The 59,431-nt window shown below is 49.6% G+C and overlaps 3 protein-coding genes across 3 annotated transcripts; 1 reads left to right on the forward strand and 2 right to left on the reverse strand.

Annotated features, from left to right (window-relative positions):
• Window positions 1-14,701: 14,701 nt before the first annotated feature.
• On the reverse strand, window positions 14,702-15,301 carry GCG54_00015275 (uncharacterized protein; the record flags this gene model as incomplete). The annotated part of the gene is made up of 2 exons (XM_045415085.1): window positions 14,702-15,067; window positions 15,254-15,301. 2 exons carry the CDS (start codon window positions 15,299-15,301, stop codon window positions 14,702-14,704), a joined length of 414 nt encoding a protein of 137 aa, XP_045257454.1.
• Window positions 15,302-16,532: 1,231 nt separating this feature from the next.
• GCG54_00015276 (uncharacterized protein) lies at window positions 16,533-17,282 on the forward strand (the record flags this gene model as incomplete). The annotated part of the gene is made up of 1 exon (XM_045415086.1): window positions 16,533-17,282. The coding sequence occupies one exon, from the start codon at window positions 16,533-16,535 to the stop codon at window positions 17,280-17,282; it is 750 nt and encodes a 249-aa protein (XP_045257455.1).
• A 6,299-nt stretch (window positions 17,283-23,581) lies between these two features.
• On the reverse strand, window positions 23,582-24,320 carry GCG54_00015277 (uncharacterized protein; the record flags this gene model as incomplete). The annotated part of the gene is made up of 2 exons (XM_045415087.1): window positions 23,582-23,917; window positions 24,102-24,320. The coding sequence occupies 2 exons, from the start codon at window positions 24,318-24,320 to the stop codon at window positions 23,582-23,584; spliced, it is 555 nt and encodes a 184-aa protein (XP_045257456.1).
• Between the last annotated feature and the right edge of the window lie 35,111 nt (window positions 24,321-59,431).

Genomic DNA, 59,431 nt, shown 5'->3' on the forward strand with positions numbered 1-59,431 from the left:
TAATATTTCTTTATCTTTAAAATAGATTTAATAGTTATTATTATAATATTTAGTTTAAAATTAGGATATATATAGGGTTTTTATAATAATATTAACTTATTATAGTTATTTAGTTATTAGTTTCTAAAGAAGCTTCTTAAACTATTTATAGTCTTTAGTAATATATTCTTATTTATTATAGTTATAATACTTAAGGTTCTAAGGCTTTTTATTATTAGGTTTAGTTATTATATTAAGATTTATAGATCTACTATACTATCTATAAGTAGTACTCTAATAAGTATTATTTTAGTTATTATAAGGTCTATTATTATTCTACTAAGGGTTAAACTTCTAATAAAGCTACTATTAATACTTATATCTAAAGTTTAGTTCTTATTATATTTTACCTTTTTCCTTATAATATTTAAAAAGTTAATTATTAATTTTAATAATAAGGTTAATATATTAAAAAAAGTCTTTAAAATAATTAATTTTAATAATCTTATCTTTAATTTTATCCTTAAGTCCTTAATAGAATATAAAGATCTTAGTTTCTTTAATAAAGTTAAGTTAGATATTAAGTTATCTAAATATAGTAATATATTCTTTAGTTAACTTTATCTATTATAGCTATATAAGGTCTCTCTTAACTTATTATTTCTTATTAAGGTCTTAGAAAAGAGAGTAGAAAGTATCTTTAAATCCCTTAAAGTTATTATAGATATTATAAGTCTTAATAGAGTATTTATTTAAGGTTTTATATTTAAAGAACTCTTCTTAAATAAGTTTAAACTACTTAAAGGTTTATCCTTATAAATAAGTAGTAATATAAATAACTTTCTTAATTTAATTAATAAAGTTTCTATAATAGAAGTTCTAGTAGTTTTTAACTTAGATTAGAAATAACTTAAGTTATCTAAAAGTATTATTATAAATAATTAAAGTACTAAACTTAAGTTTTTATTATCCTCTAATAGAGGTTATAATAATATTTATAGCTATATATAAGGTATAGATTTCTTCTTAAAGTTCTTTAATATTAATATTACTATTTTATCCTCTAAGTTAGATAACTTTATTTTCTAGGTTTATAATATACTAAAGGCTATTTCTTAGTTATTATATTATTTCTTTAAGGCTTTAAAGTTCTATAGTAGTTTTATTATATATAATTTAAACCTTAGTGATATTATTATCTCCCTTCTTTATAATCTAAACCTTAGTGATATTATTATCTCCCTTCTTAACTCTAACTTAAAGGCGTTTATAAGTATCTTTCTTTAGGGTTACCTTATTATTAGAGTCTACTACTATAAAAGCTCCTTTAAGTTCTTTAGCTAGGTTTTAAACTAGCTACTATAAAGAGGAGGAGGTCCTTAGAGTAAGTAACTTAATAGAGATATATAAAGATATACTTATTATTTTACTATTAGTAGGTATTAATAGTTAACTTACTAAATAGGAGTAATTAAAGTATTATAATTAGCTATTTAATAATAAGGTTTACTAATAGAAGTTAAGGATTAATATATTATAATAGTATACTAGGTTATAATTTAGGTTATAGGTTATAAATTATAGTAAATTAAGTCTTTAGAGACTAAAGTAATTAGTTTTAAACTTAATAAGTAATTTATAATAAAGGTAAGCTAAGAGTATCTATAAGGATAAATACTAAGTTAATTACTAAAGAGCTATAGAAGTCTAACTATAAACTAAGTTTAAAGTTATACTATATATAAGTCTTAAATAGTTCTTTTATTTAGTTACTAATTCCTAACTAAATACTAATAAGTATTTAGTAATTATTAATAAGTACTTAGTAGTCTTTATTAAGTACTTAATAATCTATACTATTTATTTAGTCTTATTTTATTATTATATAACTTATACTATAGTTCTTCTATTTCTAAGTAAGTTCCTACTATTCCTATAATCCTATAGTATAAATATCCTATCCTAGCTACCTAATACCTAAGGTGGGTTAGCTAACTGTTATCCTTACTTATAAGTTATAATATAAGGATTTAGATTTAATTATATCCTAATATAATGAAATGGAATAAGATTATATTATAATCTCAAATAATTGAAGATCGAATATTTAATTAGCTTTAAAATAAGATGAACTCGTTGCTCAAACAAATGCTGGCCTCTCCACAACGTTAGCTATTCCACCAACAAGCATATAATGAGAACAGTTTAACACAAAATATAGCTTATAGGACGTTTGAAAGCAATAGTAACGAGATCAAAATAAGATATCTTCTCACAGAGCCAGCAGCAACTAACAGCAATTATTTTAGTGCGTGAGTCCTTATGAATCTAGATATATCTGTATTTCTGTCTATAGCAGCTTCGTCGGCTTACCCTATTTCAGACGAAACCTAAGTCAGCCACTTTGCTTTTGTTTTTTAGTAAGTCGTTATTTGTGGCCACCACAGTCTAGATCACTTCCGCACGCATCGTTTGCAACGTCGTCTTCAAAATCCACGCCTCCGTAGTTCATAAGCCTCGAAGTAGTTGTGAAAGTACCTGTGGGTCTTCACGTACCCTCATGATCATCCACGGCATTTCAAAAGCATACCGATTATATTTGAGAGACCGCTGTTTATCTGCGTTCGCTGTCGACCCGCCTAGACAGGAGGTATGTGATTCATATCAAGTGTCTCCACAACAGACATGAGTTCTTGTCCCTGAATAATCAGGTGGGGCCTTTTACTAATTTGAATCGTCCTTCCGCCGAGCAGAGCTTAATTGAGTCCTTCGTTGAGATTGTCAACTTCAATTTCAGACTGTCAGAGCACTAATTGAGATGCGGCGACTATTGGCAACATCCGCAAAGCGTTTAAGTCTTTGTCGGCAATATTGATCCTTGGCTAAGTATCAAGCTTGACCTGTGCCCCTATATTGTATGGATTCTTGAAGTGGTAATGAAAAATGGTTCAGAATTAAGTGACACGAGAAGCAGAATGATGATTGGAAATTGTATTGATTAATCAGGGATTTTAGGTTTGATCTCGAGGCTCAAGGTGTGATATTAGGGACAAAAGACACAATGCGCTATTGTCTATCCTCGTACGTCACGAAGTTAGTACCCAAGTGGCTCTCTGATGGATGAGTGGGATTACTGGAGGGATTTAATTGCTATATGGATACATCAGAAGTATAGCTGCTAATCATAAGTCTTGGCAGATCGACTTGTGGCCTGAGATATTTGATCGATCGTTCCGACTTGAGCTCATGTCTCACAGTGCATTTACTTTTACGCTGATTTGGAGCATGTGATATGCAAGCTTTCTCAAAGTTAATGATCAGTTCGGGCTTAGGCCGAAGAACCGAAAACTCGGGACTTGTGTACCCACTCGCAGACCAGACTCATCTGTCCCGGCGTCAGGCATACAAAACACAGCGATTGCCTTGGTGAAATTGCAGCAGTATGGAAGCCCCCAGAAAACACTGGACATTTTCTACTAGAGTCGTTCAAATCGCTAGCCTCAGCGTTGGGCTAGCGACGTCTTCGTCTCTCTAATCACCTTTCGCGCTGCTAGACATGCTTGTTCCATTGGTCCGCGTACCTTCTTGAGAGGTTCGGTGTCCTTCCGCGCTATATCTGCGGTATATCATTTTATCTTGGCTTCCGTGTCTTCATTTGTGCATCTGCTACTGCAGCATTTCCGCAGAAAAAGGGCTGCGGACCAAAATTCATCGTAGAGATATCCCAAGGAAACTGGTCTTCTTCTGCACGCCTTCGCTCTCGGTAACGGAATGAGTTCTATCGGCCTGACACAGCAGTTAGCTCGGTCTACTGGGCAGTATTGCTACGGGCTTGCTTGATTGATTACTGAAATTCTCTGGGAGACACATCCTCTGGGTTTCAGCCTCTAACACTTGACGCGGCAGACGTCGCCCTAAGTCATGTCAGAGGCTCGTGAGAATCTCCAATTCCTTAGCCTGCTATTCAATCAGTTGTTGTTCATCAATTGTCGTTTGACAATTCTATTCTGTGTTCAAACTTTGATTCTTTGCCAAACGGCGGCCCGGAGTCAAACTGAACGTGTCTCTCGAAGAGAAATACCAGAAAGGGTCTGAATCGGATAAAGCAGATAGACAGACCTCGATCATACTGTGACCTTGGACTTCCAACTGAACGGACGCACAGCCACATGCCCATGTAGCCTGATATTCTGGATCCCCGCGACAGCATTCTGGCACAAGGTCATTATTCAAGTCGATAGCGTTCCAGCAGTCCTGAGTTCAAACCACCCCGTTTTTTCTTATCTTTCTGGCTCATTCTCAGCTGGTTGCGTAAGTCTTCTTGCAATACTACCTTATAGAAGCTTTTGTCTCGGAATAATGCTCAGAACGGTGGTAAGGAAAAGGACAGACCCTGTTGGCTGGTGTTTTTAAGCACGGAGAGTCTGGCATCATTTCAAATGAGACAGGGTCGAAGACACAAGGCCTCCACATCACCGTGGACGAGGAATTCTACCTGTGTAATGATTTTATGGAGCCTTTGGATCAGATCAGCGTATCGACAATAACTGGAGGAATCATTCAGTCCTCCGGCGCGCGTTTGGGGACTCATCTAGTGGCTTCGAACAATGTACGGGAAATTGTCTTCGAGCATTCCAGGAGTATGGAATCAAGCGGCTGCCGATGCGATGGAAAAGGGCCGTTCTGCTATGAAGTTCAGGCACAGTTGGAAAGTAGCAAGATAACGGTGCCTCTGGGAGGCAGTTGCTGGCGAAGTAGGATAAAATATCTGCACTCGGAACCGGAAAAAATATCCGGTTGAAGTCAAGAAAAGCCTAATAAAGCAACAAACGATGAGTTCTGCGGCTTACCGTTGATTTCTATGGGCACGCATGATCGATTTGGCATCTAGGAGAATGCAAGTGTGCACCCAAGAATAACTCTGAATAGCTGGTGTATGAATGGCACAGTCCACGCCAACTGCAGTTGGGGTAATGGGCGGCATTCTTCTAATACGAAAATGATCGAGGCCCGGTGGATGGTGAGGTCGTTCTTCTGGATATTTGACTCAAGACAGCGTTCACGAACGCCGCCAGGAGGAAAGGTTCGGCGACGGGAATGCAGCCGCCCCATTTCTATCGGTGTCCCTTAATCATTCATGCAAGGCCGCCGATATAGAGTCAATGTTGATCGAAGGAGAGCGGACGTGGGTGTCCATTTCGAGCCACTCCTTGACCGTCGCATGGAAAATTCTGCAACTATACCGAAGCCATCCAAACGGGTACCACCGTGTTCCTCTTGGTTTAACTCATCTCTATTCGTTGATGAGAGACCAAGCTGGTGAAGCTGGAACCAAACAATGATGCCTTGCGTCTGATCCAGCTAGTCCTCCGACGTGAAGCCCTAAATACCATCGCCCAGCTCACCAGCTCATGTCGTCTTCGTCTACCCGCACCCACCAAGCTCAATACAGGAAGTCTTCTGCTTCGGAGACATAGGGCGACACCAACAATATCAGGTTTTGGTATCTCAAGCAGGTCATTAATTTTGTCCTTGTTTTCCACGAGTACTCGATTCCACCAAGCTAACGCACGTGATCATTGCTCACAATGTCTCTGTGAGGAACGTACCAAGGCTACTTGTGGTATCGTCAAGTCCTTCAATATAGGCATTCTCAATATTCAAGAGATTTCCAAACCACACCACGAAATCAATGAATCTTATCACTTGTCGTCATATCAACTCCCTACAGTGTTGCTTACAGCAAAAACCTGTGAAAGTAATGGAGGTGGAGAGAGGTTTTTGAGCTCTAAAGAGACGGAGCTTAGGTGTTCTGCGTTGTCGCAAGTTCCAATAGGCAGATAAGTGCAGATGGCCCGCTTCTCCAGAATCAATAGAATTTCAATAAGATTAATTCTATTCTGAAGCATAAATCATCAGAGTAGTTGTCGTACGACGATAAACTGAGCGTGGTCCTATCACGTAGTTCCACAGCGTTCCCCCCCGTTCGCTACAGCAACATCCTCAATCGAATCCGGCAGCATAAACGAACGAGCTTAGAAATGAGCTTCGTCGTATCAGCACCCTTTTTCTTGATTCAACCGCTTGTCCCGTTTTCGGAGGCAAGCTTGATTGCCGCCGTGCCATGAAACTCGGCCCAATCGTGGCCAGCTGGGCTGTTTGAATGCCTCAAGCATTTGGAGCCAGAGCTGCACGGACAGCCAGCTTGTTGGATTGAGTGACAAATCAATAAAGGTGACATTACTCCATTCCACTCCAGCAACCCTTCAACTTGACATCATGAACTCCCGTCCATTGGTCATGATCTTTACCGGACGATCTCTCAGGTCTCAGCTGCGGCAACTTGGACCCAGACAACTTAGGTGAAGAACAAGCAGTCAAAAGAATTCCAGTCAAGAGGATAGCTGTCTACCTTAGCAATTGCACAGAGCGACAACCCCATGCACTAGTAGTTCTGCGTCATGACAAAAGGTGATACCATTATACGATTTTAGAAGAAGCGTGTATGAAAAGACGTATCCACGTATAACATACAAGAGTTGTTCTTCATTGCATGATATTGTCTGACATGAAGCCGACAGGCTTCGCATACATAATTCTCTACCTAGTACCGAGCCTATTCCCAAAGGCGATGTTCAAGGGCATCACCGGGTACAGTAGTCCACCTTCGACGAAAGCGCCACTGGGGGCTCATGTCATCATTCTAAAATTTGCAATGAGGACGGTGCTTTCGTAAGTTCCAACAGCTGATTATTGACAACCGATTCGATCAGTATCACTGTGTCGAGCATCATGCAGGCTTCGGATATACCAAGATGGAGAAGAAGACACAACCGACGTTTTATCTCCCAAGTACGTAAAAGACGAATTATAGAATCCGAGATCACTGGATGTAAATCAAACACGGCCAAGTATTCGAAGTTCTTAACCGTGGAAACGGCTTGATCTAATTAACTCTGAGTGCGGTCGAGTCTCAGACGCTGTCGAGATGCGGGCGATTACAAGCTGATTGAAGCAGCATTGTGCCATTCTCTGGTTACTTTATTATGCCGCAAAGATGAAATAACCTCTGGGAATCACTCGAGTAGACAGGTATGCTTCAAGTCTAACCTTATAGAACGCGCATCCAACCAGGGCAACCCACCGCCCGACCTTAGAATTAGCAATTCCCAAATCCAGGGCTGTTTCTGTTCACGACATACCATATACGTGACCAGTCGATGCATCAGTATCTGTCCCAACGGCGATGGTCAATGTAGGAAAAAAGTGGTATTATCACCGAAGAAATGCTTTAAGGATATGTCATCGGTCACATTCACTTGCATATCAACTCTACTATTTCTGATTCCCAGCATGACGGATTCCGCCGTCCGGGACCAATTTTAAAAGGTCTGGCCTCATTTTGACTGCCAGGGGCAAATTCTTCTGCGATGTTTCTTTGTGGAATAGATTGAGATGATTTAGGGTGCTTCCAGAGGCTTCACAAGGTCGAAGCCATCTCTCGGCGCGATCCCACATCGGGGCATTCCCTGGGGCCGATGATGAAACAGTCCTTTTTCAAGAGTTGCCATCAATCAGCATCAACATTGCTGAAGGACTTAGTGCTCTCGTGGAAGATATTGTTGTTAATCCTATCTCTTCCGGATCTTGCATGCACAAGTTTTGGTGATTCTCGTCTCTCTCATGTGCGCCGCCGTTTCTCATCTTCATTGTATCAGCTCTCTGATTATTCCGAAGCATGAATAAGAGACGAGTCTGCTACGACATTGAGTTTAGCAAACAGAGGACACATTTGAGATGGTCGATGGAGCGAAATCAATCCTACTCAAAGGGCTCCCTGGCCACAATCAACCAGCCATTTGAGCTCGAAAGCAGTGCGAATCGCCCAAGAAAACCATCGTCCGCTAGATCACAGCCACATCCCAATCCCCATCGCGTCTCCACCGGCTCAGGCGATCCTAATGAATTCTGGAAAGCAGGGCTTCATTCAAGTTCATTGAATTAAGCGGAAGACTGGTCAGCTTTCACATCTCGATGGGTCATTACCAGCATTGACGGATGTTTCACCACACAATTCCTGTCATACCCAATGATTCATAGCATACATCGAAGAACAGGTATCAGGCGGTCATATTACTCGGAATCGGGCCGGATGCCAGTTCACTGCCCTTTTTGGGTTGAAATCCCCGTATTGATGACCTGAGTCAACCGTTAAAGTTGGTCCGCTTTGTGTCGGAACTTGCTGCCTTTGGTAACAGCTTTCGATGGTGTGACTCGCACATTGGACCAGTAATCAGACGAAGATCGAAGAAGGGGATCATGAGGAAAAGGCATACACAGAGATAAGTGGAGTTGGGTGGGTGTGAAGATGATAAAAGTGTGCTCTTTCTCTCGGGATTGCGGAATTTCTTGTGGCTTGTCGGAGTGTTTTCTAAGTACCGTGATGGAAGGTTGATGGTTTGCCGGGGATCGCTCAGTACCATGTATTTAGTGTGGATGCGATGGACCACGAGAAAAGACCCCTTATCAATATGATCTTGCCAACATTCCGATGAACTCCGTTGTCAAGACCCCGGTTGACTTACCTAAGCCTCTGGCTATCGCACCGGACAGAGCGTCTTAAAGTCCCAGGCGAGATTTCAGTCAATGAGTATGGAAGCTCCGGTCATTTTTGCAACCACGGCCATGTTTGAGCAATGAAAATTTTCTTCAGGGCCTGGTTCGCGACAGATTCGGTACCTACTCCTTCCCAATACGATCAGATGCAGATTCAGTCTTCCGAACATTTTACAAGAAAACTTGAATCAAACCTTCAAGACGGCTCATAATAAATTCCAATTTCCGACCATTATGAACAAATCTTTCTGAGTGTCGGCTTTCTTCTTGGGCGAAATCACTCAATAAGTTGATTCCAAAATCTGCACGACGCGTTGTCCCGTCACCTTGGTCTCTGGACCGCTTGACGCGCGAGCACCATGCATGATTGGTTAATTTTGGTGTTAATTGAATCAAATCGGATTCCAGGTCTTGGTTCCTGTTCATAGAAGTTTGGGACGGCATCCCGCAAAGGTGAAGAACGCCAAACGTAAGCCAAAGAATCAAAACTGAAAGTTAGGCCCTCTCGTTACCACATTTTATGGCTTCGCTGTTTCGGCTGCTGTGATTTTTCTGCGCTGAGCCACATCACCCGGGTCCGTCAGCATTCGGTAATACGAGCACCGCACTTGTGCCAGTACTGCACTGCTGATCCTACTGCTTGCTATAGATATTACTTATTCTACTTCATACTGAGGTCCTGTGGAAAGTCTATTTCATTTGTCACAACTTGAAAACTTCTTCCTCTCGCCGGCGAGCTGCTGAAGTTGCCAGTCCCATTAAACCCTCCACGAAACTAGCTGCACGTTGCGTAGGCCCTTCAGTTTATGCGATCAGCCGTTTACGTTTTCGTCAAGTAGGTGGACCCTGCCGTTGATGGATGATTGGATGATTGGATGATGTGGAAACTGAGGTATTCAGTCACCCGGAAATCGGGTTTCATCAGTGCCATAATTATCGGACAAGTCTCGACCGCGTGCACATGAGCCATGAATCTGTAAATCGAAAACGATAGTGCAGGAGTCATTTTTTCCAGATGCTTTAGGGGGGGTCTCAGGTGTTGTCTTCACGAGGCTGTCCAAGGGAGGTTCAAATTTCTCAACATATGGTGGCCGGCGTTTCCGATTCGATAAAGATGATGGTCTCGAATTGCCAGCGCCGCTTCTTTAACTCAGATGAGGTCCTGGCCCTGGAGCTGCATCTCAATCCCACATTGTCACAAGATGAAGTTTGGAGCATGATTGATTTCAGTGTCATTTCACCTCTGTGTTGGTGGACAAGAACAGGGCGGTTCTGCGTCATGCGCAGCCATCAGACAATCCTCGAGGCCCTCCTCCCACGGTTTTCAGGGGCAGTTACACGACTAAACGGCATCAACTAGATAATTATCGTGGAATATATTGGGTCTCTTTGTAATTGATTTGCATTGCTCGTTCGGTGTTTTGGTTTTCAAATTTGTCAGCACGCTGAGTTCCTCGCGCAACTACGATCAAGGAGCCCGATCCATTGTTGTCAGTTGTAGCACTCTCAAGACCTTCGGCTAATTTGCCGAGCTCTCCGTCGAGTTTCTGGACTATCCACGCTTCTTCGATTGTTTGGATTATTGATTCTACTCGGACTCAACTGGTAACTATGCATGGTCGGCTCAAATTAGAAATAAGACGCACAGGTTTCACAGCCTGCTTCAAGACATATCGAATGGACCCTTTTCTTTTCTTTGCCAGTGAAGGGTCTAGACTGTATCACCATGACCGCCTGAGCACTAAAGTTGTCACACAGACTAAATGATTTATGTACTCTGGCTCGCTGTGACCTGTAAACTCTGGGACTCAGCCACATCGTTGTCGCCGCCTCCGCCTCCTTCTGTGAGTTACCACTGGCGTGATCCATTTCGTGATTTCCGATTATCGTATGTTATCGTCAGTTGGACGAGGCGCTCAGAGCCGTAGCACATATCTCAGTGCACTGTGTGTTGTCTGTTTGAGCCCAGACATTGACCCTGGGGAGATTCAAGTGTTGGTCCGTTCCTTGGGCGACTGTCGAACAGTTCCTTCGTCTGAGATACACGATGTGCCGACACTGTTGGTCGGAGATAAATGTTTTTATACTGGTGCTGCCAGAGAATTTTGCTCCCTCCATAAAGATTATTTTGGAACTGGGACAGTCGGCCGCCAAAGTTGAGGGTCTCTACACAAGGGTAAAGGCCCTGGGGCGAGACGTTGTTATAGGCCTGAAGCGCCGAGTTCAAACTTCAGAATGTTTGTGTCGTGTTGAATAAGAGCATGGGCGCCTTTCACCGGTAACGTGGAATGAATTGGAACGGGGGGATGACGGGTCTTGGCTTCTGGTGCGCATGGAGTGTAACATGTGAATTACCGTTCTCATCCGATCAGTCTTCGCATAGCCGCGATGTGTTGCTGGCGAAACATCTTGCCATAACTCCAAAACCCAGAGTCGAGCTTTCTGCATCTCAGACGAAAGGATAGCTTCACTTTGGGAAGATGCTCCCAGAGTTATTGAGCATGTACTGGTAGACACTGGCTTTGGGCGTTGTCAGAAATACCGTGTGCCAGGTCAACATTTGCCGAGAGACTGCCTTTAAACTCGACGTGCACAAAACTGTTGGAGAATGTCAAGCAACCTCGGGCCCAAAACTCAACTCGAGATCCTGCGGAACGGTGACATTTTCTACAGGCCCCCAGATTTGGAAGGCATTCATTACCATGATACGTTCATGACCACCTGCGGCACTGTCCTTGGCTCATTACGGACCGTGATCGGGTAGTGATAGTCGGAGCCGCCGCCAAAACCTCACTGCATAGCGAGAAGCTGGTGCATAGAGCCCGCCGTATTGTTGCCGTCTCAACTACATGGTATTAACGGTAAAGCCCGCACCCCGACGGGTGGAAGCCTAGAATGGGTCTGATTAGCATCGATCGTGCCATCGCGGCCCAGCCCGCGATACTGCCGGTGAGGATGACGGCTGCGTTCGAGTTGGTCCCACTGACGCCAGGTGGTGGTGAGCTTGGTGAGCAATTTGACGAACTGCTCGATGCAGCACGGCGAGACGCGCACTGTCAACCCAAACGCCAACGAGCGAGTGTGCATGCTGACGAGACGGACGTGAACGTGAGGGTGAAGGGCGAGCATCGTCTCAACGGCCTAGACGTCAACCAGATCCTTGGCTGGTTCGATCCGACGTTGACAATTATACGTTGTCGGATGCCATGGGCCGCTGGGATCGTTGCATTATCGCTGAGTACCTGCTTTTCATTTTCAAGAACACAGGCTTTTACATGCAGGCCATCTGACAGTGTTTCGACAGGCGGGCGAGACCATCGGTTGATATAGGATGAGGGCGCGGACACTAGATCAGGTTTGACCACCGGGCGCTATGGTCGGGACGGGAGCGGATCGTTCAACCTGCTTCCATACACACAAATATCACAGTCCCACGCCAGTAGAGTTCATTCATGTAGCACGGGGTCGATCATCGCGGGTATTTATGAATCTGCTTGGCTTTCCTGTGACCAGAGGTGATGCGTTTTCAGCGTGGATATGACACATCCACGATGTGTAGGACGATACCTAACACGGGAAAGACATGATAAAGATCCAGGTAAGAGGCCTCTCCGCCCGGGGAAAACCTGTGTTACGAGAACTATTTCATTCATTGTCAACTCGATAAGCGTCCGCTTCTTCGGTGGGTATGAGACGCATTGAGGCGGATGGATTGGATATAGAGACCAGCAGACGGAATGGGATTCGCCTTCAAGAAACCGAGCGTCGTTTTTGGTCAGTTATTGCTTGCTTGTGACTGAAAGATCTATCATTACTGCTCTGGAGATCCGTTGACTGTGGCCGTTTTCCGATCCGCGTCTCAGAGGGCTAAATCTAGAAAAGGTGGGGTTAGCAGCATGCTGCCAAATGTAGCAAGAATGTTTTCACGGTTCCCACAGGTGGCAATGCCTCAAGGAAGGTCTTAATTTGGCTTTTGGCAGCGGGAGATGCCACTACACCGTATGCAGGTAACGAACGATGAGACTCCCCATCGTTGGACTTCTGTATCCATAGTGTTCACCTCGCCGTCTTTGACTGTGCCCAAGTCAACGTGTGAGATCCATTAGGAACCGGAATCGGACGAGGGAAAATGTGGCTCATGGTTCGTCCCATCATGTCGAACCTCAGTCCAGACATGTGGACCTGGTGATCCGACAAGCTCGCTTCGAACCTTCAGCCTCGGTTTTTCCGGATACTTCCCAATCAAGCTTCAATCTCTTAATACCACCCATGTGTATGATCAACACAAACTAGCTACTCAAGTAAGGATCGCAGTGCGCAGGCGCTGCGCCCTAATCAACATTCTGAACTCACATCTGCATAGATTCTCGGTCATGTCATCAAGAACTCGAGAATAACGTATGGAAGCTTGAGATTTCAGACACAGGATGGAATGGTTCGACATCCGTGAATAAATCAAATCGGGGTGATAGGTAGAACTTCTGTGGATTTGCTCGGTCTGAAGGTAACAACTCGAAGGTTTCAGCAAACAACGAACCCCGAACTTTGGCTTCATTACGAACAATACGATTCACCCCCGTAAAGTCTGCCGTGTAGAGAAACTCGTCTCCTACAAACTTTGGAAGAGAACGCCTGCTCAGTAGCAACTTTGCATGAAGATGCCGTCAAAGCCCGCTTGGCAGCATGCCTGATTCGCCCACAATCAACAGTTGGTCGTTGAAAGGAGTCCTCAAGTTAGCCAAGATTGTGAAAGGGACATTTAGGGAAGTACCTAGTAAAGTTACTCCATTACCCTCGGCTTTTGGCATTTGAGGTGTTCGTCATGGTTACTCGAGTCATCAAATTATGACGGACATTTGTGCTCAGTGAAGTGGCCGATTTCAATGTCGTGCAGTGCCTTTTTCTTTTCTTCTCTCCTTCCGCCTTCCACAGAAGATTGCCGTAATTCGACACACATTCTGATTATTACCAACGCCAAACCTCGTGATGGCTCGATTAGGTGGCGGCTTGCTCAACGCTTGAAGAAGAGGCTCAAGCCAAAAACAACCACAGAGAACGATTACTTCGGGGCCGAGAAGGCATTAATCAAATATTAGGGCTTGAAGGAACGATTTGTATGCTGCTGCAATGAGGACCAGCTAGCACATGGCGGAACGGCTTCCATTCGCGTGGTCAAGGTCTGAGGTTTGGCCTGCGGGCCGCATCTTCTAGCCCGAGTCAGACCGAGGCCAGCCAGGCGGAGTCTCGGCAGGGGAAGTCAGTCAAGTATTTGAGAGATAATCCCCATCGTTTAGGCAGGAGCAGATGGTACCGTCAATTAAACGTGTCCGGTATGGAGTTGGAGCGCCGCGAGGCATGAACATTGCGATGGTGGAGTGCCCGGTGTCTTGCGGGCCGTCGCGGTTCTGGTCAGTGGCAAGTCCAGTGTTCAGTGGAGCTGGGGGGGCTTCAGTGGATGGCTACAGTGGATGGTGCCGGTAGTCATCCTTCTCAGGGCCCCGGTAAGAGTTTCAGGGGCTGTTGCCGACCCACACGCTGCAGTGCAGGCGAGAAAGCCGCAGTGATGCGCCCAATAGGTACAAAACATTCGTGATGCCAAGGAAGCAGGATGGATATTATCTGGCGGTCGGACAGCAGGACGGACAAGGCATTGCAGCATCACGGAATGGCCAAAGTCCGTCAAGACATTGGCCGAGAGACTCCATTGAGAACCTGAGACTTTATTTATGAAGGAGCCCTGATCGCAAAGTACAGCAGTCCTTAAGATAGCCAAGACTTCCAATCGTCTGGCGCAAGCAATCGCGGGCCGTGTGATAAATGGACTCTCTGCATCGAGTTACGAAGAAACGGTCCCTATTTAGCATCTTCATCTGCCGTAGGCCTCCCCGAACCGCAAAGGTAGCATCTCTTTTTGATCCTTCGATGTCGGCTCGTTCTGGTGGAACGAAAAAGAATCGTGCCAAACCATAGACTGAGTTTCGCTTCCCACAGTGTCGTTTTGATTCCCCAAAAATGCCCAAAGGTTCCAGTATCTTAGAGCAACGTCTTGTCGCTGCCGGCATCCACGGCAGCTCTCATGCAAAGTCCCACCCAGCTTGCGCAGCCACTACTCCTCCTCCGTCGCTGGAAGCTGGAGTCCAAACGACCCCGTCAAAGATCCATCCAAGTAGACGCGCAGCTTGAAGTCGTCAATGCCGCCGATGACGCTTGTGACGCCGCCGCCAAGGGGGCAGGCGATGGGCAGGCAGTAGGACGGAGCAATCTTGGGCCGCCTTCTCGCGCCGGTGGCTCTTTTTGCCTCGGAAACGAATAGAGCGTGCGCAGACTGCCGGTGCAGGATGATCCATTTCCCAACCTCCATGTGGCCTGCGCGGTCGAGCAGCTCCGCGACGGTGCCCACGGCGAAGGGGCCGGCGTACGTTTCGAAGATTCGAATCATGGCGCGGATGTCGTTTGTACTCCAGCGCCGGTCCTGCGAGAATAATGAGTCAGAGTAGTCTTTTTGAAGATGGGAAAGTGCGAGCGGGCGGGCCTGCCTGGCCACTGCAGTGTCAGAGGGTTTCAAGCTGGAATCTTGGCTGGCGTTCACGGAGATATTTGGATCCTCCTGGGTAGATAGACCAGATGTGCAGTTGGAGAAGATGGGTCGGGAGCTTACCGCTGGAGCCGCAGAGGGAGGGCAAGTGGAGTGTTCAGAGGACGACATCTCGAAAGTTGTCACTTCAGTGCTTGACGTTGGAGTGGTGTTGTTTTGGCTAAGAATTTGGCAAAGTCAAGCGACAAGCTGTTGACGAAGCCCGAAATGGTGCGCTGGGGTGAGGTAGCACAAATAGAAACCTGGTGAAAGGTCCGCCAAGTGATGGCGGTTGGCTCCTGCAGTTGCAGCTGCCTCGAGAAACGAGACGTGGCGGCGTTGGGTCGGCGACTGGAATGGAGGAAGGATCACGGTTCAAAATTGAAATACTTGATGGGAGAGGGGGATGCAGAAGATTATAGACGAGGCAAACGCCCTATGACATGGATGGGTCTGCAATTTTGATGCGGTGGAGGTGGAGGTGGTGATGGTGGCGGTGTTATTGTCACGTCTGTCGATGCGGCGAGTACGTACCTGGGTCGGTGCTACGCGATCCACACCGACCCGATGCCCGGTGAGGATAACTTATCGCGGAGAAGATATCGCGGTGTGTTTATTAGGTGTGTTTTTGTTTTTGTTTTTCGTAGCAGCCAATCTTACCCTGCTACATTCCTCTCTTCGCGACCGGCAAGTTGACTAGGTATACTCGAACCAGCGACCAGCCAGTTCTTTCTCTCTAGTCAGAACAATCTTCCAGTTTGGTTGCAGCTTCTTCGTGTTTGCTTTATCCCATTTTTTTTCTCTCTTCTCGATCGCACCCTTGTGTCACTTCGCCAGCCAGCTTCCATACCTACCTTGTCCAGCGGCAATTCGAGAACATGGCCGACGATGCCAAACCTCACGACCGGGTAAGTCGCTATCTTACCACTTTTTGCGATCTCAACTTATCTGAAGACTAACACGTTGCTAGTCGCTCATCAAAAAGTACCCTTTCACACAAAAGGCAACCCACGACAACTTTGCAGCTTTCGTTGACCAAACGCCCGCCACCTCGAAAGAGGTGGCGGCATTTCATGTTCACGGCCACGCCACTGCAACAGGGGTCGTTAAAGCATACGCAGACTCTGGGGTTGAAGTCAAGACCGCCCATCTTCACTACCAGGCCAAGCTGGCGCTCCTTGAAGACCGTTGGCATGGGAAATGGTACCCCGATGGATACATCAACAACACCCGGGAACCGCCGCGTGACATCGTCGGCCCAATGACTACCCTGACCGAGCTGTGGCTCGCAAATGAGCCAGGGCGCCCTCTGTGGGATCTTTAGGAGACTTCCGCCGAGCGCCCCGGCTACATTACGCAAGCCATGTTGGAGAGCAGTGCTGGCTTCACAGCCAAGAGCGCCCGGAGAGCCTTGGAGCTCTTCAGAGACTACCACCAGATCAAAGGTCCGAAGAAGAAGCAAACCAAAAGCTTCAAGGAACCCACGCCCGAAGCCTCCTCCATTGAGATCGTCAGGCGCGACAAGAGTGCTTCCCAGATATCCGAGCCGACTCTCGACACCAAAGCAGACCCAGACGACCCCCTCTTTGACGAGTACCAGGCCCAGGCTGCCGACCTCAATATGGCGATTGAATCAATTCAGACTATGAATGCAGATCTGTCAGGTTTATCCCCTGCCGGCGCCTCCATGCCCCTGCTCGACTCCATGATGGCGGAAGATCTGGGCCCATCCACAGACATTTTTGACCCGTCCGCCATAATGCAGGACCCATATGACTCTGAGGAGTCATGCATCTCGGCAGACGGCATCATAAGGCACATTCTTGGTCGCCCCGGTATTGATGTAGAGCCCGTGACCGCCGCTGAACGCGGAATAGCGGAGGCCGCCAGGGCTAGGGAGGTGAAGAAGGAGGAGGCCAAGGCCAAACGTCGCCAAAACCTCGCTGAAAAGAAAGAAGCCGCACTCGAAATGACAGAGGAGGAAAAGACCGACGCATATGCGGATGCGTTGGCGAAGGAGGCAGAGAAAATTGGCAGGAAGCTGGGTCTACCAGCGTCGAAAAGACGCAAGGTGGTACGTGATGCACGGGATGCGGTCTACCGCAATCTTTGATCGAGTTTCCCGTCGCTTGTTTCTGTCTGTCTTGTCTGGTTTGTGGGATTTGTTTCTGTGTTTGTTTTGTTTTGCTCTTCTTCCTTTTCTTCAAAAAAGAATTCTTCGACGCTGCAAGCGTCCGGCCCCCATCTTGAACCATTTTCCATGCATTGAGTGATGTAGTGACGTTGTCTGAATGCTCACTGATTTGGAAAAAATGCCCATTGATGGTATTGAGATTGGTCGAGTTGGTTGTAAGTATCCAATGCTCGCACAAACTGAGGACTCGCATCGGCATTTGGTCGCTGTAAGAAAACGTTCGGGTCGGAGGAGGGACATTATGATTTGAGAAAGGGCCCACAGAGCACACTGGAGTGACTTATTCTCTTTGATTGGTTGCAGCGACAGAACCGCTCCATCGCCGCCACTAAGGTACCTCTCAGCTATGACCCTGCTAACAACCCTGCCGTCGATGCAGTAATACAGCCACAACCAGCCAAGCTAGCCATCAGTCAACCGCACGCTGGTCCATTCTGGATCTCTGGACCCGCCGACTACTTTATTTCAACTTCACACATCGAGTTTCCCCGGCCAATTTGCCTGCTTCGCCTACCGATTCCCTACAGCCACGTCAACTTCAGTCGTCCGACGCACACGAAAGCGCAAAGGACAAGAGAATATCGCATCGCCTGCGAGACAAATCCAATCGGTATTCTCATGGCATTTCGGCCTGCTTGGACAGCCCCAGGCCATTTCGCATGCCATTCTTCACTCAGTCTGTGAAGCGAAGCCCGCCAACAACAATGACGAGCGCCTCCCCGCCTGGTGTCATGCGATGCACCACGACCGGTCCTCCCACTTGGAGCAGTTGCCCATCCCATGGTGCCTCAGCCCACCTGCCCCTGCTCCGGTCCTCTCTTTCGCTTTCCTTCCATGATCACCCACGGGCCATGCGGATCACATGACACCTCCGCCGACACCTACCTCCGCTTCATCTTCCTTCCTGCAACTGTCCTTTCGACCTTCCCAGCCCATCGCCTCTCCTTCCCTCCGTCCGCCTCTCCCTTCCCTCGCAGGACTTCCTCTGGTACATCCAGGGACATGTCTCTCGTTGGCCGGTTCAGACTCCGTCCCACATATCCTGATGGCACTTGGTGTCGTCAGAATCGAACTTATGGGTCTCTGGAAGAACGGCGAGCATCTACTGGCCAGGGAGAGTACTCAGGATACATGCCCTCGACATGGGAAAACGCGAGGCAGTGGCCAGTTGTTTTCCCTGGACACCTGCCTCCTTCACCTGGGACGGTCGGGCACGACGCGATAGCCGGCAGGGTCTGGACCAGCCGATCCTGTCTTCTTCACGAGGCGTCCCCGGTTGGCAAGTTGGTGTCATTCGCAGTCACGAGCAGGATTCGCGGGATACATCATCACAAGATGCATCGTCAGCGAGGGAATCTTGTGTCTCTTCCTCGACCATCCTTCATGTCGATCGCACTCTCTCAATGTCGCGGATGTCGGTCAGCCCGTGTCGAATGATTGCAGGCAGAATCCAATGTCTCATCGACGCCCACCAGCATCTCGTCCCGGTCATCACGTCGTGTTATCCGGATTCGCTATTGTGGGATTCACGCCTTGCGCCGATCACTTGGACCGACGGCCACTCGTATCCCGGGTGCCTGAGGTGCTTGAGGGGCCTGAGATGCCTGGGGTGCCTGGGGTGCCTGGGGTGCCTGGGATGCCTGAGATGCCTGAGGTCGTCAGGCACACATCAGGACCTTGCAGCCTGGGTGCCTTGGATGATGCCGAGTCTTTCCCTAGGTACGGACAGAGGTAAGAGGTGCTTTCCAGACAGGAAAGGGCAGTCATGTCATCCTCGTCTCGTGCCCGTCAGTGTTGGGCCCCACTGACCCCAGCCTTTCGTCCATCCGCATCGCACCAGACGGCACACCCACCAATTCCCTCTCTGACCTTTGCGAATTGGTCATGTCGAAGCCAAACCTTTGCCACTGGCTGCCTTCACTCTTTGCTGACGATTCAATCTCACATGGACGGCCGTCTGCTGCGCGAAGTGGCTCGACTTGATCCGAACCAAGGTGCTCTCGGCTGCTGGCCCCGAGGGAGCCAGCAGAACGCGACCGATCCGGTCCTTTTCGACCGCGATGGAGACGGCGTCCCAATGGCATACCTGTACCAGCCAGTTCCATCGATTTCGTTTCATCTTCTATCCGCCAATTTGTGACGGGGGAGGCAAGGCAAAGACCTGCACAACTGCACCACTGCATGCCTACCAAAGCCTGCCAGTTGTGGTAGAACCCCGCGATCGCAGTGGGTGTGGTGCGTCCGTGACCTTTCTCCCTCCTCTTCTACACCAACTCCCACGAGACAGCACCATCTCCAAGTTTGGCAACACAGTAAAATTTCACCAGAACGAAACGCGCAGCGCTAACTCTTGTCCTCGTGTGATCCCTCGCAGCTCTTTTTTCTCTTTGAAGGCTCGAAAACAGAAATCGATGGCCCCCGTCCGCATCGTATCTGCGGAATCCCATACCCTCCGCGAAGTCCTCTACACGTCTTGTCGCATTCCACCTCCGGCACATCTTCCGTTCCTTCGTTTCCCCTTCATGTGGTACTGGTATTGACTCACCCCCACATCTGAATTTCCGAACTGCTTCCCTCCTGTGAAGGGACATTTGGGAAAGGATCCACTAAAGCAGGGACAATTCGTTGTCCTGCGGCCAATCAGAGACCCGTACCATCCTGGGCAGATGGTATGCCCCGCCACGCGCCAATCACACGTAGCCCGTAACAGTGCTAGCCAGTCCAGCGACCATCTTCCCCCTTTGCTAAAGCATTCGCACTTTCGCTGCCACCTGGCCCCTTTCTGCTCGACCGCGCCTCGCGAAATAGTCCTTGCGCTCTACAATCTGAAACCATCCGCTGCGTGCTTGTGATGACTTCTGCTGCGCGCGAATGCGTTAAGCAAATATCACGATGTCCATCGCCTGTGTGGCCACGCTCTGTTATCGACACACACCTTGCCACGGATAGCGATCACACCCAAAACTCCAACAACTCCCGTGCCATTTGTGGGATCCCAGGAGCGGGCGTTGAAACCTGCGCCGGCGTAGTGTTTCAAGGCCCGATGAAGGTTACTATGGATGCTTCGGCGTGCATTCAAATTTGCGAACATCATTTGCACTCATTTGTCAGGGCGAAAAGCATGCACACGCTTCCCCCATCTCCCTTGTTCTCGTGCATGGCGGATGAGGGGCGTTGGATTTGGACCCATGCGTATGACAAGGGTTTCATGGCCTGATACGGTTGACCCGAATGGAACTCCGCCTTTCTCATTGATATCTACCGCTTGAAGGTTGTGTGACGTCGTTTAACTGTGATGCGAACCTTTGAGACAGACATCAGTAGCAAGGCAGCCTGAGGCAAGTCTTGCGACCAATCAGAGAGCCGTAACATCCTGAGAAGATGGTACTAACCCTCACGTGCTAATCACAGTCAAGCTATGACTTTCACCGGTTATGTCCACCTTTCGCTAAGCTCTTTAAGCATATTAAAACGGTTGCTTTTACCCTGCAACACTTCATTCCAGTCAATCATCTGAGCTTTTCGAGAGAAAGCATAGGTCATATCTCAAGACATGAAGTTTTCACGATCGTCCCCCACTCCCCCCAAATAAGCTACCTGTCAATAAATGCGGAAATTACGCAAGAGTTCTGCTAACCTACAAGCTACGACACTGTATTAATCCTAATCAGCTTGTGCCTCCGGCCCTGAAGTTAACAATTTCACGAAGTTATAGATAGACGAATGAAGGTTAAGGCGAGGGTGGTGGAGATCTGACCCCAAGGTTAACTTCATTGACCTATTTAAGAATGGACGCCTCATAGGATTGTCAAGAGTAATAAGGATAAATAATCTGAGAGAATTTCAATAAGGGTATTGTTCGTTTGCTACCCGCGATCTTCTGTACTGCATTCAGACTGATACGAAATCGTAAGGCCTGCTTCCTTAGGTTTAAAAAGGTGTGAACTCCGAACTCCAGAGCTTAAACCAAGTTCAGAAATTAGCGCTCCTTCAAACGGGGGATGAAGCTTGAAATCATCAAGGTGCCAGTTTCATAGGACTGGCATGTCAGTTAAGAAGCTCAACATAACTTGCAACAATCACACACACATTAAAGCCAGAAGAGCAATGAGAAAGAAGGACGAGTTTCAGCAGGACAAGTGTTCCTCTTCAGGGTAATCATATACCCCGGAATCATCAATTGAAAAAGCAAGTAAAAGGCCAGAGGGGTAGAACTGCCCCCAATGTGAAGCAAAGAGTCTCCCTTGAACCAGTGAAGTCTTCCAAGCGAATGTAAAAAGGAACAGTGTAACAACGAAGGAAGAAATAAAAAGGAATGACTCAATGCCGGCGAGGATTTGTCCGCTATTCCGGATTTCCTGCCAAAAAGATGGCCTTGTAGTAGGCTCTCAGCGCGCTGGTCTCCAAAGGCGGCGCGGTGTAGTTGGGGATGGAGGCTGCGGTCAGGAGATCAGCTTGACGCATGACAAAAAGGCCGCAGTCATAGGTATTGGGCTGCTGCGGGCACTGCATTGTTTCATGTTAGTTAAACCGTGTCTTGTGACCAGGAACATCTATGCTACTCACCCTGAAGTTGACGATTGGTTGCAGAAGAGGTTTTGACGGTGCGATGCGATTAGCAAAGCGGATAAATTCTCTTGTGGCCGTGGTTCGGTTGCCCTCACTGGCCATGGAATCATAGAACCTGACGGTTCCGTCGCTGCTCCAGGCGAACAATACCCAATGCTGATTGTCTATGTTCACGGGCACGAGTATAGTGTCCTTGTCGCCATGCGCTTGCTTGAACTTCCGCTGGAGTCGTTGAACTTCTCCGACTTCACTTTCGGCGACAGCCTTGCTTACAATCGGGTCGATTGTTGAGAATCTCTCATCTCTCAGGACCAACTTGCTCAACACGAGCGTCACAGCCGTATCGTTCATCCAAAGTGCTTTGCCGAAAAGTGGGAGCGTCTCCTGGATAACATTGCGTCGGTTGGCTAGAATCAATGTATTCCCGAAAGCAGGCCTTGGGCCATAGTTAGTCTCTAGGTTGGCGGAGACAATCTCGTCGATAGCTTGGAAAGCGCTGGCGTACGCCCTGTCGACTGCCTCTGGAGCTACCCGCAAGACATTCTCAACGACAACGGAGCTTTCTCTGTCGCTTGGGCGGGGATTGGGCTTGATTCCGTGAGTTCTATCAGAGTTGGTGCTTGCAGGAATATTCTTGGTGCTGCGATGGGCCTTGGTCTTGTCGGACTCCTTGGTCTTCGATGAGGGGTCAAAGGGCATGTACCACTTTGGCGTCTCCTTCAACGGCGGATGGGTAGGCAGGATCTAAAACGAGTTAATTAGTGTATTATTCTTCCAATAAAAGTTGCGTGTTTTGACTGGAACTCTATGGGAAGTAACCACGTACGATGGGAGGGGAGGTTCGCGGGCCCAAGGGAACACCCTCACTTTCGGCCGATAGCCTCTTCAGAATTCCATTGGTCAGGAGCTGCCCTCTGACAATCTTCTTTTCGTTTTTGGTACCCATTTTCGCGCGAACCTTCGAGGTATGAAGCCTTGGTAGTTAGAAAGAACTATGCGAAAAAAAGAAAAAAAAAGGGATTCGAACAGGTGGGCAGATTGAGCAGTGTTGTGACGGTGGGAAGTTGCGAGCGTTGTGTAATTAGACATGCGAAGGTCGGGTATCTCGCTTTGACCGGTAGTTCAGTCTTGAACGGCCCAAACTTGAGTCGGAAGTGCGGTTTAGGCCGAGGCAATCACGCGGTTGTTGCTGGTCGGGCTGCTGCGGTCGGCACTCATTACCCCTCAATAGTCAATACCGCCTAAAGGCCAACTCCAGTAGTCGCTTAAATTAATCATTTTCTACTGGGTTACTTAAATCTAGGGCAAAGTAGACCTGCTTCGCGATAATTCTAGGCACAAGATATCATGCAGTCAAATAATAAGGCTGGATATCAGCGCGAAAGAGTCCGCTCTTCTCAGCGATCGAACAGTCGTTTTTCAGGGATGGAGGGGATGATACTACCCACACGCCAGATGATAGATATCTATAGCAAATCTAGCCAGTTATTCTCACTTATGACTCCTTAAAGCGGTCAACTGCATCAACCCTGCATTATCTTCAAACAAAACCAGCTTCTAGTACATGTGATGAGAGCGACGCAGCTCTAGTTGTTGATCCCCTCCGTCACAGGCGCACCTTCCCTTTTGACAAAAGCCGACCGGCCTGCCTACCGATACGGGGTTTCCGGATCTACCTCGTAAACTTCAAGCAGGTTGCCCTCCATGTCATATACACTAACTTCCATGTCACTGATCCCGCCAAATATCGAGAACTGGCCCTTTGTCTTGTGGGCGATGGGGGCATCGTGTCCTGGGTGGTTGCGCTGACCACGGGCGACTTGGATAGCCAGGGCCGACTGTCGAAAGTTGATTATGTGCGCTGCCACATCGGAAAAGTCACGGCGGCCGAGCATGCGAACGACGGTGCCAAGGGCAAAAGGACCGTACTGCGTCCTGAAGAAATTGTGGATAGCTTTGAGATCGTCCGTTGTCCAAGGAGGGTCCTACTTCTGATTAGATTGATAGGTAAGTGATGATGTTGAGATGGGCCTACTCACTGCTGATCGCATCCATGGGGGAGTGATGATCTCTGCTGGAGGAGACGAGAGGGGGCTCGAGGTGGGGTCAGTTGTCTGCTAGAAGAATGGTCAGCTGGAAACGCCTTGGTTAGTGAATGGGTAAACATACGCGCTGCGGAGTTCTGGGGTTCTGCATCTCGGTGGGCTGGTCAATTTCCATTTCGGTGCTCCCTAGACTGGCAGAAAGCGAATTCCTCATGGCCAGTATTTCAGGGAGGGCAGGAAGCTCATGGGAGGAGGCTCTTGCTCCAGCCGCCGCGGGACTGTCGGACTCAGAATTTCGTAGGATCGATGGGGTGGATGGAATCTGAGGGTCACTAGACGACATCTTTGATGTGATAGCGAGGTTGAGATACGAATGCGTTAGAAGAGAAACAGCAGCTAACGATAAATCCCCGTCGTTGTGTAGTTGGTGTTGAAGTTGTAAACAGGAGGTTTGGCCGTGGATCTCTTCAGAGCCTCGTCGACATCAGGTATGGCCTTCGCGCGGCGATCGCGCGCACCTCGAAGACTTGCCCTACGGCACCTTCCTCCAGTCACCATTGTCAAAAGCTAAAATATCTGATTGGCTGTCTTCTTTCGCGCTCTATTGAATAGCACGACGCGCCGGAGTCGAGACTCGGTTGCCGTAAACCTCGCTCTCTCCTACTCTCAGAGAGTGATGTCTCGGATTTAACTACGTAATTGGTCTCCATTATTCGGCTGCAACCGCCCATAAGGCCTCTGCACAAACGGTCCATTAGCTAATGTCTGCATACCTATTCTCACACATGCTAAGTCCTGTCATTCTATCTACCACGCAATCTATTGAGGCATGGATCCCAAGCCTTTTGAGAGAGATGTTTTCGAAGCAACACATCTAAAATCCCACCGCTCCAGTTTATCCAAATCCACGTCTCATCTGTTCATCCCAGAAAAGTATTCTCAGTAGACTATGTAGATGGAAAAGATACTGGTCAGTGTGGCCCATTGACCATAGCTTGGGAAATTCATTCATGAATGCGCGCATCTCATGCTACCGGTGAACGAAATAAAATGAAATATGAAGTCAATACTGGGAAAACAGCCTTTACTGAAAGTAAGTCTCGATATCTTCGCAGAAACTGGGGCGGATAGTGAGGATGGCAGAATGGAGATTGTCGATAGGCCATTCGAGCCTGTGAAGCGTCAGACGGAAAGCACTGCTGTGTCTGATATTTGGCCCAAGTTTGAAGTCATTTCGGAAGGAAATTAAGACTCCTCGCAGCTATTATGTGGATTTTGACCTCTCTGAGGTGAGTCAGGCTTCAGGTTCTCACAGAGACCGAGAAATATGAAGGCGGAGCACGGCGTGTGATTTTGACATCGCCGCTGCTCTTGCCTGCGACGCGAGTGCGGACGATGGCCACAACGCACATTCTGACGTTTTTCTCAAAGCCTACGTCATTCATACGCTCAAGAATCTTCGTATTTGATATCACTAACTCTCGATACAGAAAGGCTGTTAAGCTCATCTAAGACAGGCAGAAGCATGTTCAAGAGACTTGACGCCCCCAAGAGGCTTTCAAGGATTTTCCATTGGGGCATTTTATGCAGGGGTAATAGAAAACTCGATGATTCTCAAGGCGATCACGTTTGAGACGTCTGCAAAGTAGGATAGAAGTGCGTCAGATTATACGCTTGAACCTACTCACGACAGAGAAACCCTTTGAAGCGTGCACGCTGTACACGCATGAATTGGCTGTATAATATATTGACGTCTATTTTCTGTCCTTTTCTATGGGAACAGCAATCTTGATCTTCACGCTGGCTTATTGGACTATTTGCCGATGAAAGCGCCATCCTGAGGCATGCTTCTCTACGCAAAGCGGCGCCTTCAATGTGAGCCTCGATAGCGACATTTCTAATCAATTCTGAGCTCTGCACCATATCTTGTTACTCAAATCAGGTTGTGCCAGTGAAAGGCATTTCATCTTGTGCTGTCTATTCTAGGGGATTTCTTGGGTTGCCAGGCCATGTTACGGTATCACATTCAATGCTTTTTGAATATTTGGTTTCCTGGGATCGACCTTGATTGATGGCAGACGCACTTGTCTCGGGTACTGTTCTAGTATTCTAGCCGCGATGTGACGCACTACTCCCCAGAAGTGTTCATGATCCGTGTGGCTGTGGTTGGGTCAACTCCAGCGCGTCTAACTTATCGACAACATAATGTTTTTAAGCTGACGATGTTTGTCTGAGCCTACTCGATGCTTCATTCTTCTAGTACAATATTAACAGTAGCCTTTGCACTTTTACAAATGCCGCTTCACTTCATCTTGAGTATTCTCTACTACCTCTCAAAATGTACCCCGCATTTCCGCGGGCGCGTTCACGGTCGCTGCTTTTTACAACATGCCTACACATGTCATTCATCCCCATATCACTCGCAAATAACATGGGAGAAAGAAGGGAAATCGCACGGCCGTCTATTCGTACAGTTGAGCTGGCACTCAAACACCTCCGCACTATCCAGCGCAGCTGTCAGATTCCGTCGCTTGGCCCACAAATTCCAGTCTCAACTTCTGTTGACTCTTGCTTCGGCCGCGAGAACTGCTGCCCAGGATACTCCACCAGAGCCTTCCGCACTGTCCGCCGATTACATACTCAGAGCAGCCTCGCAGCATCGTCAACTAGAAGAGCTGCCCGGCGGATGATTTCACAATTTCTAGCTCGGAAAAAAGAACGGATCTCACAAGCTCCCTGTAACAGATGTTCAAGGTAGCAAATTAGATAGAAATGGTCACCTTGTACAGAGGGGTTTTGAGTTCATGAGTGCCAGACAAGTGTACAATCCCATTTTCTTTTTGTACACGAGCAACCCGCCATATCCTCTCGGACTGTCTGTGCCTACGAATCGATACAGTAAGAACTGATAGCTCACCTCCTTCATTCTCAGATGATCCCGCGTAGTCCTCACCGTCTTCTCGTCTACACTTGCCCTGGAATGAATCATATCTGTCTTTGTCGCATAAGTGCGCTATATGGGGTGTGATAGATGCAATAGTCATAACATCGACAGCGAGACCAACAAGACTCATACTGCAGACAGCTTGGCCGAATGGATTCAAGAGCAGCGAGCAGGTAGGGCTTACAGTCCGAGTACCATATCATTTGCCGCGTCAAGCTGCCTACTGGCCAATCTGGTTGGATCATTGAAAACACAAGTACGGCAAACACATGCCAGCTAGGCACAAATATATCTACAATATCAAAGTATCTGACATACGGTAATACTCGCCGCAGTTTAGGACTTTCTCACTTGCTTTAGTATTCTCACAGACGCAATGATGGATCGTGGAAGGTGATGATTACATATTGCTGCTTTCTATCTGTACATATCAGCTGAGCTCAGGCAATGTGCTGTTTGGCATGAACCTAGAGAATCTGATAGCTCGCGGAGAACACCGAAGTGGTCTTTCCGATTGGAGGTTTCAGCTATCTTAGGAACTTGGATCTCCATGTCGCAAATCCTGCAGGGATTATTGGTGTTCAAAGCCGTAGCTCAGTTCCAATAGCTATGGCAGGACAGAACGCATCTACGGTAGGACTTTACTTATTGTAAGGGTTTCAAAGGGGCTGTGGAAGTGTGAAACGAGCTGAGCGCGAGCGCTACGCCAGCCCTCTTTTGTGGCTAGTCCTCGGAAACGATCGCTTGATTGCAGTGAAAGGAATAGGACGAGTTTTGAATGGTGTCTTTTTCGACTCTTGAGTGCTTTTCAAAGTGTTTGAACTGTGCCAAATGCCTAGGGTTCCCTGACATATTAGTGGGCGTTGTAAGTTTACGTTGCAGACCGTATCCCACTTCAGCCTCTGTCTGAGAAGCTACGTATAGGAATAATCCTTTTGCGGGGTTGGATGGTTTGCGTTAACCTCAAACCCAAGTTAGTAGCTGTAAATACTGTTGTTGATCCTGGAGCAACAAAGCTGCCGCAAGCGTCTGGGCCGGGTTGTTTTTCTGCGTCCAGTTTCTATGCCCACGAGAGGTAACTAGGCGAAAGTCACGAATATCACCATGAAGCGGCATATTCTGGGTCAAATGAAGCCACAATTAGCTTTCAGAGAATGAGAGGCGGGTTGGATCATGTTAAGGAGACTGCACCAGCAGCATGACAGCTCGTTCATATCGCTCGTTCTTTGCCGCTAGGATGCACATGGTGCGATAAAAGAACCTCTGTTTACATGGCCGCCAATGCAATTGCAGGACTACTGCTGGCTGTATATGACTTTGGCTCTACGCGGGAGTTTTTCACTGCGAACAGGTTGTGAATCCACAGTAAAGTTTTTATGAATTGAGAGTTTTGCATTGCCAGAAGTGGCAGCTGGTAGAGCTGGTAGAGGTTTACGTTATGTCGCTGCCGCCCCCCCAGCCGGAAACTCTGGGTAGAAAACGTACATCCGTGTGAGCATGTAATATTGCATGAGGCAAGGCAGCTTCGCGTCGGCTGTTGGGAAAATTGCCTGTTCTTCGTGATCTTTGGTCTTTCTCTCTCCGCTTTAATTAAACTTTTCCTTCTCAAGTGGTCTCTGCAAGTCTCTTGCGGGCGTTAACCAAACTTGAGCCGTCTTTCCATTGTTTCGCCCGCTTGTGGGTGGAGCACGACAGTATGTGACTGCTTTGGGTTTGTTCAAAGACTCCCATAACAGCGGAAACTACTCTAAAACTAGGGGTGCATCTTACAGGCTCGTCTTCTCCATGATTATCGAACGTGTTCGTACTCGTAATCAGGCGAGACCTCAAGGACAAGCCGTGCTAGACACTCGAAACATCTTTGCAGCTCTGTGTCTGACCTGGACAGCGTAAAGGCTGTGGCATGAAGTCATAGGCTGTGGCATGAAGTCATCCTGTCCGTCTCCCGCCATGCCTCAATTTCGACAACATTTACAACCTTCAAAAATACCCAAAGAGAGTGAATGCATTTAAAAATGAGTATGATAACTCTCTGAGGGTTGAAATTAGTCCTGACACAAGCTTGCAGTTCCTGGACCTCCTTAGACCCCTTTTGGTCTAGTGATATGAGTGATGGGGCGGCGACCTGGCCCGATCTTCAACTGCTAAGTCGCCCGAGATGCTCCCTCTGCCTCGTGCTTGTACACTCATCAGCATCGCAAGAGACATTTTCGCCCAAGCGAGTATTGACTCGTCCCCCATAGACTTCTCATTACAGTTTGCTAATTTGCGCTTGGGCTTCATGGATTGATCGAACATTCCACCGTTCTGAGTTTCAAGACAGTGTCGCGGCGCTGTGGCAGCCTGTTGGCCGACTTCGCCAACGTTATTGCACCATTCCAATGACTGAGTGTCCGGCGCTTGTATCTACAGTTAACGGGAAGTTCTACCTGCACTCTTCAGTCTTTATGGCCCGGGAGTCATCTTTCCGCAGTTTTATCTGTATATAATATGTTGATCTTCAGGACCGTTGACAATCAAGTGGGGTCGCCTGCCACAATTGTAACGGAAAGGATTTTGCCCTGGATCGCTTGATCTCCACATACAGTCCGTTGCGTTGACAGCGTCCGCCCCTGACTTTGTGGCCCAAAAAAGGCAAAAAAAGGGGCTTTTTGCTGAAAAACCACCAAATCGCTACAAACTTCACACCTTCATAGCTCTATACGTACGTAATACGTACGAATAAAAAAGATATCGTTATAATCACTTAATCGAGGGCTATTAATTGATATATTTTTTATTCGTACGTATTATGTACGTATAGAGCTATAAAGGTGTGAAGTTTAGGGCGATTTTAAGGGGGTTTTTAAGCGGACAGTTCAACGCAACGTACTAGGGGTTTCGTTTTTTCTTTTTAATATTGCGTTTAGTGTCCGCTAGCCTAAAAACCTCCTAAATCGCCCTAAACTTCACACCTTTATAGCTCTATGCGTACGTAATACGTACGAATAAAAAATATATTAATTAATAGCCCTCGATTAGGTGATTATAACGATATCTTTTTTATTTATACGCATTATGTACGCATAGAGCTATTAAGGTGTGAAGTTTGGGGCGATTTGGTGGTTTTTAGGCTAGCGGAAAATTTTCCTTCCGGGTCAAAGTCGGGGGCGGACGCCGTCAACGCAACGGACTGTATGAATCATAAGATTATCCCCAAGCCTCGGTTCAGATGTCTCCTTCACCACGACAATTTCAGCAAGGTTCCCTGGCTCGTTCGATCCCGGTTTCGCCATTGACATTTCAGGCGGTTGTCAGGATCAAGGGAAACCTTTTCCCCTTCAGCCATGCGTTGCATACATGACCTGCTACTCATGAATGAGCAGTTGTTGTAATGCCGAGACTTAGTACCATACGAACTTGTATTGGCCGTCTTCCGTGGTTCGTGGCCACCCATTGCCATGGGGGAGGGAAGAAGGGGAGAGTGTCTTGAAGGAAAGCATTGCTGCTGGGGGAGATCGTCCAGACTATTGCTTACAGTACTAGGTCTGGTCCCATAGCACAGTGTCCTTTGTGGAAGATTGACATGTGTTCGAGATGGAATATATGAGACGGCAGAAACCATAAACAGCAGAGAACATGACGCTGCAACTGCAAAGTGAAAACCATCGGATGATGTTCGGTCTGATTCAAAATGTATTTACATATGAATGTGACCATAAGTGGCTGCAAAATACCTCATTGCGTATTTATCTAGACTTGTGTTCTCTGTTTGTTTTTGCTCTCTTCTCTCAGTCCCTCCCTTACGTCGGCCTGTCATCGCCTTCCGCAGGATTCTAGTGAAAGCACGACTGCCTTCAGCCCGCGACAGATGAGAAACTCAAATAGAGGAGATATAATACAAGTATTGAAAATATCGTGGGCTTCAAGACGTACCATGCGGAATTATTGACAAGTTGATGTTGAGGAGGTGAATATTTTCGAGAAGTTGTCAATTCGGAATAGACGCCTTCTATCTGGGCGGGCCGGGCTGACGCTTGTGTCTCTCTACAATTCAATCTCTCTGTACTGGGTAATCTGTATGCTTTCTTACGCTGTTTCCGGAACCGCAATCATATGGAGCACTTATTTCTTCTCTCGCTGGACCTTCGTATGTGCCACTTTGTACGACACGGAGCCTGCTTTGGGAAATGGTTCCACTTGCAACAGTGCGGTTCTGGGGTGCACGTCAATGACGACGAACATCAACACAAAGGTGATAGACACTGTATTGTCTTCCTGGCATGCTTCATGCTATCTGCGTCAGTCCTTTCTTGCCAATATTCCAACGCGTGGATATGCGAATTGCAACCTCAAGCTCAGCGGGAAGTTTGAAGACAAGTATTAACCTGCTCTTTGCTAGTTGAATGGCCCAGCCTCAGTATCATTATGTAATAGTATACATAAGGATACCTGAACTTATATAAATACTTTCCTCGCTTCATAAAGCTGGCGATCCCTTCTTGGTGACTGTGATTCGTTCTGCTAGAAATTCAGATTATCACAGTGTTGCACACAAATGGATAGGCTGTGCATCAATGCTTTCGTAAATGTTGCGTGAATGCGTGGTGCGATCGTGGGATTTTGAGGAGATAATTATTGGATCTCGCGCCACTTTCCACCACGAAACAGGAAAAGTCAAACAGAGCTACTAATGCTAGATGTATGACGGCTCCGTTGAGAGTGGCTGAATTGCGTCGTTATCTAATCGCAACCCGATGAACTACGCAGCAGCATCATTATTTCATCTCGTTTATTTCATCTTGCTCTTTGGTCAAATGAATCGTTTTAGCAGTGAAGAGTGCATTAACCAGGCTTCTGGACCGCTTTGTGAGCTTGCCAATGGTCAGTCTTGGCACTGCTGGCTTCAAAAGGGGCCCTTCGATGCGGTCTCAAACTTTACAGTCACAACTTCCTCTTCGATGTTATGGCGGACAATTGGAAATACAGCACGTGTGCTTTGGATTTCAAGTAGGACTCTACCCATGAAAGCCGTCTCCGGCGGACCCTCGAGGTCGCACTTTGCCGATTATGTTCGCGGGTCATGGGCTACATACAATGCTCGCTGACCCGCTACCTGAGCCATGCATAAGAATTTAGCATGTCTTCAGACCACAAGTTAAAGTATGTACGTGGTGACAACCCCTTCTTCTTGACTAGTTTTGACGTTATGGGTGGTGACGATAAGGAATATAATGAATTTTACACAGTCGCTATGCATCAAGTGGAAGATTTTGACTTCCTTGCATGGTTTGCGCTTCCGATGGTTCAAGGGAGTCAGGTTGTGCATGGGTCTTTAGCTCTGTTGTGCGCTCAGACGCATAGTAAAATCTAGGTATGAATGAAAGATTAACACCCAGTGATTCACATGATTACTCGGATTCGGAATATAATGACCGTTTCTCGTGTAATGAAACAACAATGGACATGTGAGCTGCGTCACGACTAATTGACCATTCTGGTGGGCCTTGCGTCAAGAATCTTTGACAGACTTCCAATCTCTATGAAACTATCGATGCTTGCTGTTTACCTGCTACTCTCTACGGAGCGTGGTATAAGAATACGAGTAACATGAGCAGTCGCGTCAGCTTCTAGTTGGGCTCCGAAACCCGCAAAGCTATACCTACTGTCTTCGGCAGTGCGGTTCAAATAATGTGGCGAACAGATGGCAGGAATAAACTACAAAAACAAGGGGAGACCTTGAAGATCTTGTCTTATTTCTGGAAGGTCAAACAGACCAATCGTGACGCGCTACAAATGAAGTTCTCGATAGGTCCGCAAGGTCATTTGCGGCAAGACATGAAGTTGTACTTTATGATCCTACAATGTGAAGTGAGATAACTGAGGTTCTTATCACTATCTCATTTCCGAGCGTTTAATCTTGTTTTCGACCTCAATTCGCGCGTTCCCTTGCCGCAATGCTTCTGCCAGCCGGAAGTTTAAGGGTTCACCCTCCTTGGATGATTTTCTTGGACGATGTCTTGTAGTTCACATAACCGCAGGGACTCTACTGATTATCCTACCTCCAAAGGTCACTGCATCCTCATTCTGCAGCCTGCTTCCAGTATACTGCATTTACAGCGCACTGTTTGTACTCTTCGACAGCATGTCACGACTGGATGACGCACTCCTATTGCGGATCTGGGAGAAGACAAATACGAAGCACCGCATCCCACCGCGAAATAGCGGATCATACTTTCAAAAATCAGCAGTTAACGTGTCCACTCTGAGCAGCTCTTCGCAGCAAATGCACTTCAACCTGCAGGCGAAAAGTGGGCTTTATGCGCACTGCATCTACTAAAAGAATTGTTTGGAACTCCTGACTGAAGGTACAACTCTCTCAGTTACCGATAAAATCTGTACTCTGTGTTGGCAGGCCCTACTTGCTCAGACTCCGACGTTATTTCAGTTCAACCTGCCGACTGCCTGGTCCGGGCAAGCTGATGTGGCGAAGGTTCACTACTTAATTGTTTGGTCCTAACTGAACTCTTCTGGCTACGCTTTTTGCCTTGTTTGATGTTTCTTAGACGCGAATTATACTTTGCTCCCTTCTGTATGCTATGGAAAGTTGATATGCGGTGGCACAGGCACAATTACTGTTTATGCTCTCAACAGCTAGCAGTCCGATTTCCACAGCCAGAGACGCATAATGGCCAACATCGGGTTTGAATATGTTGATTATCTTGCACGGTTAGGCGTTCTCTGTCTCCTCCTATCCTATTGATTGAAGCTTGCTGCATGTCCAAGACATCCTACAGACTGTTAGTCGTACGATGCAGAAAGCGGTACTTGAGGGTGCAGCATGTGGACACCCACTGGCTTTGAAATCGTGAACTGAAAAGCCGCGCCTGCATAAGCGCATACGGTTTGGTAAGCACTTCGGGGGGTGGAGATGAAAAACGCCGAAAGTTCATTTGCATCCTTATCACTTCTTCCTCGCGTTCGTGGAGACTTGTATTTTGTCTAGATCTAGCGGCTTGTCTCCTCGGCTGCTAGTACGAACCTCGCTTTCGCTGTCTTGATGACTTGCCTGGATTATCCGGTACATTACTAACCACTTCGGCTTTTCCGATCATCTGATAAAGCGTCAGAACATACAGCTCAATTGAAGTTGTGGCCCACCATTGAGCCCGAACCTACCTCAAATGAAAATGCCGTCCCATTGGACTTAGGTATTTCTAGTCTTCATCTTCTGGATTGACTTTTTACAATTGCTGACCTGATTCATCATTTGCATTTGCCTGACATGGAGATGATTCTTTGGTTCAACCGTTGAGAAGGCCTCCCTTTTGAATGAACTTTAACTCAATTGATGTCAAAGCAGTGTTCAGTCATAGTCCTTTGGGACGACGATGTCTCTGCGCAGTTATAATTGCTTGCTGAGGCGTCTGAGGGCTGGGTCTGCTTTGCAAAGCACTGAATCTTTGTACGGACCATTTGCTAACATAGAGGTCTTTTCCACGGGGTCTTGAGAACAGTCTGATTGATGTAACAGTTAGTATGCAGATATGCATACAAGCTTCTCATCTCTTGGGGCATTGCGAACTCTCTGCCTGGCTCGCAACGGAGTTGACTGTGCTCCCAGCTGAAGACCAATAGACAGCCTAAGGTTTAGAATGGGCTACATCACCCGCTTTCGGTCCCAAACGATTCAGTCAGGCCTTCTTTTCATTCTTCACAAGTCCCAAGTTCCTTGTTCGCGCCGACGGTCTCACATTCCATGCCACCAGCGAAGGACGAGCCCATTGGTCTCTTGTCAGTCTCGCATTTCACAATGAGGAACCGTGGAGGCGAAAAGGCTTCATCGCAGTCGTGAAAAGCCGTCTGCTTTGGTGCTGGGGATACAAAGCTTTTTCCAACCTGTTTCTCATGCAGCGGGGGAGAGGTTATAACGCTTAAGACAAGGCTTTTCATTGCTATGTTGACCCTAGTGAGCGAAGGTTGTAACTATTGGTGTTAGACCCTCTGTCCCGGATGCCTTTTTGGGCTTCGTTGTTTCTCACACTGTCGAAGTTCACGTAAAGTCGAGCTTAACGTCTAGATGTCCACAGTCAGGGTTGTTCTCGGAGAAAGATGCCTTATAACTATTGGGGGCTCCCATGAGGCAGCGGACTTGTGAATGAAAGGGTAGCACGCCTAGCAATAGATCCTTATTTTAACGGTAAAAGAGGCAATCTTGGTCTGAGGTTTGGCAGCCCTTGAAGGCATTGAAAGTCCTAGTTGAGACGGTGAACAGCTAACGACGACTTTCGTCACGGGTTCTATTCTAGAAATGACCTGAATTCATGGAATCCCATGAGAAATAGCCGCAATTCATCTTGATGAAGTCTGATGAGAATATTATGGTCTTACAGCACCTATAGAGATCCTTTTATGCATACGAATCTTGCGGTGGCTGAGTGAATCCGGGACCAGCAGGCGCAAATGCAGCAGACAGCACACGAAACCAGGAGAAACCATCCATGAGCAATGGTATACCCTGGATGAATGCCGATCTTTCGGGCTTAGATTTACTCCCATAACAAGTAGGCCTCTTCAAAATTCACAAAGTTATCGTTGAGCTCATTCCAAGATCCATGCTTCCATCTGCAGTTCTCGTTGACGGGCCCCGATCATCTTATCTATGGACGCATCCCATTGCTTGATATTCAGGGATCAATAAGAGAGACATGAGACTCTTCGTTTGATTCGGTGAGACCCACGTGCAATGTCACCGAAGGTCACAATGACCAAAGGTTCCGCACAGTCTGGTTCGACGGAAAGCTACCACAACAGCTTGGCAATGACACCGACTAAGAGGAGCCGAGTACTTTCACGCCTGTAATTAGTCTTGACTACTGCTGGGATATTCATTATGGCCAATTTGGAATAACCTGCACAACACAGCAGCCTTCATCTCATCGGCCGGAGGAACGGGATTGAAAACAACATGTGTGACGTGGAAGCAGGAGCCTGTCAGAGAAAATGTAGGAGACAGCCAAGTCAACATTACAGTTGCAGAGGCGAAGGACGTAAAACTCAGACACTGCTCGCATTCAAGGGATGGCCCGCCGCCTGATCAGCAAGATTTGTCGAAAGCTGCTTCAACTTGGGCGATATGGGAGGCGGACACTTGGAGCGAAGGAAGTTATGGGTCGGGCAACCAGAGATTTTACAGAATCATTACGAGATGAGCAAGTGCAGACTGGCGGTCAGACGACTCGTGAAGAAAATCAGCAAATTCTGCGGATTCAAACTTGCGTCCTCCTTTGCAATCAATCAAGCGGGCGTTCATCGAGCCCCTCTGATGACATCTTCAACCGGCCGAGCGAAGTGCGAGTGGCGGATGGCTGGTTTTACCTTCCTTGACACGAGGGTACAGCCTACCTACCAGCGGAAGCCTGGTTGTTTCCTTCCCTCCGTCCCTCCATCCGCACGTAAGTTCGAGACCGCACCTGCTCGAAGAAGTAGCACACCGGCATCCATACCTGTTATCTCCAACGGAAGCGACACCCTGGGCAACTGTCCGATTGCATACCTACGACTGACGCACGTCAAACCCCGCATAACGGTGCATCGACATTACGACAAGTAAACAGGACCACAATCAGACCAGTTTCCGACGCTGGCAGGACCCCCATAACATCAAAGACTTTCAGGCTGTTGCCTACATCGATCAGCCTTGCTCCAACTCTCCCGTCCCGTCATCCTCCCACCTGATCGTCTTCTCCAACACCATTGATTTCGCTCTTTACCCTACCGACTCCATTCTCTGGCCCCCGCCTTGACGGTGCCAACAGCCGCAATCATGACACTCAAGGAGTCACAAGATGATAGTAGCAGCCATCGTTCCGTCTTGTACCCGTCTCTGAAGCAGGTGAGTTGCCAGCTAACCCCGACTACGATTACAAGATAGCTGACGCGTAACTCATTAACAGTATCTCGACGATAAACACTCCGAAAGCCACTCCGACGGTCGGAAAGCCTTGGATGACCGTGAATTTCCCGACAACCGCCATGGTTTGGTCCACGATCCTTTCGACACGTCTTCCATCGACAACGCCCCCCCAATTCCCACAGACAACCCCGCAAACGATTCCAGTCATACACTTGATTTCGAGACTGACCATGACGAAGCGCCGTTTGATATATCGTCAAACTTCGAGTTCTCTTCAACAATGGAAGGTTGGACTGGGTTCGAAGCCCCTGACAAGGGAACCAAACACGCAGCAGGGCAACATCAGTCTGATCAAGAGCTTCTGGCGCGCATAACGGCTATGGCTCGCAACCTGGCCGTGGCCCATGTCCCTCGGTCGGCTGGGGCAGGCCTGTCTACTGAGATTTATAACCTCATTCAGGCGGCGGTGAAGGTGGTCTCAGCTGTCCAGGAGGCTGAAAACAATGGCTTCAGTTATGGTCAGACGGACCTTCGAGACGACGTTTGAGATACTGAAAGGTTTTTAGGGTTGGGGCGGTGTGTGAATGATACGATACGAGAATAGCAAACGGATGATCATGTCCGGTGAATCCAGGTCGAGAGCACCTGCGAGTTTTGGGACTTGTCTTTGCTCATCAGTAGAGATTAGAGGTGGATACTCTAGAGTTATGGGCTGGAATTCACCTCGTTTACAAATAGTTGTGTGCGTGGAACTTCAAGCTTAGATTGACCAACCCGCCACACGTATCCCGATAGTCGACGTCAAATTGGCCCACCAGCCGAAGAGAGCAAATTAGCCAGCTTAGAAGCGATGGAACTGTCTGCTCTCTATACACACGGTTCAGATTTGAGATGTTTTCTGTGGCTACTCAATGTACGACTTGCTAGAACAGCTGGAAATTCCGGGAGAACATCTAGCAGGCCGAAATATTAGCCACTTCCGAATCACGTCAATTCCTTTGCCATCCTTTCCTGGAGGCTGAAGTGAGAAAAATGTCGCGGAAGTCTAAACAAGAGCGAATACCTTGTCTGACACGTAGATGCGGTCACAAAAGCTTGTACATCACCCAACGCGTGCATGCATGTGGACGACAAACATACGAATCCCTCCTGTGCAGAATCAAAAGTGGTCCATTTAGAGAATAAAGTTTGGAGCGGGTGGAAATGAATCACACTTCAAAAACTTGCCACAGTTGAAAACGTTGCTCACTGGCTCCAGGGGTGGGTGACTAAACCATTGCATGCAAAATCTCAGAAACCTGCTCTTCATCGTTGTCCAGAATGCGGTCTTGCCGTACATACTTGCTGTGAAGTTGCCATGGGGAACTTCTGTCACCAAGCACCAGCTCAGGCTCTCAACTCTCCGCGGAAAACCTTCTTTTGAATCGGCTTCCGCGCTGCCAGGAGAGGTCCACGCCCCGTACATCTCTCGGTTCCTTTTTCTTTGCAGGAAGCTGCTGCCATATCCCGAGCTTGAGGAGTCACGGACAGCTGATATCTTGAGCAAAGGGGTTTATGGGTCCAGTAGTCATTTGCCTTGAGTTTCTCTGTATGCTTGGAGATTTCTGGCGTGTTGCGACGAGCCATCTCGTACATCTACATAGGAGAGATTTCAAAGACGCTGTCTTCTAAAAGCACCACCAGAAACGCTCTTCCCTCTGCAAATCATCAAGCAGCTTGTCACATTTCATGCTTGTTTCGCTGGTTTCCCATGCAATCGCGCGCCGCGAGCAACTCATCTCGAGCAATGCCTTTTCCAAAGCGGCGCTTTTTCTTTCTTCCATGGTTCCAGTCCATGGATATCTCCCTTTGGAATGGACAGAGCACGGCTTGGGTCAAACCTGTGCGCGCAGACAAGACGTCTCGTCGTTAGAACACCCAAAGAGAATGGTGCCGGTTTGGGTTGGCTTCTGACCATGTCTCTGGTCGTCAATGCCGACAGCCGCACGCCAGCAGTGTGAGTACGGGGTTCTGTTAGGGGATAGGAGTCGTGCTTGACTTGCTGGACGATGATGACGACCAGCCTGAGCTGCGAGGAGCAGAGATGTCTTTTTGATGGGGTTAACTCGGCGTGTGAGTGTGGGAAGAACCAGCACCGAAGGACGAGTAACTGAGGTGGATATGGAGGGGAACAACGGGGCGGGCTGAGAGGACTTTGGGCTGCTTTCACGATTCTTGGTATGGATGCGTGTTTGACGGCGGGTATGATGCTTCTGCTGCGTGGTGGGCGTCGGTGGTCTGTTTGGCGGAAATGCGGGGTCAGAGATGGCAAGGTAACACGTCGGGCCATCTTCATCTTGCGAGTCTGGGTCCAGAAGCAACAGGTGCGAGAGCAGAAGAATCCTCACCCGTGGGGAGACCGAGGAGATTCAAGAGGTTGGTATATGGACGACATTCCTTGTTTGCTAGCAAAAAGTCTGTAGAGAAGCTCCAGGGGGGCTTGCCATCTGAGGACGTCAGACTTGAGCATTCCGATCTCTTGAAGAGCTGCCCCAACCTTGGAAGTGCATCTCGGCTTTTTGGCAGAGACCACCGGGGGCCCAACAGGTGGCATTGCAAGTTCCGCAGAGGTCGATGACCAAGTTCTGGTTGATGATGCAAAGCTGTGCAATGGCTGGGTCCGGAAATGGCTGCGTTTGGACCTCACGAAGTCTTGGACGCTGTCTTACTGGCAGCTGGATTGCCACAGTCGAACGAAGAAATCGCGACTCCCCGGATGACCGGGTTACAAGCCAGACAACGCTCTTGACGCGTCAATAGGTTGAGATGACGAGATTTCGCAGCAGCAGCATCATTCTTGCAAGATCTTAAAGAGGGAGCAGCAGGTTCAGCAAGCTCACAATGAGGATGGGCCATGCTACGCATTCGTCGCCAGGCGGGTGGTGCGTGAGGGCAGCTACGCGAAATACGGTCTCGGATGATTCTCGGCCCATTGGTGCGAATACCCAGCCCATGCTCATTCAAGCTTCGACAACAAGCTTCTAGTGTCTGAAATCTCAACTACGGAGAACACAGTTTGCCAGCTTAGCACGACGAAGGCATAGTGTCGCTGGTCGTCGAGAAAGGTGACTTGGGGAGAACGACACTAAGGAGGCGAGACCAAGACCGAAGTTGATCGAGTTCCTCGCGGCAAAGACATATTTTGGTGTGTAGACTTATGCTCTTGCCGTGCATGCATGCCTGCCAGCCCCACGAGGACGTCTCCGTTAAGGTAGGTACCTTAAGGTAGTCAAAGCACCCAGAACAGGGAGGGTGCGGACAGGAATGGCCACGACAATGGTTGAGGTACCTAGCATGACCAAAGACCTGTTCTTGCCTGGGTGGGCTGGGGGTTGCCTTACGAACCTGGAAGTCCTCAGGCAGGCGACGCAGGGTGGGCAAGAACGATGAGATCGCAGCTGCCTTCCATGTTCTGGACTTTCCCTTATTGTTCCCCGCGATTGACACTGACCTGAGGCACTGAGGCAAGACCGACTCTGCCGCTCTGCAAGGCCTGGCCGGATGGGAGGTCACTGGCCATCCCGTCCCTCCGGCTCCTTCTATCCACCCAGCGTGGTTACCTCCGAGAGATTTTGCTGCCAAGCGCACTCTGGGCGTAACAGGTGCTTGTAACATCGTGTACAAGCATGCCACATCACCGCTTCTCCATCGCTTCCCATCCCGTCATGTCCGCCTCCGCTCACCCGAAATGTTTTCCTTCAGCATCAGAGGTCTCTGTCTTTTGCATCGCGAATAGACGCAACCTCACCCCAACTCTTCTCTCGTCGGTTCGTTTCCGTCTCGCTGGGCCTTTTGCTACGCCATCCATTGCCCTGCCCAAAACACTAATGCTGGTCTCATAGGAGCATTGTCCCACAAAACGACTGTTGATGGACTCATGACCCACGATGACGACCGCGAGGGCTGCTGGAAACCCAAACACGGGCATACACGAACTATTTGGCAGGAACCGTCCCGACACTCCGAACGTCTACCGTCTCCCGAGCGGTGTACCTTGCTGTGTGGCACCTGCCTATGCGGGTGGTCGAGGAGCTAAATTGACCGATGAGAAGCATGGAATGCTTGCAGAAGGCCGAGTAAACATGGCCGAGGCTCCATTCACTAAGCACCAAAACCGTGCGGCAATTGTTTCCAATAGTTGCTGACCCAAGCCTCGTGGACAAGCCAGCATCCATCATGCTCGATCTTCTGCCAAATACCTGATGACCCCGCAGCCGTTTGGAGAAGCCCGCGTCGACTCTTGGCGGACGAATGCCACAATTCTACACTGCTTGATGCCTTGCATCTTGCCAACTTCTGACTAACTAACGGCTTTTCAGGCGCAGGCTATCCCAACAATGCCCATCTCACGATTAAAACGTCCGATTCGAACTACTCAAACCACTTCGATCTCCTTGGAGAAGGGATGCCCCAAGACCTAGCGTCTTCATCAGTCGGCACACCTTCAAGATACCTCGATCCACCGTCTCCACAGACCGATTCCATTTAAGTGCAACGCTTCGGCTCTCACGTTGCTTTCGCTTGATTTCAACAATTTCAACAACCTCCAAGTTTCGACCTCAAGCACTGCAATTCCAGCTCGCAGCTTGTCCATCCCAGATTTGGCCCACTCCCTTTCGTCTGTATCCAACGCAACCAAGCTTGTCTCCACCACAAAACTGCCTTCGCCTTGTGCCTTTGACCCTTGACACGAAGGACACCAGACCGTCCTCGCCAGCAGGCCGTTGTACCTGTCGTCTCAGTGACCTAAGGTATCCCACACCGCTACTTGCTGTCGTCTTTTCCGCACATCGCAGGGACTAGGACGCTCAAGGATCGAGCCCTGCAGAGAGAAATTTTCAACGACCGCGTCCTGGAGTCCGAGACAAAGAAGAGCGACGTTCCATGAGGAATATTCTAGACAGCCTCACAGGATGTCGGTAATGTTGCGCGACCAGGAAAGACCAGCGTCCATCCCAGAACATTAGGCGAGCTCACCATCCTGATGACATGATCAACCCGTTCACCAAACCAAGACCCTGGTTGAGCATCATTGATTTCCTTCGCTAAAGTTCTTCATCTTCAGCCATCGATTCCGATCGTCGTCGTCGTCGTCGTCGTCGTCGTGCGACGTGGGAGCGTTTCACAGGCGGCATTCGAGCACCCGATCGGAGAAATACAAGCACGCCGTATGGGTCGAGAGTTGAGGAGAGACGGACTTGCGCTGACTTTGCAGCATCTGTGAACTCTATCCTGTCCGCTCATCATGATACAGCCGCAGCCGCGGCCTCAATGAGGGACTTCAGTGCCACTGTCACAGTCTTTTTAATAGTCTTGATGGTTTGCTACGGCAGCGTCGTCTCATTCCTACGCCTTGACAGCGGCCGACGGCCACCCCGATGTACCAGACTCTAGGTGGCTTCTTGCTCTTGCGCTGCTTAAGTTGGAGTACCGAGATCGGACCATGATAGAGCAAGGAGCCAGCAAATTGCCAACGAGGGCGTTCCTGATGAAGGTGGTTTTGAATGTCCGAATTACTTCAACGGCACGGGGCTCTTCTCCAAGTCTCAGGTCCAACATCTCCCTGTTTCAGCGTGTGGCACAAGGCCTCCTCCAGTGCCGTCTCCAGCAAGCCGTTGGATGCCAAATGAGCCGTTGTTTCTTTCGTCTAACGCCTCAAGGTTCTCCCGTCTCAACAAAATAAGGGGATCGCCATCTTTCTCTGGTCGCCGACAACCGCTCGAAGAGGTGACCTCGAAACCAATGCAATAACATTGCCGCGCGTTCTGCGCGGAGGATTTCCAGGCTCAATAACGAGACGCTGCCGGGATACTCGTTGTTCACAACTCAATCCTGTTCACTGCTTGTCATTCCTGCTCAATTGCGAAAATCTCAATTCCACGAGCAGCTCCAGCTGAGGCAAGACCATGTCCATGTCCAGCGGCGAGGTTGTCTAGAATCCAACGACTGTCCGGGGCTGGGGTTCTATCAGATGAAAGTGAGCTTGAGGCTCGGAAGATCGATTCCACCAGAAATGCCGTCGCTTTTGATACCTTAGAATTGGCTGGCATTTTGGGGACGGGTGTATCACCATATCGTCAGAATGGCATCCGAATTCAAGGTTGGGGCTGGGCTTCCTCCGCTACACTATCGATAGTCTCAACAGTTACGTTCGGTAAGGCCTTCGGACATACGAGTCGGTTGGATTCAAAAGGTTTTACTCGCCAGGTCCGCTTCAGCAGGACAAGCAAGACGCACACGGATTCTCAGCAGACGACGAGCGATGCCTCATGGAGCAACCTTGCGCAGCACTGTCAGGATGTTGGGAACTACTGCCATTCTTATGGGCAGCTTCAGACGGAACTACCATGGTTTGGTTCTATGGACATTCTCTTGATATTGCCTATCAATTAGCTTCGCGTCTCTCCACAACATCAAAAGACTTTTTTCTGACTTTGGCGCAAGACTCAAATTCATGGGTGTGCTGTGTGTGTTTTATTTTTGTTCGTGTACGACCTGTAGCATTCTGAGTGGGAAGGTCTTCAAGAGCCCGGAGTCCAAGCCATGTGCGGGATGAGGCTTCGCAACGATGGCAACTAGACGCCTCCACATTCAACAGGACTTAGTTAGCAGGAAGGTGTTCTCCTGCTGGACTAACTGGCTACCTCTTGATCCACATTGCCATCAAGCGCGGCGTCCGTGACGCTTGACCGTGGTCCGAGAATGAACATTCTTGCAACTTTGCCGGTCTTCAATATGAGCCCCCAAGTCTTTCAGCCGCACAAGCTTGTCATTCCAATGTCTCTCCTGACACAGGCTCTATTTTGCCTGGGCCTAGACTCCTAACCAGCTTCTTTGAGAGGTCCTGGGCTGTCGATTTCACGATCGACCTCACACGTTCTTAACTGTGGGCGTAAATAAGGTCCGCAGCGATTCTTCCAGCCGTGAGCTCGGAGGAGCAAGTAGCCACAGGGCCTTGAAGCGCATATCTGACGATGCGAGCTATTCTTCGTTCGTTTGGCTTGTTGAATTTCGGCGGTCAATATAAAGCACCTACAGTGGCAGGATCAATGCACAGAACAACAGCCGATTTCACCTCCTGCCGATTTAGCCTCTGCTGTTTTCACTTCGAAACTGTACTCGTGCACCTTGTTGCCATCCTCGTCAAGGTCCCATCAAAGTCCCGTCACTGAAAAGACAAGTATGCAGATGGTACGGGCTCCTCGCACGTCAATTACGCTTGCCTGTGACCATGACCGCAAGCCTGGAGGGGTAGCAGGTGCAATGGCCCCCCGGCTGTACTGCCCCGGAGTGGCGCAAGGTACCCAGGGGGTAGGCACCTGCCAAGTCAACCTTATCTTCTCGCTTATCTGACTGATCGGGGGCTGTGCACTTGGAGATATATTCTATTGGGCCATCACTTTGAATGTGGGTCATTGTACCACAATGTGGGTACGTTGGCCCACAATCACTCCCGGTGACTCCTGCCCCAAGCAGACGCACGTTCCCATCGCGTCTGATCTGAACTGGAACACTGGACTGCCAATGGACTGGGGTGTGATTGGCACCTCCACCCACTTTCAGCCCCGGGGTGACTTCATCACTGGGGTCTTCGTGACAAGAGCTCCATTTTCGACCATCTTCTGCACGTCTTCTCCACGACTTCTCCCGGGCCCTCCAAAAAGCCCGTCGTCATGTCAAAGATATCTTTTCAAGATTTGCGACCTGGCTAGTTGAATTTCAACCGCAGGCTTGTGAATACCAGATCGAGGCTGGCCGTTCGCACAATGGAATACCGAGAAAATAGACTCTTTCGCCTGACACGCCACCCTGAATTTGCCTTGATGCACAGTCGGAAGACTTCTAAGTTCCGTTCAATATGCCCATCCACTCTTCCGCCGACTGGCACCGTATTTTCGTTTCACATCGAGCGGAGCCAGACTTCGCATGTCGTTGATAATGGGCTGCCCTTGGAGCGCATGTGGAAGACGAGCTACTGGAATATGAGGGAGAGGGAAAGTGAGAGTCTTGCTGTGAATAAGCCTCCTTGGAAACCCGACGCTTAAACCTCTGCCACTGAAGAGCAACGGCAACCAGGCGACACAGAAAAAGCCGAATATTTAGATAGTGAGCGGCCTTAAAGCAGTATATGGGAGTTATCAACGCCCACAGGCTTTTCGGCAAAGGCGTACTAACTGGCAAGCCCTCTATCACCCTTCATCAAGTCGGTCGCCAATGAGAAGTCCACAAATGAACAGCCTATGACGAAAATACGCTTGTGAGTTGTTGCGAGAAGATGAATCGGTTGAGGAGTCCCTTGGTGGCGGCGAGTATGACACGGATTATCTGGCAAGCTTCTGTCCGCAATGTACATGACGTGACGCACCGCGGTCGCTTTTTTCTGACGCGGAATTGCTTCCCACCGCCTGTGCCACGTCCGCAAACGACCAGTGTACTGCTAGGATTGGATGTCTGAAAACTACGATCTATACCCAAGCTGCGCCCCTTCAGACGACTTGCAGCAACATATCTCCGTGATGAACCTGAATATGAAGCGTCCGCAGCCTCGAAGCCGCCAGAACAGTACGCTATGGTTGGATGCCAACGACGAGATGAGCGACTCACGAGAGCATGGTCAAGCCTGTTTTTAGCCTCGGATCAGAGAGCGAGAGCCCCAACATGTTCTTCTCTCAGCTCTCGGAAGACAGCACCAGTCTTTTAAAACGCAGAACTTCAAGGTCTTTTTCGCAAGGCTCAGCGATGCAACAGAGCGCCCGTAGCAGCACAAGCTGACATTCAGACGGCAACGAAAAGCGTGAAACAGTTGCAGGGACGCCTTTTCGTGAAAGTGAAAGAAATTGCTGGAGCATCTAAGGACCTGGATTCCGAGAATACCGACCCGTGCGAAGTCCATTTGCGTTTTCAGGTGGCGCACGCTTCATGACTACGACTCGGGTAATGCTGTTCGAGCAGTTGCTCCTTGGTCCAAGCCATGTGTGAAAAGGTCTATACTCGAGATAGAACAAAGCTGTGGACGCTGTTGTGGTGCTTGATTCCAGGTTGAGTGGTTCAATCTGTCGGCACGGAGGATGCCCGCCTCGTGGTAATGATATGTGCAAAAGAAGCGCATGGAGCCCAACAAGGTCATTTGGCAGTAGCAAGCATTTCATCACACCATCATTCCGTGAAGCAAAAAGTACATGGCATGCTTATCCTAATGGCCGCTTGCCTCCCAGACCGAGCCCATTAAGACTTGGCCAAAGCCGGATACTAACATAACCGACGGGTTTCCGTGAGAATCAGTCACACATCACCACGCTCCATTGGATGTCTCTGAGGACGAGGCAGAACATGTCTTCATTCGCGAGTGATCATTTGCTTGCCATTTTTCTTGAAACTGACTCAGCAGTCGTTCCACAAGAGCGCAGTTGCTAGAAGCTCATCATGGCTCTAGACAATGCGCATGCCGAGGAGCGTCAGGTTTGCTAAGCCATCAAGAGGACCCACAACGCCCTCGACGCCACGATCGTGAGACTGCTTATCACTCAAGGCCAACTTGTCGCCGAGCGGACCCAAGTCAAAGCCATGAGACACGAGTAGCACGTTTGAGATCTGCTTGGTATTTGGGTCGGGTGCTTGCTCGGGTGGGCGACCTCCACGGGTATTCGGAGTAATAGAAGAGCCTGTAAACGACCAGTATAAAGCGGATGACCACTCAAAAGATCTCGGCAAGATGCGCACTCGAATTGTCCTTTGAGAAGGGCAGTCTACGTCTCAGCTCAATAGAAGTACGAGTGCCTCTTGCGCAATTCATTCGCCAGTCATGTTCATGGAGCGATGCGAATCAATCTCTGTCGTGCCTTGTCCTGACTTAACGAACACGAGATGATCACTTTCTATGCGGCTGCTGAACAATTGCCTCGTTGGTGGCCCTCCTGCACGGTCGCCAGCGCCAGAAGTCCCTGGATGACCGTGACTGGCTCGTCAGGGCCCGTACCATCTTCCCCGGATGGTACGGCCCTTTGATTGGCTGCCAGCTTCCCATGCGCCAGTGACAATGGCCCACTTTAATGGTGTCGCTACCTTACCGGCCCCCCGAAGCACAGGCGCCCGGCCTTATACGGCGCTAAGTGCGCTGTGAACACTGCTGAAGCCCACAGGCAGCTGTTGACCCAGTATTCCGAGCCCAGGGAACCAAGCCATCAACACCACTGCGGGACAATTTGCTGCTCCAGCTTCCGTCATCTTAACCAATGCCACTGCAACTGCGAGGACGTTTTCCCTTTTTCTATGTCACACCCCAACCACTCTTTCACCTAAACATCTGCTCACTTGCTGCAATTTCCACACCGCCCAACTTCTCATTATGGCGAACGAGAACCTGGCTTTCTAAGAAGCAACCTCGTTGAGCAGCCCCGACTCACGTCCTCAGCTAGAGCACCGGGCGTGTATCCAGCACGCAAACAGCTCGGTGTCCGTTGAGACGGAGCAATCAGACTATGGCAAGAACACCGAAATCTTTGACCTTGTGGCATTCACCATTGCCAGAACCCGAAATCCCCGCTCAGCGCCCGCGCCTCAGAGACCCTGCGCAATTGTTCGGCCAAGGCGCTGAGATTCAGGTGATGATGCCTGAGTACGAGGATATTGCAGACCTTGACATACCGCCGACGTATCTTAGTACTATCTGGACCGATCTCATCGGCACAGCTATCGAATCCCTCGGATCAAACTTTTCGGCCAAGCAGATCACCAGCGAAGCATTGCTGCTTGATGACAACTAGTCGCACAACACGCCTTCCTCGTTGCTGCTGCTGCCATTGCCAAAGCTCACCCATGCCTCGAATGGGGCAACATCCGACTCATTTTCGCTCGACACACGCTGGATTTCTTTCTACGGGCCCAGGGCTTCCAGAATGAAGTCTAAGATGACTTGCAGCCTCAGGTTTCGAGTCGTGGAATGACCGATGACTCTCCGTACTGGACCTTGCCTGCATTTCCGGCGGCCTTCTGCCTTCTACCACAGACGGCATGCATCAGAGCAAAAGTTGTCAGTCTCTGCCGTGGATCGTGGCTGTATCTTCCGACCAGGTCTCCTCTTTCAACCCCATCTTCATCCCCGACACTGCTTGCCCCATGCAAGTCCAGACACTGTCGAAATTGCGCGAAATGCATCAACCTCTCGGACACTTCTTCCCGTTGGAGCGGACTCGTCTGCCTAACGCAGGTAACGTTGACGACTGGGTTAGTCCAAGACGATGCAGGTGTCTCCGTGTAATCCTTCCAAGGTGAGTGCATTGGACGAGCCTGCTTGGAACCCGTCAAGGTATAGCATCACTCGCATCATGGTGGTAGTGTTCGTCTGTTGGGTGGATGTTGCCGGCCGACATATGCCATACGAATGCGACACTCATAGACGCCAGCTTCTCCATTAATATCTACCCACCGGCGTCTTACTTGAATGTGTGGGCCAGCGCTTAAGACCAAGCTTTCAGAGGAAGTCAACAATACTGCAAATGGGATGTCTATTCAAGCACTCTAAATTGGCTGCAATAAACTATTCCACAGATGCAAGCCCTCAGAGGTGTGATCATTTGATGCGCTCCTGCTGGAATCCTGGGTAATGCTAATATCGCATGAAATTAGTGATGCCATCGCTACGCATTTATCTATTGCCATCATTCGTCGTCCGTCCATCGCACTCATTCAAGCACAAGGTGTCGTGCGGCAATAGATTAGTCTGCACTGGGACGTGGAGGTGGTGGAGCTACAGCTACAGACTTGCGGTGGCATGTTGGTGAAGTTCAGGGTCGCTCAATTGTCGCTAAATGGCCTTCCATTGTTGTTCGAGGGTACGCGTCGGATCGGCTCTGTCTGCGGAGTATAGGGCGAGGTGGGTACACGCCAGAGTGCTCACATTACAGTGTGCGTGAAGTGGGTGAAACTGTCTGCGAGCAAAGTATGGCCGCTCCCTTACGTAAGTACGGGATTCGGGATTCAGCTTGCACGCCTTGCACGTCACAGGCATATGCATAATCTCAGGTAGTGTGCAAGTCCTTTATGCAAATATTTTGTGTAAACTGGCGCTAACGTGTGGCCCTCCCACTACTAACAATTGCCTGTCCTCTCCACATCCCCGATCTCAACACCATTATGCACCCCCTGGCCGCTGCATTTCAGCAGACCTAGATAAGTTGATCGGGGAAGCATTTCCGTGCGAAGACTCACACAAGCCCCATAATTGGGATCGAGAGGTCTGGAACGAACTGTGAATCGGCGTAAGTCGACCCATCTCCAAATTGCGCACCCTGCAGCCACTTCCCGCAACACCACGTCATACCACCGTCGCCGCGCAATTTCCCACCGCAACATTGGGTTTAAACTCTTTTGAAAATCCCAGTATATTCAACATGCCGAAATACGCGAAAGCTGATATTTCCAACGCGTAACAGGACGTCGAACGCGGGAAAATCCTACGGCAAGCTGCAGGCCGCCAAATGCATCCCCGACGCGTCTGAAGGGCGCTAGGACGCGTCAGAAAGGCCGTGCCGCTTTTCGAAAGCTTGCGCCAGCTCTGGAAGCCTACCTCGTCGACTTGGCACTCGCGCAAGACACGTTCGGCCTCATGCCCACCCAACACCAACTCAGAGAACTGGCCCAACCCGTACTTGCGACGCAGGGAGGCACGAGACCTCCTGGGATTTGGATGGACTCTGTGAACCCCTCCTTGAAGACGCTGAGAGGCAAGGCCAGCAACGCTCTGTGTTTCGAGGCAGTGGCAAGTACAAGTCTACAACCACCCTCGACCAAGGGCATCCCCGCGCTCCACCGATACAATATGGACGATACGGACTCGATGGAGGGCAAGGGTATGCATGGGCTCAAGCACGATTCTGCCCGCAGCCAGACTACAAGCTGAACGTGACAAGCCGCGCGCCGTTGCCAGCTTTGAAGAAAGCTTCGAGCAGATTTTACTTCTTGCATCACGCCGCCACGCATCACCACCGCCAGCCCCAACGGCCGCCTCAAACCTAACGACCTCTCCACGCTAGAAATCCCCATGCCATCATGCGGAAGTCCAGCGACAATCACAGATACCACCGTCGACTTGAATGCCGGCTCCCATGCGGCATGTCGTACGGCGCGAAGCCCTGCCAAGGCAAACTATCAAGCGAGTACGATGTCTTGATTTGGGTCGCCTCGCCAGGCTATTCGCGCCTATTCGCGCCCGGCCGCGACCGCGACCTCCCGTTGTCTGCTCAATTCGAAGACAACATGGCTTCAGGTTTCGCACCAAGAACAACCTGACATCCGACATCGCCAGCGCTTGTCTCAATTGCTTCCAGCCGCCAGAACTTTGCCACCAACGTAAGTCTTAGTTCGCGACGGGTATTGTCGTCAGGCGGCAGCGCGCCGACAGAAGGTGCCTGTTCTGACACTCTTCTCCATAGTCTTGTCAGTCCGGCGTACGAATGCGACGGGATTACTGCCTGTAACAGCCACTGCCAGCATGACCTACAAAGACGTACGTGCAAGGTCGCGGAGGCCCTGATCCAAACTCATGATGGACCGACAACTTTCCCGCATACGCCACGTCCTCGCAACCCCAATCATTGGCGTCCTCGCCGGTTTTCCTGGGCAAGCACTTGTCGTTACGAAACCGCAACGGCAGCACGGCGTCATACGAGTTATACACGCTGTTTTCCGAACCCGATCAATCTCAGAGACGTTCGCAACAGTCGCGACTTTCATCAGCGGCTTTGCAGACCCTAGGCGCATGTTTCAGGCAGCGCGCGCGGATGTCTCGACCTCTAATGGCACTCCGCTCATCATGGCGGGTGAGTATTTCCCGCCTCACGCGACACCAGTGCCCCAGCGTCGTAATTCGTCCTGTCTGAAGAGGCGATGAACTCCACCAGCCGCAAGCCCTCAGTCGAACTTCTTGATAATTACATGCCTAGGGCTCTGGGCCACAGCAAAGACAACAGCATGGGAGGAATGTTTTGGACTGCAGTGCGGCGGTCGGCGTTCCCTTACCAGCCGTTTCGGTTGCTCTGGTGCTCGTGGACTCCTCAACAGAGGCTGCTGTGCAACGAGACAGTATGTGATTAGATATTAATGATGAGGCGTCGCCAGGGCTTCCCGTCCTCTCGCATCGGGTGGGTGGGAAAATATTCGCCTTCATGGCCGTGTGTCTAGTGTCGGTAACGTTATCGCGCTCGTTCAGATAGACAGCACAAGATGCAAGCCTGTTGGGCGAGCCTGCTATCCAAATTCGCGAATCAGCTGGGTGACGACTCTCAGAAGGAAAGGGTTTGGTTCGATCGAGCAGCTTCTTCGCTGTGCAGTGCCTTACAAGAACAGGGCCATCAGGCAGTGAAACAACTCGCCATTCTCGGTCATCTCTGACGCAACGCTTGTTGACATCATTGCTAGATGCGGAAAGTCTCCAACGGTGTTTGGCCAAGAAAACATCGCTTGCGCCACGTTCTATGAGTTTTCAAAACGTCTCAACATAGCCGTCGTGGTCGTAAGGGGTCGGCTCCATGGAGACATGTCATTCGGCTGCGAGCGGCGAGGGTGCGGACGCCTTCTGATTCAACGACAACCAGTCCTGCTGCCGTGGCGTCGCGGGTGCCAGGCGACAGTGACAGCACAACACTGGTGCACAAGAATCTCCCCTTTCGCGAGGGGCTTGATGATCACAGAAACAAGCACTGTGAAACCTAGTCGGACGCTCCGCATGATCGTACGCGGCATCAACATCGGCCTGGACTTGTACATTGGGGGGGAGGGGGGGGCTGGAGGCGACATGATTGAGTGATTGTAGGATTGGCTGGCTCAACCGCCACATCGAGTGGACGGCCAACCAACAAGTGTTCAACTCATCCACAAAGATTCACGCGAACGATCGACATGGCCATTCTCGGAGCGTCTGGGACGAAAGGATGCAGCCAGAGCACAGCTGAGCACTGGCCGACTTTCCTCTGCGGAGACCATCGCTGCGTCTGAGCAGAGGACTGTCACTGCTGCAGACATTGGCTGCCAGGACAGGGTTTTCTCGCCAAGTCGTACAGGCGGTGGCAGCAAGGGCTACTGTTGCGTTTGGCCTGGGAAGCTATGCAGCCTTCTTTGTCGCTGTCCAGCCCTTCCGCCAAGGTTATGTGCAGCTCCAGTCTCGACAGGCGTGTGTTCTAACTGATTATTTCGAAGGCCTTCGTTTTCCAACAACATGATGTTTCAATTTGGCTCGTGTCTGCTCGACAGGGGATACCGCGTACAAGGCCGGTGTCATCGGGTGCCACATACAGAGGAACGAGTTTATCGCGGCCATTAACTTCCCACCGTCGAACAGGCGTGCGGAAAGATTCCCTCCGAGAGGGCAATCCATCATGTCAACGGCGACGTCGCATATGACGAACAGGCGGCAGTTGGTGGCAGGAGCTCAACTCACCTGCCGCTCTAGACTAGATGGCTCTGAAATAATCGTAGAACAGTGTCTAGGCCATCGACAAAGATGGAGTGCTGGATGCACATGTCGCCTGCAGCGATATCGACCCAGCACGGGAGTCCTGTGGCTATGTCGGTGGATGGGAGGCCTCTGCTCAACTGTCGGATGGCGTTACTGCCGGATGGAATGTGAAAAGCGACAGCCTGCTCTTCGCTCCGCTGCGAGAATTGTCTCACCGGTGTGAACCTTGGTCCTTATTCCGCCGAACTGAATGCATGCTCGTTCCCTAGCTGTTGTTGACATGGCTCCTCTGTGCTGCTGCATGCGATGAAACAGCACCTCTACCGTCTGACAGACGCCGGTGAGACCATAAGTGTTGCGCGGTGAAGATCAAATTCGCCAATATGAAAGCCCCGGACAAGCTCAGTCGGTTTTCTATCAGCCTTGCTGGCGGTGACCTCGGGAGACTTGCCTCTCTCTGGCATGACAGACGATTCCCGCTGGTTGTTACGACAAGACGCCTGTTCCAGAGCAGTGTGGCATCGTTATTGTGGCGTCGGATATCCCAGGCCCTCGACACAGCACGGCGATCGCCACGTTCCGCGTCAGGCGTCCGTGGGCAGTGAAATCGCCGTAACTCGCTTCACCGGCCCAATCCCCGCCTCCGTCAGCTCCCCTAATTCCGTGGAACGTATCTCCCAAGCTTCAACATCGAAAAAGCATCCCACGCATACAAATCGCATGTCTTGGACACGCTCTCCCGGATGTCTCCGCAAGACCGAAGTCTGAGCAAGCTACTTGCCAGGAGTTGGTTCCAAGGACCAGTGGTAACTCTTAAAAACCCTTCCACAAATCTACCACGGCCACCGTGACCCGCCCGGTGCCGTACTTAATACTACGGCAACACGTGGTAGCTCCCATGGCACCGAACCTCGTATCACCCGGCAAGTACCCGGCGACGAAGGGACATTCAGTAGACACGGACTTGGGCCCAGCTCTTGCAATAGCTGATGTGAAGGACGCAAGTGGGAAAAGATTTTATAGTTAAGTGGCAGCCACGCGTAGAGCACTGGCCGCTCAATGCGGCTCTTCATGGCCAACCTCCCGTCCACTAACGCTGTGTGGATATTACTCTTCCACGTCCATACCGGTACAACATGCCCATGAGGCGTTGCCGGCTGTGGCAACAAATGTATCGCCAGGATTGCAGGCGAAATTGCTGCTGATCCATTTGATGGGGTAGGTGACATCGTCACCCTTCGATCAGCTGCGGCGTCGTCTGAGAAGGCGACCAGGTCGTCTAACCCCGCTTCCATTGTGCTTGCGACGCTTAGCCTCAGTAGAAGTGGGACTTTCTTTGCCTGTGTTTCTCTGCTGGAGCTATATGCGTCGTTTTGGAGTTGAGACCTGCATAGGTCTCAAGCTTTGCATCAACGCATGAATACCTGAAAGAGGGCAAATAGAAGTTACCTTCCAAGTCCATGAAGATATCCTTCTACTTCACCTCGTTCTCCGTCTTCTTCTATAACTAAGGCTTTTGCTGGTCTTGAAGGTCGGTGAAGCAGCATCGACGTATCTATCGATTCAGTTGATCAAGGTCGAGGCAGTAAGGAAAAAGCGTTCGTAGGGAGTCTTCTCTCGCAAGACTCTCGCAATGCTCCTCTTGACACCGCCAGGGTATCGCTTCATGCTCTCGACGAATGTTTTCTGTTCAAACAGTCAAGATAGAACTCAAATTGAGTTGTGAGGTGTTGGTGACAAATCTGAGTGATGTGAACCTGTCAGGTAATCGCAGACGCCTCGGGTGCTTCTCAGCCACGTAAGAAGCGCTCGTGCTATTCGAATAGCGAACATTAGAACCGCCATCTGGTCTGAAATGAAGGTCGGCGTGATGAAACAAGCTACAGAATGGGTGACAGGGCTTAGAGTGCAAGATAGATTCATAGATGCCAAATGGCTGCATTCTTTTGCGGGCAGCTAGAGTGTCCGGTGTCGAGCGGGGCGGCCGTCCCGTCTCACTCCGACTAGACCGGCTCAGCACCTTCTCCCTTATCTTTAGGAGTCCCAGTTGTTGAGCGAGGGAGGCACCTTCTAACTAAGCTAACCCCTCTCTTTTGGAATTTGCCACAACCGCAACATCGCATCTATCCCGTCCACTGGTTCAGTCCTCCGCTTCGTGGCCCCGTCACCCAAGATGTCATTCCAAGGTCATTGGCGAGACTGCCATGCAAGCAGAAACAGACTACCAGAGCGACAAATGGCAAAAAATGAAGCATGACGAAGGCAGCAAGCAGCAGTGGTGCTCTACGCCGGGTCACCAGTCGATCCAAGATAGCTAGAAATGTGGCAACCCTTGGGCAGTATTCCGATCCGATGGGCATCTCTCACTGTCCACAGCAGCCATTCAGTGCCCCGAGACCCCCCGCTAGAGACCGGCAGAGCTTCATTAATCTTCGTGTTTGGACGAGCAAATCGTCACACTTTTGTTGCCTGACGCAAGTCTCTTCTTCGTCCTGTCACCTGTGCACGCCTTTGCCCTTGTGCGGCGCTGACTTCGTTGAAGCCTGTCCAATCGGTCATTCCAAAAGCAGGCACACCTTTGCAACACCCGATCCCACTTTGCGCCGAAGAACCCAAATCCATACTTACTTACTCGGCCCGTTGCAAATCAGTTGCCCCGACACGTCCTCAATGCAGCCTCGCAGCTCCCGGGGTCCTAAAATAGGTATCGGAACCCGTCAGAAGCTTTCACGGCCTGGATGGATTGTATCCAGTCAGAGCTGTTCGTCTTTGACTGCTCACTCCAAGTAAATTGACCTCCTACTCTCAGCGGGGAACGAAGCGTCGCCGAGACGTCCTTTGGCGGCATCATCTACAAGCATCGATCTGAATATCCCTAAGGTAATTCAGACATCTCTAGATCCGTAGTCGCACGTGCTAAAACAACTGATTCTTTCAGCTCCCCGCTCTCGTCGCCGATGGGCTGACGATAATCGGGGCGAGTAGCGAATTTTCCTCAAAAGTTCACCCCAACAAGGCTACTCCACTGGTTGCAAAAGTTCCGCACCGTTGATATTAGAGAATGACCTCCTGAGACGCTGAGCCGAAGCCTGTTCGTCACGTTTGGGAGGGCAACCGCAGAACAACTGAGTCCACCTCGATCATCTCACCGGAGACACTGCCGGAGGGGTAACTAGGAATCAGCGAGCAAGACTACTCAGTATCTGGTACAATCTATCAGGCCAATACTCAGTCTAGCCCGCAGCAGGTCAAAAGACGAAGGAGGATCTCATAGTGAAGCGGAACACAGCCGACTCAGAAGTTCGGCTGCGAAACCTGGCCTTGTGAGTTAGAAGGGGTCCCCTGTTCTAAAGGACAGAGGCTGAGAGTTTGAATAAAGGGGTCGCGTCCTACACGATGCACTCTTAGGCCATGCAGGAGTAGGATTCCCACTTTTTCAACTCAACTATATATGTAAGCAGCTCTGGCTGTTAGTCGCTGTCGCCGCCTCAACAAACGTCGTAGTCGTTCAGCAACGCCCATAATCTTACCTCGCGGATGTCAGCCTGCTTCTCATTTCTATTACCAACAAGTTGAGTCATCATAGAAGAAGAACGCAAGGACGTCCGCATAGTTACCATATCTCTGAAATGAACCTGCATATAAGCTTTTCAATAACCAAACTTCCAGTCTTGGTTTCACCTTGTCAATAGCCCAGACGGAGAACAACCAGGTTCTACCCGTCAAGAACATGGGTAGGCTGACAACACAGACACACACTTATTACGGAGTCTTCTCATCTCATCGACACTGAAAGAATTCGAATAACCTCTCCAGCGGTATTGCAAGCTGCGGTGTTTCCCTATGCGTCCGACCATCGGTGTCTTGCGGCCGGCACCCTTGGCATACTCGTGATGGCGTGCTATGCTCCCACAATCCGGATGATCACCTGCAGGAAGGGATCAGGTTCACGACGGAGGTTGAGCGAGCTGAAGGTTTTGCTACGAGAAGCTGAAGAGAGGTGGGTATGCGCGTGTGATGTTACCTCAGTCGCTATAATCATGTTCGAAGGGGGGGGATAAAACACTGCAGATGGACGAGGGCATGGAAACATTCCGAGGGGAGGCGGTTGGGGACACACGCCGTCAGGATCAAATATGCTCTATGGTGATGCAGATTGGTCTTAATCAGAAGGGCACTGGATATCGTTTGACCGCATAGCAGCGAGGACATACGCAACCGCAGTTTGTGGCAAGTTTATGGACAGCAGGATTACTCGAGCGCTTCCAGAAGAGCCGACGTTTAAGACTGCTGCTTCCATTGTTCAGGCCTACCGTCCCATGAGTGACGTGATTGAGTGCATGAGGCAGTTCAAGACATCAGGCTGACAGCTTCAGATCTCAGCGACGTGAACAAGTGGGTATGATATGCGACACAGGCGAGGGTGGCCACAAAGCACAACTGCGCGGGCTTGGCTTCCATGAAGAGAGGTGGAGTACCTTCTCTCACCTTAAGTAACCTGGAATCCTGCGCCGCCTCCAGGGTTCAATCCGTCAGGGTGTTTTAGATGCAGGCACGGGCCGGGCCGAGTAGCTGCCCCGAAACCGGTCTCAACATACTTCTGGGCAGTCAGGCACCACCTACCCTAGTGTCCTTTACAGTGCTCTACCATGTAAACGACACCAAAGATCTGAGTCGGATTGGGGAGTCGGCGCAGCATCCTCTTCCGACGGTCCACCAAGTCCCTGGATGACGTGCGTCGCGGACTGCCCGCCGCATCCACCTTTTGGGGGTGATGGTAGGTGTTGAGCTGCAAGCAGTTGCCATCCACCAAGGGATTCACGCACGAGGACGGCCAGGCCCTTGCTAACGTCGTAGCAGGTGCAGAGATCGAAAGGGGCTACTTCATGCAAATGCGGCCCGTCCTGTGCTTCTTTTTGAAGAACAGAATGCTACCAACTTGAACGCTCCACCAACTGACCTGTCGAAGCCATGTACGGGTCACAGCAGAGATCGAATTAGTCTCCCTGGCTGAAGACCCCGACGTCATGGTCCGCTGAGTTCCACCTTATTCCCCGCAGTGAACACCGCCTTCGCCTTCTCGTGGCTCCGGTCCTCCTTGCGAATGGCGCATTGCAGCAGACGATCTCCAGCATCTTCGTCTTGATTGCTGGGTAGGTCTTTGACGTTGAACGCAGTCTCGAGCGAGATATCGGTGCAAGAGTTGTGCTCGATCGTCGCACCAATTGTGACCCGCGTGCCAGAGTAGAACCCCTGCACCGGTTCGGTATGACGGGCGCGGCACGATCTCCAACCAACTGGACAGCGCGACCGAGTCCGACAGATTGCACAGCTCGCCATCAGCCGCGTAGGCGCAGGCCTTCTAGGTTAATGAATTCAAGATATCCGCGCGAGTTCTTAGTAGGTGGCCCCAGCATCAAAACTGGCGCATAAAATCGTCGGAAAGCTGAAGAGCAACCAGAGCATTTCGTTCCCGACCACTTCTGCCTTCGATTGTGGATATGCTGACCGAATGCCTTCGGTCGACGCGCCATTGCTCGCAGCAGGCGCTCTACCATCGATCAGATCGAGAACACGCAGAAACGTTTGCTCGGTGACATCATATCGCAGTCAGATGCGTATTCAATCAGCCACGAGCACTTCGAGTTCGGTCACGGCAGCACGAGGCACATCGGTGGATTCGATCACCTGCCGAGCATCAACCCTCGAGGACCATCCCTCCGTTGCGAATATGACCTCGCTATCACACCGGAAGCAGACCCGGTGGCCCTTTTCGTCCTGCGCAATTTCAAGCTCGTGCGCCGGGGCGGTTCTCACGGTTTTGCGGTGTCAAAGATGGCTGCGACGTTGCTGTCGTCAACTAGGTGATGACGGCCGCCGCCGCGGGGGAAACCCTCGGGAACCGGATCACGCTTGTGAGCCGGATCGAAGCCGAACAGCCCCCGTCACGCCACACGCCTTTCGCCAGCTGTCTTCGAGATGCCGTTCACGGGCGTCCTCCTGGTCTCAAACATCGAAGTCGCCGCAGTGCTCTGCTGCTTCCGGCGGAAGGCTTGAAGATTCGTCGTGCGCAGGGGACCAGCGCCGATATAGGCGAGGAGGACGGTTGATGAGGTTCTTCGCGCTCGATTTCGCGAAGCGTGCGGCCTCGGTGGAGAACATGCGGCATGCGATAGGAATCAGCACCTCGTGCGCCAGTGCGCCACGTGTGACGCGTCTTCGCCTGGTCCCCAAACTCCCCTTTCAATGGGAGCTTTTCCTCTGCAGAAAATTCCCACTGATTGAGGAGCTTAGTCTCGTAAAAAGCTTCAGCCCAGCGAGCGAGCTCCCGCCTAAAAGTTCCCGCCGGCAGAAGAGCCCCGCGGGACTGCTAAAGGTCCGCCGTTAGAGTGGCATCAGGGTGAATCGTCCATGTGCGCTCCTTCGCGGATGGGGAGGTAGGGTCGGTCTGGCGTTTGTTCGACATGCCGCCCTGGATATCATTATGGGGATCCAGATGTGTATAACGGGCCGTACGCATCTGTGTGGGAGCCGCGCCCGGCCATCTGGCTACCTAGCGAAGCGTGCGTCGCGTCAGCTAGCGCGCGTCAGGCAAGCGGACGTTGGGAAGCGTTCCGGTCGGATTATCGTGGCAAACGTGGCTATTTGACTCTGATACATGTCTGAAGAAAGTTGCGAGAAGTAGTCTTCGCTGGCGGAGGTGCGCTCTACACTCAAGGTTTGACCAGACTCTGTCGCAACGGGAGCATCGTGCCAAACCGGCACCATTCAGAAATGGATCAGATCTAAGACCCCACCCCACATAACTGATCAGCCCCTATAACTAATCAGCTGAATCTGGAAACTGAGGGTAAAAAGAAAATAACTATAATAAATATAAAATAAATAATATTAAAATCTTTAGAAATATATATACTATCTTTAGTATATAATTTATAACTTATACTTTTAATTTATTTTTTACTATTTTATATAGCTTTATATAGTTAAATCTAAGAATAGTATATAATTTAATATTTTATTTTTAGAAATAGTTTAGTACTATATTTTATAAAGTGTATTAGAGAAATTGATATTATAATAGATCTTATAATTATAAAAAGAATCTAAGTTTATATAATATAA

This window comes from Colletotrichum gloeosporioides (genome assembly GCF_011800055.1).
Source record: "Colletotrichum gloeosporioides strain Lc1 chromosome Unknown consensus_99, whole genome shotgun sequence".
Lineage (NCBI taxonomy): Eukaryota > Fungi > Ascomycota > Sordariomycetes > Glomerellales > Glomerellaceae > Colletotrichum > Colletotrichum gloeosporioides.